Source organism: Rhododendron vialii, chromosome 4a, assembly GCF_030253575.1.
Source record: "Rhododendron vialii isolate Sample 1 chromosome 4a, ASM3025357v1".
Taxonomy (NCBI): domain Eukaryota; kingdom Viridiplantae; phylum Streptophyta; class Magnoliopsida; order Ericales; family Ericaceae; genus Rhododendron; species Rhododendron vialii.
This window is the reverse complement of record NC_080560.1, coordinates 34,916,556-34,971,810: the sequence shown is the minus strand read 5'-3', so window position 1 is coordinate 34,971,810 and position 55,255 is coordinate 34,916,556. Positions and strand designations below refer to the sequence as shown.

The following is a 55,255-nucleotide window of genomic DNA, read 5'->3' as shown; positions in this document are numbered from 1 at the left end:
ATTCTATGCATTTGCCATAAGACCAACTATGTTTTACGGGACAGAATGTTGTCTATTAAAAAATAACAGGTGAGCAAGATGAGTGTAACGAAAATAATAATGTTGAGGTAAATGTGGTAAGACTAGACGAGATATGATTAGAAATGAAACGATTCGTGAGATGGTAGGTGTAGCACCCATAGATGAGAAGTTGATGGAAAATAGGCTAAGGTGGTTTGAGCATGTCTACCGTAAATCAGAAGATGCAGTAGTTAAGAGAGTATATATGATAGCTTTGGGTAGCAATGCTACGGGAAATGATAGACCTAAATTGACATTAGATGTTGTTGTGTGCAAAGATATGTATATAATGGTTTTATATGAACAAGTGACCCTTGATAGAGCTCAATGAAGGAAAAAAATTCATGTAGTCTACCCCAAGTGATTAAAACCTAAGGCTCGGTTTGGTTTGGTCTCGGGGCACCGTTAGGTGGTGCCCCAACATCTTTATCCACCACATTTTTCCATGGTGTCCAATATTAAGTGTATGAAGCTCACGAAAATGTGCGATGGATAAGAGCATTGGGGCACCACATGGTGGTGCCGAAGACAGACACCAAAAGGAGTACTCATCAACTTAAGCTGAGATTTTCCCAGTAGTTCATTCCAGCTTGTGTTTTACAAACATTGGAAACCAGGTTCTTTGATTTTATAAAGAGGCACAAGCTAAAGCAAATTCCATTCAGGTAACTAAAAGCTTCATTAGTCCAACGAAACAACATAAAGAATTCAAAAGCCAGTTATCATCCCACACCTTTATCCAAATGCAGCTTTACTACATAAAATCTGGTAGCTAGCAAATGGCACTAACAATCAATACCAACACGAAACCAATCTCTGTCTTTTGATAATTCAAGTATCCGGACCAATTTACGTGCACTTCGACCAATCTTGAGAGTCCAATTCCACCATCCACTTGCGGGAGCCCCATTAAAGCTCCGCATGGACTTTTATTTTGAACAAGAAGTTTTTTTTTTACTAATCTTTGAAGGTTTACAAAGACTAAAGGGAGCAAAGAGAAAGGCAACAAGTGCCCGTCCGATACCCAAACTCTTGATTGGCAAGATGCCAACCAAGAAGAAAACTCCAAGGGCCCAGTCCATAAAGAACAATGGGACGCAGCCCCAAAGGAAATATAAATATAATCACTTGAAAAAAGTAGCACAGACCCTTAAAAAAGACAAAAATTGGAACAAGAGGAAATATAAATTGTATTCCACCCGTTAAAAAGGCAGCCCTCTACGAGAAGTCAAAATTTTCGATGTAACAGGAATTTTGTACATAGTTTTTCAAAAACTAATTCAAAAAAAATTAAAGAATCTAAATTAGTTTTTTAAGTTCACGGAAATTTTAAAAATTAGGCGTAAGAAGAGAAATGAAAGAATTATGATTTCTTGGGAAATCACTAATTTGGATTTGAGCATTTTGATGAGAATGGAGAGAAAAGAACAAAAAATAAATTTTTTGATTGCCCTTCCCTTTACTCAAACATAACTATAGTCGAAAAATAATTCCTTTGCACATATTTCTCTATAAGTTATCACATAAAAATATATGACATCTGTTCAGTTTTAGGGTAATCATAATAGGGAGAAAAGCCATTAGTGTTAATTTCATTCAACGTAAAATATATATATACAAGCTGTATAATAATTGCACTACGGTCCTAGATACTTAAACTAATTACATGATAAGACATATAATTACACTAGATACAAATAGATCCATCATCTAACACTCCCCCTCAAGTTGGTGCGAAGATATCAATCAAGCCCAACTTGAACACAATAAGATGAAAACTCTTGCTACCCAGCCCTTTTGTGAATATATCAGCTAACTGATCTTCAGATCTCACAAACGGCATACATATCAAACCCTCGTTCAATTTTTCCTTGATGAAGTGTCGATCAATCTCTATGTGCTTCGTTCTGTCATGCTGAACGGGATTATGAGCAATGTTAATGGCAGCTTTATTGTCGCAGTAAAGTTTCATCGGAACACTATCAGCAAACCCCAAATCAAGTAACAAAGTTTGGAGCCACAAGAGCTCACAAACACCATTAGCCATAGCTCTATATTCAGCTTCTGCGCTAGACCTAGCGACTACCGATTGCTTCTTACTTCGCCAGGTAATCAGATTACCCCCAAGGAAAGTGCAATAGCCAGAAGTAGAGCGCCTATCATCCACAGAACCAGCCCAGTCAGCATCAGTGAATGCCTCCAATCGCAAATGGCCATGATTAGAGAACAAAATTCCTTTTCCTGGAGCTGATTTTAGATACCTCAAAATACGATAAACTGCATCTAGATGTGAAGTACGAGGATCATGCATAAACTGACTAACAACACCTACTGCATAAGTAATATCTGGTCGAGTGTGGGCCAAGTATATTAGTCGACCCACAAGTCACTGATACCTCTCTTTATCAGTACGCTCCCCCACATCTCCACTAAGATGATGATTCGCCTCAATAGGAGAATCTGCAGGTCTACAGCCCAACATGCCTGTTTCTTTCAAAAAATCAAGTATATACTTGCGTTGGGAAATAAAGATACCTCTATCAGACCTCGCTACTTCCATTCCAAGGAAGTATCTCAATGATCCCAAGTCCTTAATCTCGAACTCTTGAGCTAGACGAGACTTAAGGTTATGAATCTCACTCACATCGTTGCCTGTCATTATTATGTCATCAACATAAACAATAAGGACAGCAATCTTACCATTACTTCGCCGGATAAACATCGTATGATCTGCATGGCTCTGCTTGTAACCAAAACTCAACATAGCCTTAGAAAACCTGCCAAACCAGGCTCTAGGTGACTGCTTCAGCCCATAAAGTGCCTTCTTTAATCTACACACCTTTCCTTCACTTGCAAGAGAAGAGAAACCTGGTGGAATATCCATATAAACTTCCTCCTCTAAATCACCATGGAGAAATGCATTTTTCACATCAAACTGTTGAAGAGGCCAATTCAAGTGGGCAGCACACGAGAGAAGAGCTCGCACAGAATTCATCTTCGCTACCGGAGCAAACGTCTCCTCATAGTCAATACCATAAGTTTGAGTAAAACCTCTGGCAACAAGCCTTGCCTTGTATCTCTCAACTGTACCATCAGCCTTTTGCTTAATAGTGAACACCCACTTGCAGCCCACTGGTTTCTTCCCTCCTGGAAGTGACACTAGATCCCAGGTGCCATTCTTTTTCAAAGCCGTCATCTCTTCTACCATAGCTCCTTTCCACTTAGGTATCTTGAATGCATCCTGCCAATTCTGTGGAATAGATATAGAAGAAAGAGAAGAGACAAATGCATGGTACGAAGGAGACAAACGGTCATAAGAAACAAACTGTGAAATAGGATGTTGAGTACAAGATCTAACACCTTTTCGAATAGCAATAGGAAGATTGTCAGGATCCATAGGAGGAGGTTCAATAAGAGAAGAATCATTACCAGAAGAGTCAGCTGAGGAATTTGGAACTGGATTGGGTGATTGTGATTGACAAAGTGGTAACGTACATGAAGACTTTCCATTTTTCCGTCTAGCATACCTCTGTAAGCCAGCTCCCTGCAGTCGTTGTCATGCAGGTAGTTGTTCCTCAGTGTTTTCCTTCTCCCCTTCACTATGATCATAGAAAAATTTCTCCCCCTCACTATGATTATAAAAGGTAAACATCTCTTCCTCCTGTTGATGCTCCCCCTGAAGAGATGGTTTAGAGGGAGAATAAAAAACCTCTGTTTCCCAAAAGGTAACATCCGTAGAGACAAACATCTTCCTTGAATAAGGATCGTAACACTTATAGCCTTTTTGGGTAGGAGAGTACCCAACAAAAATACACTTATGGGCTTTATGTCCTAGCTTGCCCCCAGAAGGTTTTGGGGCATGAACAAAACACACACAACCAAACACCCTAGGTGGAAGAGTCGTAACTCGACAACTGCTTGGCGGGCACTCAATAGGTGTTTTAAAATTAAGGACACTTGATGGCATACGGTTGATAAGATATGTAGCAGTTAAAATAGCTTTTCCCCATAAATATTTGGGAACATTCATAGTGAACAAAAGAGATCGAGCGACCTCAGCAAGATGACGATTTTTACGCTCAGCGACTCCATTTTGTTGTGGAGTGTCAACGCAAGTCGTCTGAAAAATAATACCATTATCATCTAGATATGTCCGAAAAATCTTATCAATATACTCAGTCCCATTATCACTCCGAAGAATTTTAATATGTGTATCAAATTGAGTGCACACCATCTTATGAAAAGATTTGAAGCAGGAAAATACTTCATTTTTTGACTGGAGTAAGTACACCCATGTGGCACGAGAATAACAATCAATAAAAGTAACAAACCATCGATAGCCCTTTAAAGAAGTAACAGGAGAAGGACCCCAAACATCAGAATGGATAACCATAAATGGAGAATCACTTCGTTTATTAATAGGTGCATAAAAAGAGCGTTTATGTTTTCCAAACTCACGGGCTTCACAAAAAAACTGATTCCTAGGACAATGTTTAACTAAAGTAGGAAAAAGTTTCTCTAATATCCCAAAAGAGGGATGACCCAATCTACGGTGCCACCGATATAACAAAGAAAGAGTGGAACTCATATCTGCCCGTAGAGCTTGTCCACATGATAAAGATGGCTGAGATGGATGAGGTGCATGCTCCAGATAATAGATACCACCATGTGCTTTACCACTGCCAATCACCTTCCCCGTTTTCAGTTCCTGAAAGATACAGTGAGTAGGAAAAAATGTCACAGAATAGTTTGCAGAATGGGTAAAACTACTAACTGAAAGAAGGTTAGTGGCAAAGTTTGGAATATGGAGGACTGAAGAGAGAGAGATAGAGGGAGAATAGCGAACGGAACATTTCCCTGAAATAGCAGAGAACGATCCATCGGCAATTCGAACCTTATCCTTACCAGAACAAGTGGAATAAGAATCAAAAACAGAGGAACAACCTGTCATATGATCTGAAGCACCAGAATCGATAATCCAAGGAATACCAGAGGAGGCAGTAAATGCACTAGCTGGAATACCTGAATGAGCAAAATAGGATGCAGTAGGAGTTGCTGTGGAAGTAGAAGCTATAGTAGAGGAAGAATCAGCCTGAGCCATAAGACGCCTAAGAGCTTGCATCTCCCTCTGAGAGAAACCGCCAACAGAATCAGAAGGTGACTGAACTCCTGTACTGAACCCAGAATCAGACAAGGTAGCAAACTCTGAAACATGTGCCTGAGCCTGAGAACGCCCGGGACCACGACCTCGACCTCCACGTCCACTGTCTCGCCCACGAGAAGGACGACCATGTAACTTCCAACAGAAATCCTTGGTATGTCCAGTGTTGTGGCAATAATCACACTGGAGTGACATACGGTCTATGGTCCCACTGGTAGTACCAGACTGAGACTTTCCACTGCCAGACCCAAACTGTCCCTGCGGAATAGCAACCAATGCAGAACGATCAGAAGTAGGAGCTTGTAACATAGCACCCCTTCTGCTTTCCTCCTGTTGAACAATGGCATAGGCCTCGCCCAAAGATGGAAACGGAACACGACCCAACACCTGCACTCTAATTGGATCATACTCCACATCAAGACCAGCAAGAAAGTCATACACACGCTCTTTCTCTATTCTTTTTAACCAAGCACCAGCATCAACGGAACATACTGCTTGAAAACCCTGATAATAATCAAATTCTTGCCAGGCCCCACTAAGATCAGCAAAGTAAACAGCAACAGATCGATTGTGTTGATCCATAGTACGAAGTCGCTTTCGCAACTCAAAACACTGAGCATCATTGCCCTGCTGAGAATAAGTCTGTGTGGCAATAGTCCAAATCTGATATGGAGTGTTAAGAAGCAAGAAAGGACTACGAATATCAGCCTTCATAGAATTAAACAACCAAGTCATGGCTAAAGATCGACGAGACTTAAACGTCTTGAGTTCAACATCAGTAGTAGGCTCAGTAACAGGGCCTTCAATGAACTCAGACATCCCTTTAGCTTCAATGGCTAATGTAAAAGTACGAGACCAAAGTAAATAATTTGTGCCATCCAGTTTGATGGGACAAATATCTAGTGGAGAGTTATCCAGAGTCCCTACACGACTCAACTCATCCTTGCCACTAGCGGAAGCCTGTTTTTTCTCTTCTGACATCTTGAAAGCAGAACAATAATGCCAAATAAACAATAAACAATGTTCCCAGCAACTTTAGAACTCCAAAAATAATAAATAAAGGTTCCAAAAACCCTAGAACCTCAAAACAATCAACTGAATACCTTCGGATCTGACTGAAACAGTGTTGAAAAAGAAACAAAAAGATTTGATCGGCGAGAACAGATCTGATCGACGGTGACGGCAAACCCCGACTGATCGAAGAACTGTTCACAAAGCACTGTTCACGCGATCACTGTTCACGCGACCACTGTTCACGATCACTGTTCATGCGATACTGTTCACGATCACTATTCACGGCACTGTTCACGATCACTGTTCACGATCACTGTTCACCCGAAAGTACTGTTCACGCAGCGACGAGAAGAACGTCGTAGGTCGTCAGGTTCTATCGCTTTGATACCATGTTCAGTTTTAGGGTAATCATAATAGGGAGAAAACCCATTAGTGTTAATTTCATTCAACGTAAAATATATATATACAAGCTGTATAATAATTGCACTACGGTCCTAGATACTTAAACTAATTACATGATAAGACATATAATTACACTAGATACAAATAGATCCATCATCTAACAACATCCTTCTTTTCTTCGTGTCCAGCAGCAATTTCTAAAGCTCCGAAAAAAATCAATAAAAAAGAAGAAGATTTGCCCACAACAAAAACTGCACTGAAAGACCATTAGAGGTTTAGGTATGATGCAAACAGTATCATATGGGCCACGAGCATCAGGCATAGGGATCATACGAGTCATTCCTATCGTCTCCAACTCCCCCACCAACATTTTGTACGCTTCAGCTACAGATTCAGTGTTCATTGTTGTCCAAACGATGACCATTGTGGTTCTGCTGGTCATCCTCTTCCTCAACAACTCCATCTCGGCCTCCGTAATCAACCCATGGTAGCATAGACTCAAACAAGACAACCAATGGGTTTCGGTTTGCAACATCACGGGGAGCACGTGGGTTGGCAACATGGCCACCGTTCTGTACCTCTTCTCTCATTCTTGGATCAACCATAAAATTTTGCAGCATCTCAGGTGGCATTGTTGGCACAGAATCAGAAAAATCAGATACCAATAAGTGGCTATACCTGGCAGAAACAAGAAACGTCTCACTGTTAAAAGTTTACGTAATACAAAAAGCAACCAACAAGCAAAAAACAAACTAAGAGACTGCCACATATACATATATCTCCTTCCCATAATGTTGCCAGATAGTTTTTTGGAACCAAAATGGCATTTGCGAGTTCACCACTACAAATTCTCAGTATTAACCTCACCTGACAAGAGTACCACAAACTCTATAATGGAACCAAATAGAGCAGAAAACACACATCAATAATGCAGCTATAATTCTAGCAGAAAATAAAAGGCTAACCATGAAAATGTGAAGAATACTTACTCATTTTTCTCTGATGGGAATGCTTCTTTCCTCACACAAGCCCAGTCCCGAGCCTCACTACTATTATGCTTTAGTGTTTCAATCACAAGTAGTGCAGAGTTCTTAAGTAGCTTCTGTAGATCAGGGAGTCTCCAGATAAGATAGCTCCTTGCAACATAGATGTTAATCAGATGGTCCAAGGATGGTATTCCAATTTGATCTGATCCAAAGTAGCTGTGCTGGAGTATGTTTTTCCATGCCTGATCCTTCAGAGGTAATTTCTCAACCAATTTTTTCAATACTGTCGGATGAAGCATTAAAGCCTGCTTCATAAGATCAGTAGAAGTAGCTTTTCCTGACTTCATTCCAGTATCTTTAGAGCTTCCCTCAAGCTCAAGATAAAATCGGCAAACGGCAAGGGAAAATGAAAAATTAGGAAATAACCATAAGGAGTTGTCATGCCTATATTCCCCAGAAAAGTGTTCTAGCCATGTGTATTCCTTCGATCTCAAAGAGAAATAATCTATACAACACAAGGCCCCCTTTCGGTCATCTGAATCCAATGAAAGCAATAATTTGCAAATTTCAAGTGCAGAGCGATGGCACCCACGCCTGTCCATGTTTTTCATGTGATCGAAAAGTGCATGGAACAATGGCCTGTTAGTTTCATGGCTGTATTTCAATTGGCATTTTCCCTGCAAGGGGTTGAACATTGGATGCCAGGCACATTCCAAGGCATAAAGACACTTTGCAATAAACTCTGCAGGCATTGGTTGTTCGCCCGAGAAGCTAAAATACTCCGCCATTGCTATCAGTGAATCTAGATGATAAGGATGATGCACAAGAATATTTGCTATACCATTCGGATCATGTATTGCTTTAGCTGCTTCAAATGCTCTCTGAGCTTGGCTATATAAAGATGAGTGGGCATACCTACATGAAGACAAAAGGTACTTTAGGGACAAAATTTTAAATTGGAAACTGTCATAAAGTGAAAGATCAATGCATGTCAGGAGTATGGTTACATGTTTTAACCTGCATTTAGGAAATAAAATTCCTCCAACTCCAAGTGTAGTGATAGTGATAGCGAGAAACATAACATTGACATCAAAGTCTAAAAGAGTTTGGTACTTCAAACAAATTTCAAAATGGAGATAGCAACTCAACTTGACACCATATGCGAATCTGCGATTACGTAATTGCAATGCGCAAATGTAAGTATTTAATGTGTGGGCTTTCCAAGGAAGTTAAACTTATCAAGGAGGTACGTACCCCGGCTTGGGTTCACACAAAAGCTAACTTATGCTACATTTATGACCAACTGTACAAGTTAAGATCCTGTCTGCAAGGAATAAAAATGATGCCACAGCCATTTTCTATAATCTGTTCCTTCAATCAACAGATCGAAATATGTACAAGCCAATTCATAAGATGATAAGATCATTTCACCAATTCAGCGTTGCTACACCTTAGTTCCACCACAAAGCTTTCAGACACAATGGTTTAGCACTTGAGACAAGGTCCGGACTAATTCAAAGTTAAGGCAATACAAGTCAACATCATCAGTAAAGAGAGTTCAAGAATTTGCTGCATATATAGTAGACCTCTCATATGGTAAAAGCATAAAATCTGTAGAAAAAAACAGGGAGAGAAGTATTTTCATCAGTGAAGAGAGTTCAAGAATTTGTTGCATATATGGTAGACTTATCATGTGGTAAAAGCATAAAATCTGTAATAAAAAATAAAAAACAGGGTGAAAGTATTTCGATCGGAGTATAAACAACCACAAAGAGATGCACATAGTAACTCTCATAAAAAAGTACAGAAGACATTAAGAATGACAATTACTTGAAATAGTGGTAACCATCTCTTGTTTCCAAAAATTCCATCAACAAAGATCCATCCCAGCGAGGCCAATGTTCTGATGGAGACACAAGAATAACCCTTCGATGGTTGTGACTTCCGCGTCTTCCCCCACGTATCTGTCCCGAACTGCGTGTTTGTTGATTTTTTTGAAATGAATTTACTACCTTGGAACCAAATATTCTTCGCAGCTCATTTTCTGCTCTTAGATATTTGGGATCCACTTGTAAAATGTCGGTCATGCATTGTTTGAGCAGGCTGTCACCTACTTCTACATTTGCTGGCTTGGCTTTTAAAGGGCCCGATAGGTGACTAGAAACATTAACTTCAACAGAGAACTTTTCTACCATCTCATCCAAAGGCTTTCCACTGTCTTGTGCTTCCACAGAGGGATCCTCCTTGGTCTTTTTCTTTTTCTTTCTCTTAGCTTTGTGATTGGATGATGGAAGTGTGTTTATGGTAGCTTTTACCAAGGACGGTTCTTTTTCATCACTTTTTCCCACCAATGGTTCATCAGCAATTTCTGCCTCGCCCACCTGCAGCTGAAGTTGACTGTTAGCCGTTAGGCATTGAAATCAAACAGAATGCACAAGAAAAATGATGGACCTCTTACTGCCACCAGCAAAAAGAGTGGAAAGTGGTGAAGGTTAAATTCGAAATACAGTAGCATAGCACACTAGTATGGCTGGATAAGATCGCCAAAAAATCATCATAGATAATCTATTCATATAAATCTGGTATCAACTTGAACATAATTATATAACTAACAACTAACAGAACTAAAACCTTTACTCCTTATTCTAATAACGTGTAGGTCAAAACCAAATAAAGTGATTACCAGTGGTAAACAAAAATTAATCAAAACAGTTACAAGCTAATTGCATTACACATATGAATGTCATCAAATTTTCCCAAAGAAGAGTGTTTGATTCACGTGGTTGAGTTGAATTATCAATTTTAATGTAAATGCCTATCATGGAAAAATTAATAATTCTGATCAAAAGTCTTCAAATACAGTTTTTATAAACCAACAACTCCACCATCAGTTCGATTCACAATCATCCCAACCCCATCAATGACCAACCAATCTGGGCTCCTATTTTTCTTCGAATCTCTTTTGGGGATCATCAAAAATATATAACTTTACCCCATATGACCACTACTACATCCAACCCATATTACCATTGTTCAACACCAAATGCATACTTTGGAACAACATGAAATCCCTAAAAGGGAAAATGAGACAACTCTCTCAGCATATCGATCTTGATGACGTCTACAGTCATTTCTTTACAGCAACTTCTCAGCATATCAAACTCAAAAATATTTTTGAAGCTTGTTAAGCTTTCGAACTAAGCTTGAACCTACTACTCAACGTGTTTGACTAACGCTCTTTAAATAGCTACTCAAGATCGGTTTGAGATCGACTCGATTAAAGCTTGTCTGAGATCAATTCATCTCATAAACAACTAAACAAGTCAAGCTCAAACATTTTTTTAAAGCTCGTTAAGTTTTCAAACCAAGTTTGAACCAATCAACTGTATGGCTCGTTGGGTTCGCTTATGAGCCCTAGTTTTAATCATCGTTGGGGGTTCAAGTGGGCCCACAAGGCCCCAAAACTAGATCAATCCGGACTGATTGAGACTTGAGAGTGGATAGAGCCGAGACCGACCACAAAGCCCTCTACTACCCTCATAAGCAGCCTCAGTACACCCAAAATTTCTAGGTCTCAACCATTAATGCAACTAGAACAGCAACAAACAAACATTTCAAGCAATATCCCAAGTTTAAACATGTAATGGCGCAATGCAATCTAGTTGGTGGAAAATGATACAAATACCTCCCCGCTGGCGATTTGTTCAGATATGATGCCAAGAGGAGGGAGTGGGGAGGGCTGCTATTCCCCCCCCCCCCCCCCTCCTGCTCTCTCTCTCCCTTTTCTTTCTTTCTTTTTTTTTTCCGGTTTGATTTTTTTTTTTTCATTTTATTTCTTTTTCTTTCTTTCTAGTTTGAATTTTTTTTTCTTTAATGATATGTTCAAGTCAAATTCTAGACTTTGTAAAGTAATTGAGAGAAAAAAAAGTATTTCAATTAATCATATTTATATGACTGTTTTATTTTTATTTTTTTTGTCCTTTATAGATTAAAAAATATAGTTACGAAAATAAGTGTTTCAATTTTCAATCCGTTTGAACCAGTGCAAAGATGTTATTTTTCTGATCATTTCATCCTAAATGATCGTAATAAATTTTTGGCTCCAAGACCTTTCAATGAACATCCTAACCCTAAAAGAGTCTTGAAACTAAATAATGAGTCTTATGGTGCTCGTTGAAAGGCCGTGAAACAAAAAATTCATTAAGATTACAATTAGTGTTCAGGAACTAATTACGAAATGTATTTTGCAAACGACTTACTAATTCAGAATACAAATGTTATATTTAGGATTACTTTTTTTTAACTATAGTACAATTTAATAAATTTGTTAACCATTATTTAGCATAAATCCTCTTAACTGATTCAGTAGTATGTTGCTTCAAATCACGTTTCTACTCTATAGAATTGCAAATGGCTGGTTTCTATTTTTTTTTAAACTAAAACGGAAACGTTTTAGGGGCTTCGTAGGGGCTACTGTGCCAATGGAGACTGCAGAGCCCTCAGGTCCCCTACTTTTTAATTTATTTTTTTATTTAATTACTTATATCTTATTTATTTAATTTCTATAAATACACCATTTGTATATTTAAAAATATAATTCAAGAATTAAGTGCTTTAATTTTCAATTCAGTTAAATCAGAGCAAAGATCGTTTTTTTATTATTTTATTTTAAATGGTCATAATGAATTTTTTGGTTTAAGGTCTTTCAACAAACACCCTAAGACTCATTATTTAGTTTCAAGACTCTCTTAGGGTGTCCATTAAAAGGCCTTGAAGCCAAAAATTTATTACAACCATTTAGGATGAAATGATTAGAAAAATAACATCTTTGCACTGGTTCAAACGAATTGAAAATTGAAACACTTATTTTCGTAACTATATTTTTTAATCTATAAAAGACAAAAAAAGAAAAATAAAACAGTCGTATAAACATGATCAATTGAAACATTTTTTTTTCTTTTAATTATTTTACAAAGCCTAGAATTAGACTTGAACCAATTATTAAAGAGAAAAAAAAATCAAACCGGAAAAAAAGAAAAGGAAATAAAATGAAAAAAAAAACCAAACTGAAAGGAAAAGGGAAAAAAAAAAAAGGAAACTGAAAGGAAAGAAAGAAAGAAAAGAGAGAGAGAGAGAGGCGGGGTAATTTGGGAAAAAGGAGTGCTAGGGACAAAGAAAATTGACAAAGAAAATACCTTTAAAGAGCACATAAACGGCTTAGATTCACTGTACAGTGCATCTGAACCGTTCATATATATTTTGAAAGTACTTTCTTTGCTCCTAGCATTTCTCTTTGGGAAAAAAGAGGTGGGGCCGGGGGCGTGTGGGGTGGGGGGGGATTAGCAATTTTCGGGAGTAGGGTTCTTCTTTTTCCAACTCTTAAATGAACTCTTAAATGAATGATTGTGAAGTCCTCAATTATCGTGCTAATCTCCACTGTTCTCAAAAGCAGTTGCTTTCGAGAAATTATTCTACGGTCCGTCTAATGGGTGCTATATTGCACCCCTTAACCTCGGAATCAGAGTAGTATTTTAGTTCTTATGTGGGTCCATTGGCTTTGCTGGCACGTTCTTTCTTTGTGTGTACCAATGCAAGTGTCAGTCCGAAATAAGTGTATAGCAAACACATATGAAAAGACAATACTACCCCTAGACTCTTTTTAAACTAAATTTTGCTCGGCAAATAGTTTTTATGCAGAAATTCTAGCCGTACCGACCCATTTCATACTGAAACCGTATCGACGGCTATGTTGGGCCATCTATGGCCATCGGACGGCCAATCCGAGCAGTCAAAAAATTCAAAAAAAAAAAAAAAGCCGAGGGGGCCTCAAACGGGAATTAACGACATCCGATGTGTGTAGGGTGGTTAGATTGAGTACTCTATTTTTCGTGTATATATACACGAAAAATAGGGTACTCGATCCAAGCACTCTACACACATCGGATGCTATTAATTCTTGCCTGACCCCCTTGGTTTTTTTTTTTTAGAATTTTTTTACGGCTCTGATCGGCCGACTAGTGGTCGGAGACTTTCCGGCAAGACCGTCGGTACAGTTTCGGTATGGAATGGGTCGGTACGACTAGCAGAACTCGTTTTTACGGTTCTTCCTATGTAACTGACAACTGTGAGTGTTACCTACTTCTTTATTTTCTTTTTCTTTTCTTTTTGCTTTTTTTTCCTTAAGGGGTTAGAAGTTAAGGTAAAAAAAATTATATTTGATTTTTTTTCTAAAAGGGCTGTTTTGGGTTGTTTCAGAAGGATATACTATGGGAAATGATTTTGTCACAATAATATAAAATTCACATTGAAAAATTAAAATTTTAGTTTTAAATAATTTTATATTTAATATAGATCTCATTTAGTACATTTATACGAGTAGAGTTGAGTATATAATTTGTGTAAAAAATGAATATGTATAACAGTGGAGTAATAATTATAAACATTTTTAGAACAAAAATAAAAAATGAGATACAGAAAAGTGATGAAGAGAGAGAAACGAAGAGGAGAGGAGAGGAGAGAGAGAGAGAGAGAGAGAGAGAGTAAAGTAGTACTTGTAAAAGTAATGAGGTGGGAGCGAGTACATGAGGTGAGAATTGGGAACAACAAGAAGGGTACAAATGTCATTTCAGTGCACACGTTAAAAGTGATGTTGCACACTCTGACGTTGAGTTTGACTTTCACAGCAAAAAAGTTGCAAAGCTAGCGCGTGAGCTACACAAACCGGTGCCATATTGCGGTCGTTAGCATTTGCCATTATCCTATGCACTTAGGGCAACATGTCAGTTTTTACAGGTGGTGCCTCGCACCAATCATTGAATGCCTTGTGAAAAGACTGTCAATAACTCTTCCCCGTAAAACATCGTTCTCATAATCCAACATATATTTAGCGGACCGTTTGAAGCAATAATGGTTACTGACAGCGCACAGTTTTTTCAATCTTCCTCTTTTGACTTCTCATTCTCTAAAATGGGCGCATATATTTGAATTTCCTTTCTTCTTTTTTTTAATTTTGGGTTTAGATCTGAATATTTACACTCAACAAGTTTTCTGTATCAAAAAGTTAAAGTGATATTTTTTTGTTCTTATTCAAATTTTTTTTGCATTGGTTTGTTTTGTGTCTAACTTTTGTGACTTATTGATTCGTCTCAATGAGAGGAATCGAAAAAGTAAAAAAATTTAATCAAAACTCATAATTTTTTGAATAAAGACAAAAATAAGTCAATAACACGCTTTTCTTTTACTTATTTTTATTTTTTTGGAAAAAATTATGAGTTTCGATCAAAATTCTTTACTTTTTTTATTCTCTCATCAAGATGAATCAATAAGTTACAAAAATTTGACGCAAAATTAACAAATGTGAAAAAAATTGAATAAGAACAAAAAAAAAAAAACTCAAAATGACTTTTAAAGCCAAACCGACCTGTTAAAGGACTAAAGAATGATAAGTGGCAACACGTCATTTTTGACAAGTAGTGTCTCACACCAATCAAAACCTACCTTATTCACTTCTTGTCATTTTTTTGCCACGTCAACAACTCTCGATGGCCAGCCAACCAAAACAAACGGCCAGGCATGGCGTTAACACGTACGGTACCTAACCCTGTCTTATCAATTTTGAACCTTGCTATTCTCTCTCCTCCTTTAATTTTGGCTCACATTTTTTCCCTCCAGTTTTGGGCGCTATTTCTGCAATGAGTATTTTTTTTTATTTTTATCAATCAATAGAAGAGATCATTTTATATCATATACGAAATACAGAGTACAAATTCGGAACAATCCCCATTACAGGGTAGAGACAAAGAAAGAAATGAAAAGCCCTCTAAGAGAAGAACACCCACATGCAGGTAGAGAGACTCGAACTCCTGATCTTCTGATGAGATGTAAGAGTCTTGGCCAACTAACTTTTACACAAGTATTTTGAAAAATATCCTAGTAAAAGCTCAAAATTTTTCCTTGGATATTTTCCAAAATATTTATGTAAAAAATATACATTTCTTACTTTTTCAATTCATCTCGTCGAAACGAACTAATACTACATAAATGTTTGACGTAAAACTAACAATAACAATTATTTAGTATTTTTTGTCTTTAGTGAATTTTTTTTTTTGTTTTGGGTCATAAATTTTTTTTTTTGTAAATTATCTCATTGAGACAGTTGATTAATTAAAAAAATACGATGAATAATAAAATAAAAAATAAAAATACTCCCTCCGTCCCTTTTTAAGTGTCCTGCTTCGTAACTCCAACTTATTAAAAAGACATCATCATTATACCTTTCACATCAACTTTTTTCTCCACTTTCCCAACTTACCCATCATCATTACACTTTTACTCACTTACTTTTCAAAAAGGAATCTACTTTTAGGGGCAAAATAGACAATACATCAACTTTTACTCACTAACTTTACAAAATGGACACTTATTAAGGGACAGCCCAAAATGAAATACTGGACTCTAAAAAAGGGACGGAGGGAGTAATAAATACCAAAATTTAGGTAGATTGGGTAGTATTTTTTTTTATCCATGAATGGGTAGTATTTATTCTTGTCATTCTTTGGTCCTTTAACAGGCCGGTTTGGCTTCAAAAGTCATTTTGAGTTATTTTTTTTGTTCTTATTCAATTTTTTTCACATTTGTTAGTTTTGCGTCAAACTTTTGTAACTTATTGATTCATCTTGACTAGAGAATCAAAAAAGTAAAGAATTTTGATCGAAACTCATAATTTTTTTCAAAAAAACAAAAATAAGTAAAAAAAAAGTGTGTTATTGACTTATTTTTGTCTTTATTCAAAAAATTATGAGTTTTGATTAAAATTTTTTACTTTTTCGATTCCTCTCATTGAGACGAATCAATAAGTCACAAAAGTTAGACACAAACCAAACCAATGCAAAAAAAATTTGAAAAAGAACAAAAAAATATCACTTTAACTTTTTGATACAGAAAACTTGTTGAGTGTTTAAATATTCAGATCTAAACCCAAAATTAAAAAAAAAAAAGGAAATTCAAATATATGCGCCCATTTTAGAGAGTGAGAAGTCAAGAGAGGAAGACTGAAAAAACTCTGCGCTGTCAGTAACCATTATTGTTTCAAACGGTCCGTTAAATATATGTTGGATTATGAGAATGATGTTTGACGTGGAAGAGTTACTGACAGTCTTTCCACAAGGCATTCAATGATTGGTGCGAGGCACCACCTGTAAAAACTGACGTGTTGCCCCAAGGGCATAGAATAATTTCTCGTTGTTTTCCGAACTTGGATTCCAAAGTTACTTTCGGCTTAAATAAGTTTTTTTTTCTTATTCAATTTTTTTTTTTGTATTTATTAGTTCTTTGTCAATTTTTTGGAATTATTGTATCACCGCGACGAGAGGAATCTAAAAAGTAAAAAATTATAATTAAAATCCATTTTTTTTGGATAAAGACGAAAAAATGATTTATTGATTTATTTTTGTCTTTAATCAAAAAAATTAGGTTTGGTTCGTAATTTTTTTACTTTTTAAATTTATCTTGTCATGATGATGCAATAATCTCCAAAAAACTAACAAATACGAAAAAAATTGAATAAATACAAAAAAAATAAGTCAGTTGGCTTATTTAGCCGAACGGAAAATAAGGCTCACGATGGCATAATCAAATTTTGAATTTTATATAAGCAGAACAAAGCAATATTTTCTTTTTTGATAACCACACTATCGGTTATGTAATCTTGGTTGTTATTAGTGAAGTACAGTATATGCTTTTACGTTATTTCATAGGAAATTGATTTTAGCACTTCAATTTTTACCACCGACATTCCATTTTATGCGTTAATCATACGAGAGAACAAAACTAAAAATAAAATCCCAAAATCACCTCCATATTATCTATATGGTGGTACAATTAACTCAGAGGGTACAGAACTTTTTGCCCAGCTTTGTTTAACCTTTTTCCCTACCCAGATGCAATGTCGAATGGCAACTTTTCAAAAGTTATTTTTTTTTTCCCCCTCGTGTGTCATTGGTAAGGATTGATGCTAATAGACCAACAAGGGGCTTGAACATGTGAACACGGTATGTGGTGATTTTGTCATTTTTGAGACAAGTAAATGCTGAAACCATATTATTTTTTTGTAAAGTTTCAAAATTCTGTCATATATACATTTATTGGGCTAAAAATCCTTTTAACAGTTATGGAGAAAAATAATAAAGAATTGATTACCGAATAAACATTCTTTTGCTACAGAATATAATGCATCAGTTACACATATTTTACACATGGCTTTTTCAACCCAACCGCTATTTAACTCAGGTTCGTCACTTGGTTCAAATCTTCTGGCAGAGATGAACGTTAAAAGAGGAAAAACTTTGAGCATATTGGATTGAATCTTGGAGTCACTGCAATCCGTTAACACCTTTACGTAGAAGAGGACTAGTGGCTTTGAGACCGTGCAACATCACGCCTCCCAGCTCTCTCACAGGCCAGCCTTTCGTTAACACCTTTCATAATACTATCTAGTCAATCCTTTGTGTCCTCTGTTTTTAGATTACTCTGCCATTTGTCTTGCATGCATGTTCTAATCTCTACTTATATTTGTGCTCTCTGATTTCAGTGCAATTATAATTCATAATTAGAATAATTTAGTGCTATAGTTCTAACAGTCAACTGTATATTACTCCCAACCCTGAAACATAAGTCCAAACGGGTAGGTATCAAAAACTAGCACATAACCAAACACAACGGGCCTATTTAACAGGGCGATACGCTACCACCTAGGTTGTGACGCAGAATAACAAATTCAATCTGACAAGTCTTTGAGCCTCTTGGTAACATTAAAAGTTTCATGGTAACCTCCAACTGATGTTCTGCAAACGCCGCTGCTGTCATGTCAAAGCATTTGCCAACAGTACCGTTAGTTTGTATTATCAACTTCTCCAGAACTTCAGCGTTCCTCAGAAAATACTCCACCATATTCAGATCTCCGTCGTCCCCTTGAAAGTTCACAAACATAATTACCTTGAGGTTCAATAGCAAACAAGAAGGAACATTCTGAGGTGGATTCCAGTGCAAGCGCTTGTCGTCTCCCTTGTTGTCGTCTTCTTCATCGTATTCATCTCGATCGAATTCGATATGATACCCCTGGTAGTAAATGAATCAGGAAGGTCACAAGTTAATGATTGTTCCATACGATTGAAAGTTTTCCAAAGGAAATTTCTCTAGCCGACACACCTCTTCAAAAACAAGACTTTCTAGACACGGCGATTTCGCCAGCAATTGTGACAACCATTCCCATCCAACATAGCCCGCACTAAGTACCAAGGACGTCAAATTATGAAAAATTGGCAGCTCAGAATCAATCTTTTGAACAGCCTTCACATAACAAAATTCCACTTGGTCAAATATCCGAGAGTAACATGAAAAGTTTAACAGGATGAACTGTAAAAGAGAGTACGGAGAATTAAGCATACCTCAGTGCAATCATTGTACAAGTGTAGACATTGGACTTCGGATATTCCCATGAGAAGATCAGTTATAGCTTTAGAATTGGTTTCATCGTATTGCTCTGCAATTCTAATATAAGCTTTAACGATATTCCTTAGGTTCATTACTAGATAAACATCTGCTACATAATCAATCAGCTCCAGGTATAGAAGAGCTGGGGTATCAATCACAATCTTGTACTCAGAAACTTCAGCAGTACCCCATAAATAGTTTTTCTTCTCTCTGCGATATCTCAACTTTGTGAGCACAGGTGCACAAATGTGAATAACACATACATCTTTTCCAACACATTCATTCATGCCCAGTTCATCAAGCATGGGGCAGCCAACGAGGAGCCTCTTGACTGAGTCATCATCTGAAAATTTGACACTATCAAGATGGAGAATTTTCAGACTGGGTAGGCAAACCGAAGCTGGTACATTGAGCATAAATTTGGTACCCAATTTCAATACCACCAGTGTTCTACAAGAAAAAAGGTGCCGAGGCAGCACATGATCAGTAGAGTGCTTCACTGGAATGGAGAGATTAAGTTCTTTGATACGATATTTTATGAGAGCAGCAACCCATGCATTTGCATGTGAAACATCATAACTTTGGCAGCATTTGAGACGGAACTTATCCACACATGAGACTCTCTCGAGCACTCTGTCTACGAAACTTGCAAAACTCATTTGGAGTGCAGCTCTGATACTCTTTCGACAATGAAGCATCAACTTATCATCGAAATCTAGACTGGTGACTAGTGTCCAGAATTGCTTCCATCTTTTTGATAAGACGCTTGTCGCAATAGCCGTTTTTGTGGGAAGAGAAGAGAGGATTTGGCCAATAAGGTTGCTTGGTAAGTTGCTGATTCTATCTTCACATTGCACCAAGGGTTCTCTGGTTAGCAAAAAGAATATACAAATCAAGTTTATCAACAAAAAATCGGGGAAAATAAAGCAGCACAACACTAAAGAGAGGTAATATACAAGACACCAAGCGAAGGTTTCACAACACAAAACACTAACCACTCTCTCTCTCTCTCTCAACAAAAAATCGGGGAAAATTTGCAAAATAAACAAATCAATCAGGTGGTGCTCGCCTCATGGGAAAATAAAGCAGCACAGCACTAAAGAGAGGTAATATACAAGACACCAAGCGAAGGTTTCACAACTCAAAACACTAACCTCTCTCTCTCTCCCTCCCCCCAAGACCTCCCAAAAGGAAAACATAACAGAGATTTTTAGTACACACTACCCCTTGTGTCAATGTTAGTCTGCTTTGAGAAATCTAACTTGTAAGGAGACACCATGATTATGTTTAAAAAAAACCCTAATAAATTCGATCATCATTGCACTTTTAAGTTGATTGATGTTGAGTTGTTAGTTACTAATAAAATAAAAGGGAAGAAGAGTAATTTTATCCACTTTCACCATGAATTTTTCAAAATGGGCATTCCTTTTTGGGCAGCAAAATGTAAATGTAAAGAACTAGACTAAGATTGACGGACGGAGGGAGTATCTATATGCTCTAGCTCATCTACAAGGATCTGAGAACAATTTGATAGGTAAGCATTCAACAGCAGCCAGAGCTTGGAAGTTGGGCAATAAACAGTTAAATACAAATGTGCATATTAACGACAGCATGGTAGAGTCATGGTATGAATAGAACATTGGAGGCGGCTGCTTACAAATACATGATTTTATGCTAGCATTCCAACAGAGGTACTCAAACGCGTCAATAATATATTCCTGGGTCTAAAGCTTTTTACCAGCCAAAAAATAAATTTTCTAGGTCAATCTCTAACCTTAAGTTGTTCAGGAGTGACAGATCGCTATGAAAGAGTTCATTTCATTGATCACATCAATGGATTATAATTCAGGTCAGGAAAAAAAAGACATCGACTAAGAACTTCATGGTGAGCTAGAACCCAAGACAACTCAGCTCCTGTCCAGTCTCCATCTGTCCAATTTCGTCCAGTTTTGAGCCTTTTTGGGCTCATCCGGGAGCCATAACAATGACCATACCGTTCATATCATAGCCCCTAATTGAGAAATTTATCCTTACCAATTTTTTTTTACCTCGATTGGATATCGGTAGCGATGTGAAAAAGTAACATTTGTAGAAGAAAAATGCAGAGTTTAAACCCTAAAATTACATGTACCATAGATGGGTGGCGGTCCATCGGTGTCTGATCAAGCTGGAGCTAACTTTCTCAACAAGTGCTATCGTAAACAAGGTTCTAGTTAGGGCGGATAAACGAATCCAACCACTCAAGTTCGAGCTTGTGTTCGTCCTAAAAATCTCGTTTGAGATCGGTTTGTTTATGTTTCAAACCAATTTTGAACAACTTTTTGGTGCGCTGGACTTATGACCATTAAAAAGCTAATCAGATCGGTTCATGATCAACTTTATTAAAGCTCCTTTAAAATCAGTTCGTCTATTTACCCAAAAAAAAAAAAAATCAGTTCGTCTCATAACCAAGTCAAGCTCAAACATATTTAAAAAGTTCGTTAAGTTTTCAAACAAAGTTTGAAACAATCAAGTGAATCAACTGTTGCGAGCCCTAGTTTAAATCGTTGTTGTGGGTTTCAAGTGGGCCACAAGGACCCAAAACTAGATTAATCTGGACGGATTGAGAGTGGATGGGAGCTCCGTCCACCTAGGTCTGAACCGTCGATGAAACTAGATCAGCATTACACATACATTTGGAGCAGTATCCGAAGTAAAGGGCGCAGTATAGTTCCTGAAAAACATGATACTCATACCTTCCCACGAAAAGGCCGCGGTACGGCGGTGGGTGGCGGTCCATCGGGCGGCGGCGGTTTGTTCAGAGACGATTCCAACACTTGAAAGAAAGAAATCTGATTAATAAGTTCAAAAGTCCTTGTTTGGAAATCTGATTATCGCGCTAATCACCACGGCTATCAAAAAGCAGTTCCTGTTTTTTGAACTAAGCCCTTGTTTGGGAACTGGGGGGAAAAGCAAAAGGACGGAGAAATAAAGTAAAAAGTTTCACTTCCATTGTTGGGTTAAGAGGTAAAACCGGGGGGCAAAAAAATCAATTCAAGTATTGTGCACAATGTTGGAAACAAAATAAAAGTATTCTGCCTACTTAAATTTTTATTGCATTTTCCTCCAATTTTTCTTCTTAATTCATTTTTGTCACTTTCCCTGAGGTACAGAAATTCGAAAATTTTTACTTACTGTATTTCATAACACCAAGGCAAAAACTCATAATGCAAAAATGTTATGAATTCAAGATCGATGTTATGTGAAATACTTAAGTATGGTTGTTTCTTCCTTTCTCCAACATGGTGTCTTTTTGCCCAGCTTTATATCCGTCTATCCCACTTTGTTCAACTTTTTCTTAATAATCTTCTTAATGCATGGTATCTGAGAAGATACTAAGAAGATACAAGTGCGCAAACACGCTCGCAATATATGCCATGCATACATAACCTTTTTCACAATCTGGCTGACTACAGGATGTACATGAAACAATAGTGCTAGAACCGCACACAGTTTCCCGGCACACCTGATGAGTGTGTTTGTGCACTTGTTTGCTCAAGTGTGGTTCAAGAAATTTTGTACACCAACCATCCAACATGTTCATGACTAATACACTAGATTTTATAGTCCATGAGCCCCTTCGTCACACGATGAGTCCTTACCAAGTAGCTTCCACACACCTTCTGAGTGTGTCTGTGCACTTGTGTGTGCAAATGTGGGTGATTCCAGCATTTTTTACACCAAATAACAGACATATCCGAGCGATGTATATGACTACCAACAATGTAACACAAGTTCAAACTGCTAGGAATTAAAAACTACGTAGTACTTCCGATGACAATGGGCCTAATTAATCGGACTCATCATGACGCAAAATAGGAGTAACAAATTCAATCTGACAAGTCCTTGAAGCCCTTGGTAGCATTAAAAGTTTTGCGGTAATCTTCAACTGGTCTTCTGGAACATCAAATTCTTCGCCATAACTTTCGCAGTCTATTATCAATTTCTCCAAAACTTCAGCATTCTTCAGAAAATACGCCACCATTTGCAGATCCCCATCACCCCCTCGAAATTTCAAAAACTTAACCAGCTTGAGGTTCGAGGGTAAACAAGAAGGAACATTCTGAGGTGGATGCCAATCATGCCAGAGCAAGGGCTTATCATCTCCCCCACTGTCGTCTTCCTCATCATATTCATCTTCACCATGTTCAATATGATACCCCTGTCAGTAAATAAATCAGGAAGGTCGTGAGTTAATGATTGTTCCACACGATTGAATTCCAAAGGAAATTTCTCCAGCCGACATACCTCTTCGAAAACAAGACTTTCCAGACACGGCGATTTCACCAGCAATTGTGACAACAATTCCCATCCAACATAGCCCGCACCAAGTACCAAGGAAGTCAAATTACGAAAAATTGGCAGCTCAGAATCAATCCGGTGAACAGCCTTCGTATAATAAAATTCCACTTGGTCAAATAGCCAAAAATAACATGAGAAGTCCAACAGGACCAACTGTAAAAGAGGATGTATGGGGAATTAAGAAAAGCATACCTCTCGGCAATCATTATACAAGTGTAGAGATTGGACTTCAGATATTCCCATGAGAAGATCAGTTATACATTTAGAATGAGTTTCATCGTATAACACTGCAATACTAATATCAACTTTAATGATATGACTTAGGTTCTTTCCTAAATAAACCACTGCTTCATCATCAATCAGCTCCAGGTGTAGAAGAGCTGGGGTATCAATCACAATCTTGTGCTCAGAAACATCAGCAGTTTCCAGAAAGTCATTATGCAAAGAATATTTTTCCTTTTCGTTATGATATCTCAACTTTGTGAGCACTGGTGCAGAAATGAGAATAACACGTACATCTTTTCCAACGCATTCATTCATACTCAGTTCATCAAGCACAGGACAACCAAGGAGGAGCCTCTTGATTGAGACATCATTTGAAAATTGGACACTATCAAGATGGAGAATTTTGAGACTCGGTAGGCAAACTAAAGCTGGTACATCACTACAAGAAAAATTCAATTGGGTGACGAATGAAAATCGTCACAAATTGCATGTTTTTCGTCACAAATAATATAGGTGACGAAAAAAAAAATTGTCAACTAAAGGTTGTCGAGGATTCCTACCTGGTGACGAAATCTATTTTTCGTCACCTATAGTGCCTTTTGATGACGAAATATTTCGTCACCAAAAAGTGAATAATTAGTGACGAAATTTTTTTCCTCACTTATTGTGCTTTTTGACGACGAAAAAATTCGTCATCGATGGGTCACATTGGTGACGAAATTTTTTGTCACTAATATAAGAAATCGGTGACGAAATTTTTCGTTGCGAAAGCTGTTTTCATATGGGAAAAGAAATCCATCTTTCTTGCTCCTGCTGGGTTTCGAACCCGAGTCCCTTGAGTTTTTCGCGCAAGCTCCAACCAACTGCACTACACACACTTTTCAGTAAATATTTGAAATATCTAATATATAACACATATGTTTAACATGAAAATATATTTCGAATGTAATTTTGGACCTTTAAACATTAAAATTAGCAACTTTGATAAACATGAAAGTTGTAGGCAATTGAGTTATTGTTCAAACCCAATTTGAATTATCTCAATCGGAAATTTTAGTAAAGAGTTATATCCGAAATAAATTTTAGTGACAAAGCGCAATTCATAAATTTCGTCACGAAAGGTACCCATTTGACAACGAAATATATTTTTTGTCGCTGAAAGCATTAAAATGGTGACGAAAATTTTTTTCATCACCAAAGTTAAGCATTTGGTGACGAAAAAAATATTTCGTTACTAAATTGCTCACATTTGGCGACGAAATATATTTTTTGTCACCAAATGATTATCTTTGGCGACAAAAAATAATTTTGTCACCTGTTTTAAGCTTTCGGCGACGAAAAATGTATTTTATCGCCAAATGGGTACCTTTAGTGACGAAAATATTTTTTTCGTCGCTAAACAGGCATAATTGGTGACGAAATTATTTCGTCACGAAAGTTATCAAAATAGTGACGAATTTATTTTTTCGTCGCCAAATATACTCATTTATTGACAAAATTAAATTTCATCGCCACGTTTTCGTCACTAATTTTCATTTTTCTTGTAGTGCATTAAGCATAAACTTAGTACCCAATTTCAATACCACCAGTGTTCTACAAGAAAAAAGGCCCCGAGGCAGCACATGATTAGCAGAGTGCTTCACTGGAATCGAGAGATCAAGTTCTTCGATACGGTATTTTATGAGAGCAGCAACCCATGCATTCACATGTGAAACATCATAACTTTGGCAGCATTTGAGACGGAACTTATCCAAACACGAGACTCTATCTAGCACTCCGTATATGAAACTTGCAAAACTCATTTGAAGTGCAGCTCTGTTACTTGTTCGATGCTGAAGCATTAACTTATCATCGAAATCCAGACTGGTGACTAGTGTCCAGAATTGCTTCCATCTGGTTGATAAGACGCTAGTCGCAACTGCCATTTTTGTTGGAAGATGAGAGAGGATTCGGCCAATAAGGTTGCTTGGTAAGTTGCTGATTCTATCTTCACATTGCATGGCATTCCGCTCCTTAGAAAGCTTATGTCTTTTCGCTTTTGAACCCATGGGTTCCCTGGTTAACCAAAAGAATATACCAATCAAGTTTATCAACAAAAAATCGGGGAAATTTTGCAAAATAAATAAATCAATCAGGTGGCACCTGCCTCGTGGGAAAATAAAGCAGCGCAGCACTAAAGAGAGGTAATATACAAGACACCAAGCGAAGGTTTCACAACACAAAATACTAACCCCTCTCACATACGGGGCAAACAACACAGGCTTAACTGTAGAGAAAGGAAAACGTAACAGAGATTTTGAGTATACACTACCCCTTGAAGTTGAGTTGTTAGTTACTAATAAAAAAAAAGGGTAGAAGAGAAATATTATCCACTGTAGAGAAAGGAAAACGTAACAGAGATTTTGAGTATACACTAGCCCTTGACGTTGAGTTGTTAGTTACTAATAAAAAAAAAAGGGTAGAAGAGAAATATTATCAACTGTAGAGAAAGGAAAACGTAACAGAGATTTTGAGTATACACTAGCCCTTGACGTTGAGTTGTTAGTTACTAATAAAAAAAAAAGGGTAGAAGAGTAATATTATCCACTTTCACCATGACATTTTCAAAATTGGCGTTCCTTTTTGGGCAGCAAAATATAAAGAATTAGACTAAGATTGACGGATGGAGGGAGTATCTATATGCTCTATCTCATCTACAAGGATCTGAGAACAATTTGATAGGTAAGCATTCAACAGCAGCCAGAGCTTGGAAGTTGGGCAATAAACAGTTAAATACAAACGTACATATTAACGACAACATGGTAGAGGCATGGAATGAATAGAACATTGCAGGCGGCTGCTTACAAATACATGATTTTATGCTAGCATTCCAACAGAGGTACTCAAACGCGTCAATAATATATTCCTGGGTCTAAAGCTTTTTACCAGCCAAAAAATAAATTTTCTAGGTCAATCTCTAACCTTAAGTTGTTCAGGAGTGACAGATCGCTATGAAAGAGTTCATTTCATTGATCAAATCAATGGATTATAATTCATTGAGCTAGAACCCAAGACAACTCAGCTCCCATCAAGTCTCCATCTGTCCAATTTCGTCCAGTTTTGAGCCTTTTTGGGCTCATCCGGGAACCATAGCAATGACCAAACCATTCATATCATAGTCCCTAATTGAGAAATTTACTTTGATTGGATACCCCTAGCGATGTGAAAAAGTAACATTGTAGAAGAAAAATGCAGAGTTTAAACCCTAAAATTACTTGTGCCATAGATGGGTGGCGGTCCATCGGTGTCTGATCAAGCTAGAGCTAACTTTCTCAGCAAGGGCTATCGTAAACAAGGTTCTATTTAGGGCGGATAAACGAATCCAACCACTCGAATTCGAGCTTGTGTTCGTCTTAAAAATCTCGTTTGAGATCGGTTTGTTTATGTTTCAAACAAATTTTGAACAACTTTTTGGCGCTCTGGACTTATGACCACTAAAAAGCTAATCAAGATTGGTTGGTGATCAACTCATTAAAGCTCCGTTCGTCTCAAACATATTCATAAAGCTCGTCAAGTTTTCAAATCAAGTTTGAAACAATCAACCGTTCGGCTCGCTGACGAGCCCTAGTTTTAATCCTCGTTGTGGGTTCAAGTGGGCCCACAAGGCCCCAAAACTACCATCCCGTGATGAAACTAGTGCTGAGAGTGGTAGTAGCTCACTCCATCCAGGGCTTAACAGTTGATGAAACTAAATCAACATTATACATACATTTGGAGCAGTATCCGAAGTAAAGGGCGCAGTATAGTTCCTGAAAACATGATACTCGTACCTTCCCGCGAGAAGGCCGCGGTACGGCGGTGGGTGGCGGTCCATCAGCCGGCGGCGGTTCGGTCAGAGATAATGCGAGGAGACGAGGAGGGAGTAGGGTTTTCCCTTTTCCAACACTTGAAAGCAAGAAAGAAATGCAAGGGTTTCTCGAGTTTTACTTTATGGTTCTCCTTAATCTGATTAAGTTCAAATATCCTTAATTATCGCGCTAATCACCACTGTTATCAAAAAGCAGTTCCTTTTTTTTAGAACTAAGGCTTTGTTTGGACCTGGGGGGAAAAGGAAAAGGAGGGAAAAATAAATTTAGAGGAAATACGGAGTACTAGAACAAAACCATTTTTAGCTCTGTTTGGAACATATGGAAAAGAAAAGAAAGGAAAGGAAAGGAAAAGAAAAAGGGAGGAAAATGAAAGGGAGAAGTTACTATTCACTGAACTTAAAATTTTTATTTTCTTCTCTTCTTCTCTCCCAACCAAACAATGGAAGGGAAATTTTTTTAATTTTCCTTTTCTTTTTTTTCTTTTCCATAAGTTCCAAACAGAGTAATTTTAAACTGCCTTGAATTCATTACTTTTTGTTTATAGAAATTTATACTAGTATATTTATAACTTCATTATAGCAATCCGGAACATTTGAATAAAAAAATTTCTTAAAAATTCATGCTCCTACCACTAACATTTTACTTGCTGTAAACTCATAATGCGAAAATGTTATGAATTCAAGATCGATGTTATGCAATAGTACTAGTAAGTAAAATTTAGGTATTGCTGTTTTTTTTTCCCTCCATTATAATCTCTTTTCTATATATTTTGATATGTTGCATCTAATATTAGTTCTAATCTAAATGCAATCACAAATAGTTTTGTATGCAAGTGGCTTTTTTCTGTTCTCTGATGTTGGGATATACAAAAGGAAAAAGCTAGTTCTCGCTTATAAGGTACGTCTGGGACCAGTATTTGTTGTGTATGTATTCAACGACTTTGCATTTTGCAATCGTGTGCTACTCATAAATGTACTACTCCAGTAAGGATGGATTGATGTTAATGGACCTGCAAGTGGCTTGATCATGCAAACACGTTATTTTGTCATTTTTTTTTCATTTTTGACATGAACATGCTCGTTGAGACAAGTCAACTGTACAAAATACGACTGCTATGATGCTCATACTTGGTGTTCACACGTGTTTCAACATCGAACACACCAACTTGAAAAACTTTGAACTTCATGATGCTTGGACTTTCAAATTCAAATGACTGACGAATTTATTCATCGCATAAAACCGCTCGCTAGCCTTGTTAGCTATATGTGCAAAGTAGGCAACATTTGTTTAAAAGGTATGTTGTGCCAAAGCTCTTCTTGCCCAAGAGACTATGCTTTGTTTGGAACATGTGAAAAAGAAGGGGAAAAAAAGGGAAGTTCAAAATTTTCCCCTTCCCTTGTTCGGTTTGAGAGAAAAGAGAAGAGAAAATGGCAAAATAGAGTTCTAGGAATAGTAAATTTCCCCCTTCTTTTCCTCCCATTTTCCTTCATAATATTTTCTCTTCCCCTTCGCTCACTTTCCACAGTTCCAAACAGAGCATAAGTGAAATGCAAAAGTATAGATTGCATTAAACTTGGTTGAAAAAACAAGTATCACACCAGGATTCCTATTTCTTCATGTCCATACCTCATAAAAGAAACACGTCAAAAAGCCAAACATATACAGTACCAGCAATGTAGTACTATTTGACTACCAACACCAAAAAACAAGTTCAAACGGGTAGGTACATAACCAAACACAACGGGCCTACTCAATAGAACGATCTGGTATCAAAGTCATAACGCAGAATAACAAACTCAATCTGACAAGTCTTCGAGCCTCTTGGCAACATTAAAAGTTTCGTCGTGATCACCAACTGCTGTTCTGCAACTGCCAACCCCGCTCCTCCCATATCAAAACATTCGTCAACAGTACCATCAGTTTGTATTATCAACTTCTCCAAAACTTCAGCGTTCTTCAGAAAATACTCCACCATTTTCAGTAGCCCACCATCCCCTTGAAATTTTTCAAACTTAATTACCTTGAGGTTCAAGCGTAAACAAGGAGGAACATTCTGAGGTGGATGGCAAAGCAAGGGCTTGTCCTCTCCCTCGTTGGCGTCTTCTCCCTCGCTTCCCTTGCTGTCATCTTCTCCCTCGCTGTCATCTTCTCCCTCGTTGTCGCCTTCTTCATCATATTCATCTCCATCGTGTTGAATTTGATACCCCTGTTAGATTATAAATTAGGTAGGGCACGAGTTAATGCAAGTTTCATAAGATTAGAAGTTTTACAAATGGAAATCCTTCAAGTCCACACACCTCTTTGAAAACAAGACTTTCTAGGCAAGGTGATTTCTCCAAGAATTGTGACAACCATTCCCATCCAACATAGCCCGCACCAAGTACCAAGGAAGTCAAATTAGGAAAGATTGGCAGCTCAGAATCAATCTCTTGAACATCCTTCATACGAATCATACCGGAACATTCCACTTGGTCAAATATCGAGAATAACACTAGTATTTTGATCGGACAAACTGTTAAAGTGGAAGTAGGGAATACCAAGGAAGCATACCTCCGGGCAATCAAATTCCAGACTGGTGACTAGTGTCCAGTATAGCTTCCACCTGGTTGATAAGACGCTTGTCGCAACTGCATTTTTTGTGGGAACAAAAGAGAGGATTCGGCCGATAACGTTGCTTGGTAAGTTGCTGATTCTATCTTCACCTTGCATGACATTCTGCTTCTTAGAAAGCTTATGCCTTCTGGACTTTGAGCCCAAGTTTGTTCTAGTTAACCAAAAGAATATACAAATCAACTTTACAGACACAAAAGTCCGGAGAATTTTCGTAATAAACACATCAATGAGGTGAGGCCCGCCGCGCGTGGAAATGCAGCAAGTGGAAATGCAGCAGTACAGCATTAAAGAGAGGAATACGCAAGGCACAAGGCTAAGGACATCGAAGACCTCCCATCTTATATGTGGAAAACAACATGGGCTTAAGAAAAGAGAAAGGAAAACGTATCAGAGATTTTGAGAACACACTACTCCCACCTTTAATCTTAGTGTAAGGAAACACCATGATTACACTTTGTGAAAAAAATCTCCCATAATACCTTTCACCATGATTGCACTATTGAGTTGATTCATGTTGAGTTGATAATTACTGATTAAAAAAAAGGGTTAGAAGATTCCATTTTCACCTTGACTTTTTTGAAATGTCTTTTTTTGGAGTTTGGACATCAAAAAGTAAAAGCTAGACTAAAGATTGATGGAATATTAGAGTATCTAAAATGCTCTAGTTCATCTACAAGGAAGATAATGAAACCAAAGATTTAATAATTAAACATTCATTCTGCAGCCAGAGCTTGTAAGATGCGCAATAAACAGGTACTTATCAAAATTTACATATTAGTGACAACACTAGGAAAGAGTTCATTTCACTGATCAAATCAATAGCACATAATTCAGGAGAAAAAGATATTCACTAAGTACTAAGAACATCTTGTTAAGCTAGAACCCAATCCGTCTATTTTTGGGCCGTTGTGGGCTCATCCTGGAACCATAATTATGATCGGAGCCGTTCCAATCGTAGCCCTCACAAGGAAATTTATGCTTTCCAAAACTAATTAGTGGGAATGTTTAGCTAGGTGAAAAAGTAACATTTTCCAAGAACAATGAATGGTGTAAGCTCTAGAATTCTTTATGCCACGCGCGGTGTTTAACTATCGGTGCCTGATCAAGCTAGAGCTAACTTTCTAAGCAAGTGCTAAGTCAGTAAGCTTCTAATCAGGGCTTATAAATGAATCAAGCCGCTCCGGTTTGAATTTTTTAAACAAACCAAACTTTAATATTTTTTAAAACTTGTTAAGCTTTCCAACCAGTTGCAGATAAAAAATATAAAATTCCAACCAAGCTCGAATATCCTGATTTGTGCATCTTTAAAAAATTCAAGGTACTCGAGATTGGTTGATTAAATCTCATTTGGGATCTGTTCATCTTATAAATAAGCCAAACTCCAAAATAATTTTTAAAAAATTCATAATCTTTTCGAGTCTTATCAAACCAAGTTCGAACAATCAACCGTTGGGCACGTTTAACCAAGTGGGCCCACAACAGCCCAAAACTGAACTAAACTGGACTGATCGAGAGTGGATGGGAGCTCCAATTTTCACCCATATTTTGCAAGGGCTCAACCATTAGTCCAACTACATCAGCAGTATATATACGATACCTTTGAAGCAATATCCATTTAGTTCCTTGAAAATGATACTCATACCTTCCCATGATAAGGCTGCGGTGTGGCGGCGGCTACCGGCGTGCGAGGAGGACTTTTAGGGTTTTGCTTTTTCAACACCACTGACGAAATGAATGTTATTCGAACTTTACTGTGTGTATTTATTTATACTCACGTCGTATCAGCTTCTCCTATATGTAATCCGATCGATTAAGTTTAAAATTCAAATTTTGAAACAAGGGTCGGTTTGGATAAAAATCCTTTGTTTGGATTAGAGGGGAGAAAATATACCTTTTCCTCAACACTTTCCTTCCTAAAATTCTCTCTTTTTTAAAAGTTCCAAAACAGAGCCTAATAAAGGCTTGGTTTGGAAATTATGGAAAATAAAAGGAAGGGAAAATAAAGAAAATCACTCTTCTATGTATTGTTTGGTTTGAGAAGAAAAAGGGAAGAAAATCGGGAACTCAAGTATTGTGCAGAGTGAAATTTTTGTGAAATTTTCTTCTAGTTTTCTTTTTTAAACTGCCTTGAATTCATTACTTTTTGTTTGTAGAAATTTATAACTTCATTATAGCAATCCGTAACATTTGCATATAAAATTGAAAAACTTTGCTTAGAAATTCATAACATTTTTCTCTTTTCTCTATATTTTGATATTTTGCAAGTAAGAGCATCCGCAATGGTAATAATCAAAACCAATAACCAAAATGTATCACGTCAGCATTTGATTATCCATTTAGTCCATAATCAAATTTAATAACATCTACCTCCACACTGGTTATTTTTACATTCCTAACAAAAAAAAACCCCCACAATGCACATTTATCCAATCGTAAATGAGTTCTAATCACGCACCCGACCACATCAAATTATTTTTCTCGATGAGACGAGTCCAATATGGGGTGTTTTTGAGTTATTGAATTTGGTTATTGAGTTTGATTTTTGAGTTTTGGTTATTGGTAAAAATTGTTAAGTTTGGTTATGAAATGAGTGAAATTTGGTTATTTCCTAAAAAACTTATAACTTTACTTATTACAATGTTGGGTATTTTTTGAACATTATTGTTAAATTTGCTTATCCACATTCATTTGCTTATTACAATGGGGGATGCTCTAATGTCAGTAGTATCTATATCTATAATCTAAATACAATCACAATCGTTTTGGATGTTAGCTTTTTTCTGCTCGATCATGTTATAGGATATACAGAAGGAAAAAATTGGTCCTCGCTTATAAGGTATGCTAGGGGACTAGTTTTTGTTGTGTATGTATTCAATGACTTTGCAATCGTGTAGGGCTCATAAATGTACTACTCCTGTAGAAACTCTATATCCATCTCAAAACCAATTGGCAATGAGTGGAGAGGTCCCAGATGTTATTAAGTGATCACCCATTCCACTCCCAAGCAATGTGGGATTCTATTTCCTTAACCCCCCCTCACGTGCAGCCGCATTTGAGGTCTGTCACGTGTGGCCACTTTTTGGGTCCTATCATCGTGCAACCTTTGTGTTGGTCTGTCATCGTGGGGTGTGGATTGTTAATTTTTAAAATATGGGGTGGAACGGGCCCCGCTCTGATACCATGTAGAAACTTTATATCCGTCCCTTTTTTAGAGTCCAGTATTTCATTTTGGGCTGTCCCTTAATAAGTGTCCATTTTGTAAAGTTAGTGGATAAAAGTTGGTGTATTGTCTATTTTATTCCTAAAAGTAGATTCCATTTTAAAAAGTTAGTGAGTAAAAGTGTACTGATGATGGGTAAGTAGGAAAAATAGAGGAAAAAGTTGATGTGAAATGTATAATAATGATGTCTTTTTAACAAGTTGGAGTTACGAAGCAGGACATTTAAAAAGGGACGGAAGAAGTAGTACGGATCGATGCTAATGGACCTACACGCGGCTTGAACATGTGAACGTGGTATTTTGTAATTTTTCCATTTTTTGCCTGAACATGTTTATTGAGACAAGTCAAATACAAAGACGACTGACTGCTATGATGCTCACAATTGGTGTTCCCGGGTGTTTGAACATCGACCGCCCAACTTGAAAACTTCGAACTTCATGATTCCAATGCAAATGATTGAATTTATTCATCGCATAATTGCTACACCGCTCCCTTGCAAGCGTCGGCAGCTATATCCGCAAAATAGTAACACACTTTTGTAAAATGTATGTTGTGCGGAAGCTGTTATTAGCCAAGTATATAATATGAATAAGTGAAAAGCCAAGTATAGATAAAGCAAAAGTTGGTTGAAAAAACAAGTATCAAACCAGGATTCCTATTTCTTCCTGTCCATCCCTCATAAAAGATACCAGCAATGTATATGGCTACCAACACCAAAAAACAAGTTTGAAAGGGTAGGTATCAAAAACTAGTACATAACCAAACACAACGGGGCCTACTCAGTAGAACGATCGGGTACAAAAGTCATAACGCCGAATAACAAACTCAATCTGACAAGTCTTTGAGTTTCTTGGTAACATTAAAAGTTTTGTCGTAACCTCCAACTGTTGTTCTGCAACCGCCAACCCCGCTGCTCCCATGTCAAAACATTCGTCAACAGTTCCGTCAGTTTGTATCAACAACTTCTCCAAAACTTTAGCATTCCTCAGAAAATACTCCATCATTTTCAGTTCCCCATCATCCCCTTGAAAGTTCACAAACTTGATTACCATGAGGTTCGAGCGTAAACAAGAAGGAACATCCTCAGGTGGATGGCAAAGCAAGGGCTTGTCGTCTCCCTCGCTGTCTCCTTCTTCATAATATTCATCTCTATAGTGTTCACTTTGATACCCCTGTTGGATTATAAATCAGGTGGGGCACGAGTTAATGCAAGTTCCATAGACTGAAAGTTTTACAAAAGAAATTTCTCTAGTCCGCACACCTCTTTGAAGACAAGACTCTCTAGACACGGTGATTTCTCCAAGAATTGTGATAACCATTCCCATCCAACATAGCCCGCACCAAGTACCAAGGAAGTCAAATTAGGAAACACTGGCAGCTCAGAATCCATCTCTTGAACATGCTTCATACCGTAACATTCCACTTGGTCAAATATTGAGAATAACACAAGTATTTTGACTGGACAAACTGAAAGTGGAAGTATGGAGAATTAAGGAAGCATACCTTCCGGCAATCAAATTCCAGACTGGCGACTAATGTCCAGATTTGCTTCCACCTCTTTGATAAGACGCTTGTCGCAACTGCACTTTTTGTTGGAAGAGAAGATAGGATTCGGCTAATAAGGTTGCCTGGTAAGTTGCTGATTCTATCTTCACCTTGCATGACATTCTGCTTCTTAGAAAGCTTATGTCTTTTGGACTTTGAGCCCAAGTTTGTTCTAGTTAACCAAAAGAATATACAAATCAACTTTACATACACAGAAGCCCGAAGAATTTTCATAATAAAACACATCAATGAGATGAGGCCCACCTCATGTGGAAATGCAGCAGTGCAGCATTAAAGAGAGGAATACACAAGACACTAGGTGAAGGACATCGAAGACCTCCCATCTTACGTGGGGAAACAACATGGGCTTAACAATACACAACAACAGAACCCATGTAGTCCCCAATCATTGGGGCTTAACAATAAAGAAAGGAAAACGTATCAAAGACTTTGAGAACACACTACTCCCACCGTTAATCTTAGTGTGCTTTGGGAAATCTAACGTATTAAGGAAACACAATAATTACATTAAGAAAAAAAATCTCTCATAATACCTTTCACCATGATTGCACTTTTGAGTTGATAATTACTAATTAAAAAAGAAAGGTTAGAAGAGTAATACTATCCATTTTCACCTTGACTTTTTTGAAATGGACAGTCTTTTTTTGGAGTTTGGACATCAAAAAGTAAAAGCTAGACTAAGATAGATGGAATAATAGAGTATCTCTAGCTCATCTACAAGGATCAGGAAGAAATTGAAACAAAAAATTTAATCATTAAACATTCATTCTGCAACCAGAGCTTGTAATTTGCACAATAAACACGTACATCCAAATTTACATATTAGTGACAACACTACGAAAGAGTTAGTTTCATTGATCAAATCAAGAGCATGTAATTAACGAGAAAAAGACATTCACCAAGTGCTAAGAACATCTTGTTGAGCTAGAACCCAAAATAACTCAACTTCCGTCTAGCCTCCATTCCGTCCAATTTTGGGCCGTTGTGGGCACATTCAGGAACACTACGATGATCGGAGCCGTTCCTATCGTAGCACTCACAAGGAAATTTATGCTTTCCAAAAGAAAATTAGCGTGAATGTTAAGCTAGGTGAAAAGGTAACATTTTCCAAGAACAATGAATGGTGTAAGCTCTAGAATTATTTGTGCCACGGTGTCGACCCATCGGTGTCTGATCAAGCTAGAGCTAACTTTCTCAGCAAGTGCTAACTGTGCTATAGTAAGCAAGCTTCTAATTAGGGCTTATAAACGAATCAAACTGCTCGAGTTTGAACTCTTGTTGGCTGCTCGTGAAAAGCTCATTTGAGATTGATTGGTTACATAAACAAACCAAACTTTTAACATTCTTTGAAACTTGTTATGCTTTCCGACCGGCTACTGATAAAAAAAAAAATTTAAAAAAAGCTTTCCAACCAAGCTCCAACAAACTACTGCTCTGTGCGTTTGACCTATGATCATAAGGCTCTGTTTGAAACTTATCGAAAAGAAAGGAAAATTAAAAAAAAATTCCTTTCCATTGTTTGATTGGGAGAGAAAGAGAGAAGAAAATAAAAATTTTAAGTTCAGTGAATAGTAATTTTTCCCTTCTATTTTCCTCCATTTTTCTTTTCCTTTCCTTTCTTTTCTTTTCCATATGTTCCAAACAGAGCTTAAAAAATTCAAACTACTAGAGATTGGTTTATTAAATCCTGTTTGGGATCCGTTCATCTCATAAACAAGCCAAGCTCCAAAATACTTTTTAAAAACCTCGTTATCTTTTCAAATCTTATCAAACCAAGTTTGAACAAACAACTGTTTGACTCGTTTAACCAAGTGCCCACAACGGCCCAAAATTGAACTCAACTGGATTGCTTGAGAGTGGATGGGAGCTATGTCTGAACCCCAAGATCTAATCTAACAATTCTAACAATATTAACATTTGCCAATAAAAGAACAAATACAAAAGCTCAACTTTTCACCCATATTTGGCAAGGGTTCAACCATTAGTCCAACTACATCAGCAATATCTATACGATACATTTCAAGAAAAATCCATCTAGTTCTCATACCCATACCTTCCCATGATAAGGCTGCGGTGGGCTGGCTGCCGCCGTGCGACGGTGCGAGGAGGAATTTTAGGGTTTTGCTTTTTCAACACCACCGACGAAATGAATATTATTCCGACTTAAATGTATATTTAATATACTCACGTCGTATCAGCTTCTCCTATACGTAATCCGATCGATTAAGTTTAAACGTCCCCAATTATGGTGCTGATCTCGACTGTAATTAAGGCGGATTACTATTTAGAATTTGAAGTTCAAATTTCAATTTTTGAACAAGGGTCCGTTTGGGCGAAGGAAGAGAGAGGAGGAGAAAATAAAAAGAAATTAAATTCTGTCCGTCAGCACCCCGTGGGTTCCTTTTGCGCATTTTTTTGAGTAATTCAAATCGTATATATTATAGAGCATGTAAAATAATGTTTCTACGCAAAAAATCAGATTGTTCAGACATCGATAAATATGTTAAAAGTTGAGTTCTAGAAGAAAAAATAAACGGCTTGGATCTTCTTTTTTTTACGTTAAACTATCTACAGCCATTCATTTTTTTTGTCTAAAAATTCATAGATTCATAAGTAAATATTCATAACATTTGATTAATTTTTTTTTAAAATATTTGCTTAGAAAATCATAACATTTTCCTAATATCTAGGCAAAATCTCATAATATATATAAATGGTATAAATTCAAGATTGATGTTATGAATTTATCTGCAAAATATTATGATTTTTATACAGCAATTATGATTTCAAGATTGATGTAATGAATTGTTATTTGCAAAATATACTGAATAAAGGAATTAAAGGAGGTGGATCCTGTGCACACTCAAATACTACTACAGTATCAGCTTGGGAGGAATTTCAAAGTGCCACGTTTCCAGAATGAAGATAGCATGTGTTGTACTGCTAAAAGCTTGAATTTCCTCCTATTTCTACACTCGCCTCGTCTCTAACCCATGACTTCAAATCTTACGAGGGTGAAAACGGTAACTTTTGACATCTTTTTTTGATCCAACCCTGATGTCAAATGGAGTTTCAAATCCAATGTAGATTTGGCTCCACACTATTTGCTTCAAATTTAATTTCCATACCAAAACTACTTTTGAGCGAGTTTGTTCGTTTTGAGTTTTGGGATTTTGGATTCTCTCTCAGCGCACGGTCTTTAATAAATTTTCTCTCAATCATTATTCTCATTTATCTTTCCACTAAAAATCCAAGCTTTGAGAAAAATGCATACCTCAAAGTTGTAATTTTCCTAGTCTAAAGACCTCCTAAAATCTAGTACTACGTAACCACACTAAAATCCTTTGTAGTAGGGGTGTGCAAAAAACCTGAGCCCCGAAGGGTTTCGGGTGGGGCCGAACATGTGGTTCGGTCGGGTACAGGTTCATTTTTTGAAAAAATTCAGTTTTCGGTTCGGGGCTCGGGGTGTTGTTTTTTCCAACCCGACCCGACCCGACCCGACCAAAAGACAACAAATTAACATAGATTACTTCGGTTTTGGTCGGACCCGACCCGATAAAAACCTGACCCGACCAAAAAAATCGGGCAGGCGGACGGTTATTCCCCTCCTTCGGTTCCGGTTTGGGGCCGAACCCGACCCGTCCAACCCGTGCACACCCCTACTTTGTAGTACCGGTCCAAAATCTTAGGTGTTGGTTTGATAACATTTTTGCTAACACTTCTTTTCTTTTGTGTTTCAAATTTCCAGAAACACCCTTTGGTTTTTTTTTATTTGCTATAGACATTTGAGATATTCTCAGTTATGGTGCAAATAAAAAGGAAGTAATATGGGAAGTTAAACTTGCCACCACTCATTAATTAGCAAAAGAAACTGTAGGTTACTAATAAAGACACATTTATATCATCAGATTCGAGTTAGGAATTCCCAAATATACAGATCAACAATAAATATCCATCCAAGAATGCTTCAATCGCGACAATGCGAACTTCACGGCTCACTTTTTCGACAGTATCTTCGATCAATGGTTAAGAACTTCTCAAGTGGTTTCTAATGCAAAATGCAGATTGCTCCCTTTGATGTTGAGCAACGTCGAGAATTCTGCATTGATCATCATTTCAGCTCGTTAGAGGGATATGCTTACGCGTAAGTATTGAACGACTTTCATCAGTCTGAATCTGTGTCGCGGAATGGTAAAGGAACCGCCTTCACGGCCCTAAACTTGCCAACGTTGTTCAGATGCTCATTCTCCAACCTATTTTTTTGCAATTCCATGACAAAAGTAGAGGGAGCTTTAGAATTAGTAAGCAACGTGTTTTCGAATTCCTGGCAAGTGTTCTAGCATGAAAAAGGAAATGTCAGAGTGTTTTCAAAATTTTCGTTGCTGAAAAAAGGTTTTTTCAACCAAAAGGATTGTCGATACGATAACTGAATCAATGGAAATTAAAATCATTCCCAATAAGGCCCAGAGAAATTGTACCTGTAGAAGTTCCAGTGCCCACGTCGAATGACCTCCAGTGAAGCCAGGAAAAACTCTAGCAATCGTGGTTCAGACTGCCCGATAGAGAATCGCACCACGGTCTCCACCCAAGCAACTCTCAGGACAAAATTGAATGCCTACAACAAAACTATGCTGTGTTAGACATTTTGAGCGTAGAACCGAGACGATGGTTTTGTTTTCCATTTTCCAAACAACAATGTTACATCTCACATTGAACATCTTTTACTGAAATGTGTTCACAATATAGTGTGACAGTATTACATTCAATTTGGTGTACTTCACACCCTATCCCGGAACCAAAATTCTAGACCCGTCTGTGTCTGTATTGGTTTTCGATTTTGAAAATGGAGACGATCACGAAAGGGCAAGAGAGAGACGGGGAAAACTCACGATTGACAGATAGTAGATGCTCTTGTTCTTGACAATGAGGTCGTCTCTGAGCCATGGGTTTTTGGATTTCGGGTTGAGGAGTCCCCAATCCTTGACAAAATCCCAGTACAACTGATACGTTGTGGCCACCAAGGAAGTGACCAACACAATAGCCATCCAGAGTTTGCTCTCGGGGTGCTGGGCGTGGGTTAACCTCTCGTAGGTTAACCTCGCCCCGGCTGCAACCATGGCCGAAACGTACTTTCCCATGTTTGCCAGGTGGTCCGTGTCACTTTCGTCGTACCATCTTCTTGCGCACTGCGGATTACACAAAAAATACCAACAATTATATAAGTTTAACAGAAAATCAGTTAATAACCAAAAATACGGCGCAAAAAAAATGAACAAATTAGGCCGAATTAGTAACTGGATCTCCGATTTACCTGCATAGCGCGCCAAAAATACGGCGCAAAAGAAATGAAATAAGCCGCTTCTCTGTAAAACTTTCCGGTTTTACAAGTCTCGTACCGGTGTGTTTTGAAACTTCCGGCAATGAAGTAACATGCTGTGGACTCCATATGCCTTAGCAGTGGAATCTGTACACACCAACAAAGTACACAGCAAGATTCAATGAACATCATTCTTCATTCTTCAGTTTCAAGTAGTACAGCAAGTAGCATTGTTTTGTAGGCTTAAATGTTACCTGACTAGTAAGTTGGTCAGCCATGAAAAAATCAACCATCAAAACCTGTACGTTTGATCGAAAAATTCGCATAAGTTGCTATACTAAAATTTGTTAAAGAAAACTGAAGACTTCTGAGGATCGAGAACCAGACGTACCTTGTAAAATGGAGAGAAGACTATGTTTCGTATTACCCGGAGGAAACAAAACCGAGTCGGGCGATAGAAGACATTCAGTGGACAGATGAGCAGGGTGATAAACATCTAGAAATGACATGAAAAATCACGCATAAAGTTAGAAAATTTAGAGGTAAAGCTCTTGGATTGTGCATAGTAAGCTCTACCAAAGGAAGACCACTTGTGTGTAAAAGCCCGACCCGACCCAGTTTTCATTGAGCTCGGGCTACCTGGCCCGACTCACCGGATACTTACATTGTTTGTTATTCAGACAATCGAATCGGGTTTTGGGCCTTTTATCAAGGAAAATTTGGTGGGTCTTTGGGCACGGCCACCGGTTCCCTATAAGGCCGATTTGGACATGAAAAACGTACAATGTGTGGGATGGGCGGGCATATGTTGGGGTTACTTTAGGCTTGGGTAGGCATCAGACGGGGCCACTAGCTAGCTAGTCACGTTAACTGAAAACGAAAAAACGTTATCGAGCATGCCTTGAGTTACTAACCAGAAGGAGGATTCCCGGAATGGCATCGACTTGTTGAGGCGAGAAGCCATTGGAGAGCAGCACGAGGTGTATCACCATGGCCGCGACCACCGCGGTCATGAGGGAGGTGCAAATGAGGAAAGCGTCTCTGTATTTGAGGGCAGTGGAGGGCTGGAACTCGAATATGAAGTTGTAGTTGATCCTGGAGCTCTTCCACAGGAACAGATTGCACCCGTACATGAACAAGTGCAAGCTTAGCAGAGCAAACATGCTGCACAAATACACACCATTTTATTAGTTTTCGAATAATGCATATATTGTTCCAGTGTCAAAATTATGAAATGTAAAGCGTACAAATTGGGGGATAGCGTTAGACATCCAAAGTTTGCTCGACCCTTCTCGCGGGTCCAATTAAATTACTCGACGGGTAGGCAATGACCGGTAATAATCGGGGTTGCGACAGATAGCTCATTAGAAAAGCCTAAGTGAAGGTCAAGTCTGTTCGAAATGGAGATACTGAATTTGGCAACGTTTGAGAATTAAAATCTTGCTTTTTGTTCAATGAAAAGAAAATTTCTTACGAATGCTGATTTTGTATTTTACAATCAGAGCATTCAAACCATATTTCTATCATGCTAAACAAAGAAAACCAATTTTTAGCCTCTTTCAATTCGATTTCTTTTCCTATCTTTTTCGTTTCCATTTCATCTACTCTTCCCTTAATAGATTCAAAATCCAATATCAGACGTGCATACAACATGAATATGACTCCTTTCTAGAAGTACAATCACTTCTTAGCGGTGTATACGACATATGTGCCGTTACTTATATTAGACAGTTCATGAAAGTGTACTAAACGTACAAAGTCAGGGACCGTAAAAAACACTTTTGGACGGCTCGGATTGCCCACTACGGCCCTATATTGCAGGAGTCCCCGGGTCCCTAAATGTAGGCTGTGATCACATTATAATGGATTGGTCATTTCAGGTATTGGATTAGGGCTGTAAACAAATCGAGCAGCTCGCGAGCTCGGCTCGGCTCATTTAGTAAATAAGCTGAGCTCGAGCTTTCGGGAGTAGACGAGCCTCCCTTAACGAGTTTTCGGCTTGTTAAGGGAGGCTCGGTTCGATTAAAGAAGCTCATTTAGTAAATGACTAAGCTCGGCTCGTTAAGGCTCGAGCTGAACTCGAGCTCGAATTTTTAGCTTGTTCAGTAAACGAGCTGAGCTCGAGCTCGACAAGGCCTAGGCTCGGCTCGGCTTGTTTACAGCCCTAGACTATGGATGTAATTTAGGGGTATTTATGGCCTAACAAAATTTGTGACATTGAAGCAGAGTACAATATGACAGGAAACAACAATAGCAATGGAGAAGAAGATAAAGCAGTAGAGATATATACATGCGAAAAAAAAAAGGCAGGAAAAAGGGACCTGAAAACAGGGTAGACAGTTTCCATGTAAGATGTTGTAGGAGAGAACATCCCACACAGATGTGCTAATATTCCGTAAACACTAAATAGTGTTACAAAACAACCTGTAGATAATCCTGCAACCACAACCACGACCACGACAACAACATTCAGTAAGAAACAGGGTATTTTTGGGATTAATTTCGTTTGTAGTGAATTTTATTTTGAAGATTTTGGTTTTTTACTCTTTATAATTCTTCTCGGCAAGATGAATGGATAATTAAATAATTGACGCAAAACTAACAAAATTCAGAAAAATAAACAAGATAGTCCAAACTTAGCCTAAGTGTGCTTCCGGAAGAAATTTATACAGTATGTCGATATTCCTTTCATTTTTATTTTTTTTTGTGAATTTTCCTTTTGTGTGTATCTTTTTTTTCTCAATTTTTAATCAAGTTTTGCTTTTAACTTATCAGCTAAATATATTCGAGAAGAGTAAAAAATGCTAATTTCTGAAGAACTTCATTTTATGCTTTCATCGCTATCGATATTGAATGAGCATCTTTTACAATAAGTTCAGCTATAACAAACATGTTTGTTTGGGCAAACCGGAGATAATATAAAAACTAAGCAAAAGAAATTCTAGGGTATTTAACCTACATCAACATCCTGAAATTGAACCAACATAAACAAATTAAGGAGCAAAAACTAAAGTACTCCAATTAAAACTAACTTAAATTGAAAGCATGCAAGTTAATTAGCTAATAAGTCTGCCACCCTATTTGCTTCCCGCCACACTTGGCAAACCTCTTGCACATTTTATCGGGTCATCAATGTCGGTCTTGGACACATGTATCATATCGAACTAGGCCCAACAACCCTAGTAATTCTCAACAAAAGTGTAGGTACGCACACTCCATAAATTTGTTTAGCTACTATTTTAGATTGCTGGTGGGACTATATGTTCTAGGGTATTTAACCTACATCACATGTATGAGATTTTGTGAGGTTCCATCAACAAAACAAAACCGTGTTGAACATAACCCCGTTACCTCTGGGAACACCTATGTATTATTTGCAGAACCGTACTGAACTACATAGGCCCAACGATTCTAAATTTGACGAAAAATGTGGGTACGCGCACTACGTAAATGATTTGTTTAGCTACTATTTTAGATTGCTGGTGGGACTATATGTTCATAATGAGGTGCGCCACAATGTCTATAGACTATAATCATGAATTCAAAAGCAATTTGAAGACCTTTTAGTGTGACCTCAGACGGACCCAATACTGAGAGAGAGAGAGAGAGAGAGAGAGAGAGAGAGAGAGAGATTATTACCAACAAAGAAGGTAAGCATGTGAGAATCTTTGTGCTGATGGGGTGTTAGGAACTTCATAGCCTTTTTCCTGTCATTGTTGGCGAAGTGCTTTGTGAATAAGGACTCCACTTCGTCCATGAGTCTAACCACCTTAATTACCTCAACAACAATTTTTTACTGTAATTAATTAATTCCCTTTTCACAAAATTCGCACTGAATATATGCCATTAATGCATTTTCAAATTTATTGTTTACATCCCAATAAAGTGCAAAGGAAATATAAAACGTAAACAAGATGACACTCTATATCTCTAACCACCTCTATATGTCTATCACCAAGGCGAGACTATATATTTGATAATAATAAATTTTTTTCAATGTAGTAGTAGTAGTATTTTCTAGAGTCGGGAACCATCCTTGTCTATCACATGAATTTTCTCCTCAAATTTACATAAATAGTAATATTTATTTGGCTGAAATTTTTTGGATTTTTTAAATTTTATTCTGAATTTTTATATGCTTTGCATTATTATTTTTTTGTTTTTTATGTACCTTAAAGGCAGGAATTTATAATAAAATAAACAATTATGATTGAAGCTAAAGAAAATTGTAAATTCAAGACTAAACTATTCAAACAATCAGTTTTCTAAGATTATGTTTGTGTGTTCGTACTTTTTGGTTATGGTTCATAATACATTTTAAACTTTTCGTGGTTCTCTTGTCGAGACGAATTCAAAAGGCTAAATGTGGGTCGTTAGGATAATTTACTAGTATCTGCAGTGTCAAATGTGTAAAAAAAAAAAATTATCATAAATGTTTGGTAAAAAAAAGTTTCAATGGAGTTAAGTGATTCCACTAATAAATGTTTGGTAACTTAAGAAATCTCTTGATTTGTAAGCACTCCCTAATTCTTAATTAGCAACATGTGATTTAGTTGTCATAATTGTTTGCTTTACGTGCATAATTATCATAAGATAGGATACAAAATGAGTTTGATAAAACAGTTCTCCCTCCGTTCCGTATTTAAAGTCCAGTATTTCATTTTAGATTGTTCCTTAATAAATGTTCATTTTGTAAAGTTAGTGGGGTAAAAGTTGGTGCATTGTTTATTTTGTCCCTAAAAGTATATTTCATTTTGAAAAGTTAGTGAGTAAAAGTGTAATGATAATGGGTAAGTAGGGAAAGTGGAGAAAAAAATTGATGTGAAAGGTGTAATAATAATATCATTTTAATAAATTGAAGTTACGAAACAGGACACTTAAAAATGGACGGAGGGAATGTAACTTAATTGTATAAATCAACACGTGAAAGAAAAGAACATCTTAAATCAAGTAAACCAATAAATGTTTGATATCTCCAAAAAAGTTCTTAACTTGTAGGGCTCCCTTATTCTTTAGCACAAAACATGTGATTTATACACCTAATATATTAATTTGCTCTTTCTTTTTTGGGAAAATTTGATCGAAACATGAAAAGAGATCGAGTAGGGAAAATTTTGCAAAAAATAATGGCATCTATACGAAAGAAGTTATACTTTAAATATTAAGAAATGATTTTAATCACGGGATTATATGAAATAAGAATTTACCTTATCAGAACTAAGAAAATAAGATCTTTTCACTACTTGGAGGTAGATTGCTGATGCCTGCTCGTTCGATACCTGTCTCACGAAACACAAAAATAAGGATATGATTAATTTTACGCTATTAGCTTGCTTATGCATATGCCATGTTAACCGGGACGTGTAGCTGTAATTAGGTAGGTTCTAGGTTCGATTCACTTTCTATGCGGAAGAAGTTGATGCGTACCCTTGTTTTTGGATTGGAAAGGGCTTTACTAATCCAGTTATAATAATAAATCATGGTCATTAATTAGAATCTACATAGTGATTGTTTTGCTTTAAGATTAATTGCTCTTTCTTATTTTATCCTTTTGAAGAAAATAATAATATGATTAGTTGTTAGAGACTCACACCCCCCATGTGAAGTTAGATAAGAGTATGGTCATTTTGTATAAGTTTGTCCGTGTACGGAACTGAGTGTCATGAGATTGTGGCACATTTTTAATTTACATGCAAAGTTTTAATTTAGTTATCGCTTCGCTTTCTTGCGATATTATTAATAAGTTTTTTCAGTTACAACAAGATTTACGCCGATTATTTCATTTTTTATGAGCTGAATTGCTGATCGATGTCCCTAGCTAGTGTCCGTTGATTATGAAGAGAAAGGTTGCAAAAAGAAAAAAAAAAAAAGGGCCAAAAGTGATGAAAAGGAGAAAGGGAAATGAAAAGACGATTAACTTTCTTTGAAAATGTAATTAGGATGAATTCGCGAAAATGTTATTTTCAAAAATACCCTTTCAACTATTACGTTTTGTCAACATAACCCCCTTAAGTTTAAAACTCATCAACCTCGTCGCTTCAACTATCAAAACTCATTAACTACACCCCTTCCGTTAAAAATTTGGATGGAAACACACAAAAAGACTAAATTACCCTTTTCTATTCAAACCCAATTAACAAGGAAAAAAAAGGAAAATATATAATTTTTTAAATAAAGTATAATTCTAGAAAATATAATTTTTTTACTTCTTGAATTTTAGCAATATATATATATAGGGAAAGTCTATATAAATATATTTATATATTGACACAGTAGAAACCAATCCTCCATCTCCGACGGCACTCCGGCGGTACCGTCACCGGCCACCTCTCTCCCTCTCTCTCTCTCTCTCTCTCTCTCTCTCTCTCTCTCTCTCTCTTCGTATACCCACCGTCACCAGCGTCGTTGAGTTCGTTTCCGCCGTCGTCGATTTGGATTTCGATTCCAGAATCTGTCGTCGTCGATCTAGATCAGTGAAAGGCAGAGAGAGAGAGAGAGAGAGAGAGAGAGAGAGAGCGAGCTGTTTCGTCGTTGTAATCGATTGAAGAACTGAAATGTGCGGGCGGCAAGTAGGGAGGTGTTGTTGAGGGCGGCGATGTTGACGGCTGCGGTGGCGGCGGAAGGGATGGGGATGGTTGAGGTTGTGGGAGTTGGGGCGGAGAAGATGGAGGTGGGGCGGAGAAGATGGCTGCATTTTGTTAAGGGCGCCGATGTTGACAGTGGTGGCGGCGGAAGGGATGGGGATGGTTGAGATAGTGGGAGTTGGGGAGGAGAAGATGGTTGCATTTTGTTGAGGGCGACAATGTTGACGGCGGCGGCGACGGAGGGGATGGGGATGGTTGAGGCGGCGGCGGCGAGGATGACAGAGAAGTTGGTTGGGAGGAGGTGGGATGTGAGGGGGAGGGGAGGGCAGTTCTGAGGGAGGGAGGAGGGGAAAGGGCATTTTAGGCTTAGAATTTCATGTTCTGTCAAACTTAACCATTTTCCGTCTAAAAAGTTAACATTTTCTAACAGAATTGGACGGAAGGGGTATAGTTGATGAGTTTTGATAGTTGAAGGGGTGATATTGATGAGTTTTAAACATAAAGAGGTCATGTTGACAAAACGTGATAGTTGAAGGGGTGTTTTTGAAAATAACCCTAATTTTCTCATAGTAAGTTGTTGGGAAAGAGGGTTTGATATTCAACCACATCAAATTTTAGTAGTATTTCTCTCTTTCAGTAACTTTCTAGTAGAGATCTTGCTAATCAAACAGACTCAGAGTATTCTCGTTATATTTGTGGAGAAACTTTTTGGTATCACCGGTATACCAACGACATGGTATCCCCTTTTTACAAAAAAATGTGACATGTGGCAAATTGTATGTTTTAAAAACTTCCTATAATTATTCCACTCCAATTCACTATTGGTGCTAAAACAATTTGTTTTTTTCCCGCCTCTGTCCACAAAAAACTAACCCCCACCCAAATTACTCCCTTGCCTATCCCAGCAGGGTGGAGATTTCGGATACAATCTGTTAATACGATACAAACACGACACGAATATGACACGACTTGGCAACACAAAAATTAAATGGGACAAACACGAATTTGACTTATGTAACTCGATAAAGACACAGTAACTATTTAATTTTCCGGATTGACACGTTAACCCAAATCAACACGATTCTAATATGACACAACACGATTAACTGTGATTCTTTTCAATTCCCTAACTAGTACTATATGATTTGATTTTTCCAAAATCATACTTGGTTAATTTGTGTTGAAAAAAATCAAAGAATTACGGAAATACAAGTCATGCATGTTACTATAGAACTCATTGTAGAATATTTTTTTCCCAAAATCAAAACCAACTGAATATCTAATTTTCTAATTATTTGAGTTTCCATGCTAAAAAATTCTAAAATTAAATAAACATCATTTAGGCTGGTGTTCTAATTACTTTGCAAACAAGATTTCATACAATTATATAAGACCTATGACATGAAAAACTCATAGTACCCCATAATTATTACGCATCTCTCTTACAAGGGATAGATCATTTAGTTGAAAAAACTCATAGTATATATACCATAATTATTACTCATAGTATCATCTAATCTCTATGCTTTCAACGGAAATTTTACTACTGTTAAGTTTAACCACGGACCTTTTCTTTTTTAAGAATGGTTTATGTCCTCAAGATTTATGTTTTACCTTTAAATTAAAGTTCAAAAAAAAATTGAATGAGAAGAAAGCAAAGATGTTAGCAGGGATTGGCGCAGGAGTAATTTGGGCGGAGGTAGTTTTTTGTGTACAGAGGCGGAAAAAACTAATAGTGAATTGGGGAGGAATAAGTACGGTTGAAATCCTAAAAAATTACAGTTTGCCACATGTCACATTTTTTGTGAAGGTATTTGGTATACCGGTGATACCAAAAAGTTTCTCCTAAAACTGATGAGAATTAATATATATGACGTTGAATATTTCCAAAGATGAACTTCATAATTGTAGTGGGTATGAAACGGATAGGTGAGTAACTTACCTTGTCAAATTTCTTGAGTATCTTGGTAAACGCCATCATATTTAAAGAGCTGCCAAGAAAAGAGCCAAATTAATAAGGTTAACACATGAACACATGCATGGGAAAGTAACTAATTTACAAAAAATGATCTAATTATTAATGGGAAAATTATTCAATATTTCCGCGGGTGTATACTCCTTTCTTTCACATAACATGTAGGGCTCATGCGAGACCCACATGTTATGTGAGGGAGTATACATCCGCGTGAGTACTGAATAATTACCCCTTGTTAATGCCACAATTCCATGTTGCGTTCGTCTAAAATAGAAAGTGACTTGTCTTTCTGATTATTTTCCCTCATACTATTGGATTCCAGTTTTGAATACTGGCCGTGTGTCTAATCGGATATCAGCATCGGATTAGCCCATATATCCAAGGTGACCAAATATTATCCGGTATTTGATTGAAATATTTACGACACAGATTAAAATCGTGAACGTTCGCACTACAGATTGAGAAATCAATTAATCAATTGAAAAATGAACCTGTATGTTTTTAACAGCCCAAGGCCTCTGTAGAGCTCCACAAAAGCTCCCCTGATCATCTTTTCTGCACATTGGTTCTTTTTCCTGTTTATGAAATCAGTTCCTGGGCCCAATTCTTTCTTGGGATTCTTCAGTACATCTTCCCAGAGCATCGATATCGCCCGTGTTGGGTTCCCCTTCTTCGTTTTCGATTCTTTAGGTGAAACGACGAAATTTACACCGTTTTTTTCTACCGTGGCACTTGCATCCTCTTTCCGTGGGGTTTCGATGGGGCTTTCGCAATATTCCGTCGGGCTTTCTGCGTAAATAAAAAGCTCAAAAATTTATTGACGCCGATGAAACGAACTTTAAGTACTGATGGGGAAATATGCGGAGGAGAAATGATAAATTGTTTTGCGAAACTTATCATGGAATCAACTTCAACCGATATCGAAAGCGTGACAAGAGAGTTAACATTAGTGCAAACTAATTAAAACCACTCAGTAGAGGTTCTAGCATATGCGCAACTCGATTGATTCTGAGAAACAGATCTAACCATCCACCAACGAAGGCTTATTTAAAGCTAAAACAAAGGTCTTATGGACTGGCCCGAAGGAATAGATCCAGCAGTTTGACGGTGATTGTTTCTAAAGTGACCAAAACATGAAGCTTCTCAATAAGAAGAGAGCAATTGGGATTTAGGACAAAGCACTGATGCCCTTTTCGTCGTTACGCTAATTTTGGTCCTTTCCTTAAGTAGGAGGTACATGTGTTGATTGAGGAAATAGAAATATTCCCTCTCTCGGTCTCTCCTATGCATTAGAGTAAATGGTCAAAAAATAAGAAATTTAACAATATGAAATCATTATTATTATTATTATTTTGTCGTTCGTTAATCATAATCTACTCTATCCTAAGGGTTTTGAGGAGGAGAATGAGTGCTTACGGGAATGGAACCCCGCCCATGTGCATGAGAGTATAAGGGAGGCACCAATTGCATTCCACTCCACGTGAAATTACGGTTCAAGAAGATTCAAAACGCCACCAAATAAAATGTCAATGATTTACCAAATTACCCTCAATTTCAAGAATTTTGTCTCAATGACAGGTGTCGAAATGTAATTAGGAGGGCTTTGACTTAAATTTTCAACTTTGGTCCGTATTTACATACTTTGTCTTATTTTTCTTATCGAGACGAATGATTGGATGTAAAAATTTGATCCGAATCTGACATACATAAAGAGAAATCAACGATTAAAATAGACAATTACCGTTCGGCTAAATAAGCCACTTGGCTTATTTTTTTGTCATTATTTAAATTTTTTTCGCATTTGTTAGTTTTTTGTCAATTTTTGGAGAATTATTACTTCTTCATGATAAAAGGAATCTAAAAAGTAAAAAATTACGATCAAAATCCAATTTTTTTTTGAATAAAGACAAAAAAAATTGGCTTATTGGCTTATTTTTTGTCTTTATTCAAAAAAATTAAGTTTCGATCGTAATTTTTTACTTTTTAGATTCCTTTCGTCATGACGAAACAATAATCCCCAAAAATTGACGAAAAACTAACGAATACGAAAAAAATTTAAATAAAGACAAAAAAATAAGCACTTGGCTTATTTAGCCGAACGGCCTAAGAACACAGATTAACGCACCGGAATAATCCGAGTTCCAAGGGGAAGACGTGTAAGAAGGGGTGGTAAATCCGGCAGACGACTTCGACGACAGACTTTTCCGGCGCCGGTCGCTGAGGATTTGCTTGCGTTCATTCAGAGTCTGCAGCTGCTTGTTGATCAGTTGATCTCCTCTCTCCAGAAACTCTGCCTCTCTCGTCTTGTAAAACTGGTTCACCTTATTTAGCTCCTCGTCCAAGCTCTCAAAAAATTGCTTAACCTGAAAAGTAAATTACGAAAATGGGGCCAATCTTAGCTAGTTCATGAGGTAAAGGTAATTTGTACTTTTCGAGACTCTCTCAATATTTTTCTTCTTCTTATTGTATAGAAATTTTTTTTTTACCCTAAATGAATAAATTGTAAGTGAGTCAATGACATATTAACTCGTATGTAGCCACTTTATACCGGGCTTTGCAAGTACTTGAATTCGGCTCCCTGCTATCATGGACTACAAGATTGGTTCTCGGCGGTTGGTCGAGGCCCACGTAGACCGGTCCGGAGGCCCTTTATTTTTTTACAAAAAGACATGGTTGTAACGTACACAACTAACATACTAAAATTACTGTAGTAAAGCTAGTTAGCCGCGGATCAAAAAAAAAAAGCTAGTTAGCCTAGTACCTCATCCTCCTCAGAAAACAGTTGCACAAGCTCAGTTTCATACACTTGTTCACCCCCATCATCTTTTCCTTCCGTAATCTTGCTCTTCACCTGAAAAAAGTTCAAAAGAAAACCGTTCAAATAAGTACTCATTTTTTTAATTAAATGTGATATATTAGAAAAGAATGTTTTGTCTCGTAAAACGAAAAATAAATACTTAAAAAATAAAAATTTTAACAGAACGGGGCCTTAGTCGATAGAAAACTTTGCGGTACCCGTTGGGTGTCGTTTTCAGTGATATCTTTTGTGGGTTGTTGAATTAAATCCTTTCTGTTAGCCATTCACGATGCTTTCGTGACAATTATTGACACAAAATCTGCACCTTTAACTTTACTGGCGATAACCGAAAACTTGAATGAAACAGCAAAATATATTGCGTAAAGAGCAAATCTGTCACAATAAATTGCCGGAATTCCTAAAATAGAAGAACCATACGGAATTCCAATATTTTGGCACGTAAAGTAACCCCGAAAAGCGAATAACGATCGAGAGTATTGTTACATCGATCCATCAGATTACTGTATATTCAAGACACTTGTTTTAGCCTGAATATGATGCCGCTTATCTTTACTTGACGTACCATTATCAAGTTTCTTAATAAATTTATTGCCGTTTCAAAAAAAAACCAAAAAAGGGAAAACGTTTAAATTTCGCTTTCACCACCTTCCGAATTGTACCGAAACCAAACAAGCCTTGCTAATAAGTGATGACTGAGCTTTTGGTTTTTAATATTAGTATTTCACAGTGTTCAGGTCAGCTTACCGTCCAGATTTTCGTACAGGGTCTTCAAATAATAATATGAGGCTTCAGTGCCACCTTTAAGCCATATTTATTTATTTATTTATTTTATTGGCTTGGTTTAGAGATGTGTTATTTTCTTTTTTATTTGCCGTTAGAGATGTACATGTATATATATATATACCTTGATAACCTCTGAATTCTGTCCGGCATTACGGAAGTGATCGGAGATTCTACTGATGACAGCACGAACGGGGTCGAAAATGGATAGGCCGAAATCGACGTTGGCGTTTTGGACTTGCTTGGGCTTTTGGGCGAGCTTGATCTTCTTCACGTGTTTCTTCAGCTGCCAGTAGTTAACGAAAGCCTCTTTCCATTCAGGAATGAGCTGAGCTTCAAGCTCTTTCGAGAACTTCACCATTGGAGAGAGAGAGAGAGTTTAGGAGGTATGAGAGTAAGCAAGGTGGTTTATATATAGAGATATAGAGACAAAGGAGAGAGAGAGAGAGAGAGAGAGAGAGAGAGAGAGAGAGACATGTGTATAAGTACCAAACTTGTAGTTATTGAAAATATGAGAAATGTTTTTAGTCATTTTTTAGTGCATTTTTCAAGAAACAAATAAGAAATGATTATCTCGCCGAGGTTTTTATGAGTTAAAATCCTGTACACCTGCGGTGGAACTGTGGGATTTTTGCCATCGTCATTGGGCGCCCCATCATGTATTTATTTTTATAATTTGAACTGTTCATTTTGCAAGGCTTGTAGAGTAGTATATTCATGTGAAAAATTCAGCTTGATTATAGCATATTAAAAATTAAATTTTTGTTTAAAGAATGGACAGTCTAATTCTATAAATAAGTTCAAAGTTCAATTTTCCACGATCGTCCATTTTATAAACCAAAATTTAATTTGTTGATATACTTATTAATGACCAATCAAACTAGTTTTTTGCGTGGTTATATACTATTTTGCGGACCCAACAAGATGATCGGTTCAAATTATTACAAGAAATGCACGATGATCGATTCAATGGCGATAGCAGAAACCTCACGGTTTGCATCTCCGGCGGAAATAAGTTAAAACTCTTTTTAATTGCCTTTTCCGTCGCTTAGTTTGATGCTTGTGATCGATTTCATATTATAGAACATTAATTATATAAAGAGGAAAATGCGTAGGAATGGCAATGGGGCATAGCAACTCGGGAATCCTGTTGTCCTTTTGTTGTCCTCATTCGGATTGTCTATTTCATCAATATTGGACGGCTTAGATTTCATCTCACTCGTCCATCTGTTCATTGTCGAGATGAAATCTGAGCCATCCATTGTCGAAAAATGGATTGCCCAGATGGGAACAGCACCCCCGTCATGGTCCCGGGGTTTGTTTTTCCATACTTGAACCTCGACTGCAAAATTTAGTTGCTAACTTAGTTGGTCAGAGCTCTTGCATCTCATTAAGAGGTTAGAAATTTGAATATCTCTATTTGTGTGATGGTGTTCTTCGTTTTGTACTTGTAACTATTATCCCTATTTGGGCTAGCAGTTGGTTGGCTTATATTGATTGTAGATTTGTTCTCCCACTGTTGAGGCTAATAGTTGGAGTGAGTTTATAATAATTTTGGAATTGTTTTTAGCTTCATGTAATTCTTGTACTCTTTTTTTTTGGAATATAATGTAATTCTTATACTTATATTCTCCTACCGCTTGACCCAAAAAGAAACTCATCTTATTCTGATAAATTCTTCACCAACTATTGTAAAAACATCTTTTACAAACTTTACCCATGAAAATCTTTTATTTTTTCTGATTATTTTTAGACATTGTAGAGAAAATTATGCATCATATATAAAATTTTGTGTCTTGTACTAAATGTATAAGTCGAGTATTATCTAGTTCCGGTGTATATATTATGAAGCAAATTTTCACTAGCTACATGTTCAATAGAGTGCGCCAGCTATACTGAATTCTGGGTACGCCACAAAAAGCGCGTGTCGTATTTTTTAAGAAAAAAAAAGGAGGCGTTTGTACCGGAAAATAATCACAATGATAAATATATATAGATGTCCTCTACGCCATATTTCGTGTAGCTAAGAAATATATTCAAAATGCAGTTTCGTGAAATCGAAAAATATCCATGTGGTGTGAATTAAACTTAGAGGGGCACGTAATTTTTCAACGAATTTGATACACGTGTCTTAAAATTTAAACACTTTTTTTCATTTTTTCTTCCTGGTAATTAACGTTAATCTTTTACGTGCAAGATATTGAGTTATTAATTAATTGTTTGCGATCTAATTGTGGAACTTGGTTTTCCTCTAGAGGCGAAAAGTTAACTAAATTTAATTCTTTCCAAATTTTCTAGTAATAGTAACAAATAACATGTGTGTATGTTGTACGTAATTTAAAGTTATTACAGCTAGGCATTCTTTCTTTTCTTTTTTGTTTCGACGGTCAGGGTATTCGGTGAACTTACGCGTACTTCGACTAATTTCCTTTTTGGTCCGGTCAAATATAGGTCATTCATGCCGGAATTAGGGGATTCGCAAGAAATTTCTTTTTTACGGCCTGACCCCAAGAAATTTCTCTCTCTCTCTCTCAAAACCCTAGCCGCCACATTTACCTTTCTTCACCATTCCCCTCCCCCTAGGTTTTCACAACCCTAATATGGCGTTGGGAGGGGAAGGCCATAATGCTAGTTTTCTGTCTCCCTATCTTTTTCTCGTGTCTCTTCAGATCAACGACTTGTAGTTTAATCTGTGAGAGTTTTGTCTCTCTTTTTTGTGAGAGTTTTTAGTTTTATCTTTGGGTGAATATTACATCAATAGATCGGGTTCTTTCATATTGATGTTGCTTCACAACAGTATCTGTGTCAACAGTGCTCTACTATCCCCATATGATGTCTTTGCTGGAGCAACTCAC

The 55,255-nt window shown here is 37.2% G+C and overlaps 7 protein-coding genes across 10 annotated transcripts; all 7 read right to left on the bottom strand.

Annotated features, from left to right (window-relative positions):
- Positions 1–6,753: 6,753 nt before the first annotated feature.
- Positions 6,754–10,031, bottom strand: LOC131323939 (uncharacterized; the record flags this gene model as incomplete). The annotated part of the gene is made up of 3 exons (XM_058355774.1): positions 6,754–7,315; positions 7,627–8,538; positions 9,454–10,031. Coding segments are annotated over 3 exons (1,776 nt in total), but the record flags the coding sequence as incomplete, so codon positions are not given.
- Positions 10,032–18,283: 8,252 nt separating this feature from the next.
- Positions 18,284–20,664, bottom strand: LOC131323505 (F-box/FBD/LRR-repeat protein At4g26340-like). 2 transcript variants are annotated; one of them, XM_058355335.1, is made up of 4 exons: positions 20,229–20,664; positions 19,068–20,120; positions 18,829–18,969; positions 18,284–18,738 (listed from the first exon to the last, which is right to left on the bottom strand). In XM_058355335.1, exons 1-4 carry the CDS (start codon positions 20,310–20,312, stop codon positions 18,349–18,351), a joined length of 1,668 nt encoding a protein of 555 aa, XP_058211318.1. In that variant the 5' UTR covers positions 20,313–20,664; the 3' UTR covers positions 18,284–18,348. The 2 variants fall into 2 exon arrangements, with proteins under 2 accessions (XP_058211318.1, XP_058211319.1); XM_058355336.1 differs by lacking the exon at positions 20,229–20,664 and having other exon boundaries at positions 18,829–18,907; positions 19,068–19,175.
- A 2,088-nt stretch (positions 20,665–22,752) lies between these two features.
- Positions 22,753–24,110, bottom strand: LOC131323510 (putative F-box/LRR-repeat protein At4g00320). Its single transcript, XM_058355347.1, has 3 exons — positions 23,647–24,110; positions 23,401–23,541; positions 22,753–23,314 (listed from the first exon to the last, which is right to left on the bottom strand). Exons 1-3 carry the CDS (start codon positions 23,992–23,994, stop codon positions 22,943–22,945), a joined length of 861 nt encoding a protein of 286 aa, XP_058211330.1. The 5' UTR covers positions 23,995–24,110; the 3' UTR covers positions 22,753–22,942.
- Positions 24,111–25,211: 1,101 nt separating this feature from the next.
- On the bottom strand, positions 25,212–27,630 carry LOC131323938 (F-box/LRR-repeat protein At2g42730-like). The gene is made up of 2 exons (XM_058355773.1): positions 27,489–27,630; positions 25,212–25,734 (listed from the first exon to the last, which is right to left on the bottom strand). The coding sequence occupies exons 1-2, from the start codon at positions 27,530–27,532 to the stop codon at positions 25,212–25,214; spliced, it is 567 nt and encodes a 188-aa protein (XP_058211756.1). The 5' UTR covers positions 27,533–27,630.
- A 1,626-nt stretch (positions 27,631–29,256) lies between these two features.
- LOC131323513 (F-box/FBD/LRR-repeat protein At1g13780-like) lies at positions 29,257–31,943 on the bottom strand. Its single transcript, XM_058355350.1, has 4 exons — positions 31,783–31,943; positions 30,078–30,291; positions 29,825–29,965; positions 29,257–29,733 (listed from the first exon to the last, which is right to left on the bottom strand). The coding sequence occupies exons 1-4, from the start codon at positions 31,788–31,790 to the stop codon at positions 29,278–29,280; spliced, it is 819 nt and encodes a 272-aa protein (XP_058211333.1). The 5' UTR covers positions 31,791–31,943; the 3' UTR covers positions 29,257–29,277.
- Positions 31,944–34,036: 2,093 nt separating this feature from the next.
- Positions 34,037–34,765, bottom strand: LOC131323515 (FBD-associated F-box protein At5g22730-like). Its single transcript, XM_058355352.1, has 2 exons — positions 34,622–34,765; positions 34,037–34,532 (listed from the first exon to the last, which is right to left on the bottom strand). Exons 1-2 carry the CDS (start codon positions 34,748–34,750, stop codon positions 34,140–34,142), a joined length of 522 nt encoding a protein of 173 aa, XP_058211335.1. The 5' UTR covers positions 34,751–34,765; the 3' UTR covers positions 34,037–34,139.
- A 4,039-nt stretch (positions 34,766–38,804) lies between these two features.
- On the bottom strand, positions 38,805–52,872 carry LOC131323503 (phosphate transporter PHO1-like). Of its 3 annotated transcripts, none has more exons than XM_058355331.1 (15): positions 52,525–52,872; positions 51,564–51,653; positions 50,928–51,165; positions 49,294–49,591; positions 48,770–48,818; positions 45,451–45,522; positions 43,883–44,012; positions 42,565–42,679; positions 41,158–41,407; positions 40,635–40,739; positions 40,498–40,542; positions 40,238–40,390; positions 39,816–40,112; positions 39,405–39,541; positions 38,805–39,179 (listed from the first exon to the last, which is right to left on the bottom strand). In XM_058355331.1, exons 1-15 carry the CDS (start codon positions 52,759–52,761, stop codon positions 39,092–39,094), a joined length of 2,304 nt encoding a protein of 767 aa, XP_058211314.1. In that variant the 5' UTR covers positions 52,762–52,872; the 3' UTR covers positions 38,805–39,091. The 3 variants fall into 3 exon arrangements, with proteins under 3 accessions (XP_058211314.1, XP_058211315.1, XP_058211316.1); XM_058355332.1 differs by having other exon boundaries at positions 38,805–39,025; positions 52,525–52,794; XM_058355333.1 differs by having other exon boundaries at positions 51,818–52,777.
- Between the last annotated feature and the right edge of the window lie 2,383 nt (positions 52,873–55,255).

Coding starts and splice junctions, on each gene's coding strand:
- LOC131323505 (XM_058355335.1), bottom strand. CDS start 20,312: ATGTTTTCCTTTTGGGAGGTCTTGGGGGGAGGGAGAGAGAGAGAGGTT. Junction 18,970..19,067: donor TGTACAATGATTGCACTGAG/GTATGCTTAATT, acceptor TGTTATGTGAAG/GCTGTTCAAAAGATTGATTC. Junction 18,739..18,828: donor AAAGTCTTGTTTTTGAAGAG/GTGTGTCGGCTA, acceptor ATTTACTACCAG/GGGTATCATATCGAATTCGA.
- LOC131323510 (XM_058355347.1), bottom strand. CDS start 23,994: ATGAATGAATGCGTTGGAAAAGATGTACGTGTTATTCTCATTTCTGCA. Junction 23,542..23,646: donor TGTATAATGATTGCCGAGAG/GTATGCTTTTCT, acceptor TATTATACGAAG/GCTGTTCACCGGATTGATTC. Junction 23,315..23,400: donor AAAGTCTTGTTTTCGAAGAG/GTATGTCGGCTG, acceptor ATTTACTGACAG/GGGTATCATATTGAACATGG.
- LOC131323938 (XM_058355773.1), bottom strand. CDS start 27,532: ATGGACCGCCACCCACCGCCGTACCGCGGCCTTCTCGCGGGAAG. Junction 25,735..27,488: donor CGCGGCCTTCTCGCGGGAAG/GTACGAGTATCA, acceptor TTGGTTAACCAG/GGAACCCATGGGTTCAAAAG.
- LOC131323513 (XM_058355350.1), bottom strand. Junction 29,966..30,077: donor TGGAATTTGATTGCCCGGAG/GTATGCTTCCTT, acceptor ATTCGTATGAAG/GATGTTCAAGAGATTGATTC. Junction 29,734..29,824: donor AAAGTCTTGTTTTCAAAGAG/GTGTGTGGACTT, acceptor ATAATCTAACAG/GGGTATCAAATTCAACACGA.
- LOC131323515 (XM_058355352.1), bottom strand. CDS start 34,750: ATGGATTCTGAGCTGCCAGTGTTTCCTAATTTGACTTCCTTGGTACTT. Junction 34,533..34,621: donor AGAGTCTTGTCTTCAAAGAG/GTGTGCGGACTA, acceptor ATAATCCAACAG/GGGTATCAAAGTGAACACTA.
- LOC131323503 (XM_058355331.1), bottom strand. CDS start 52,761: ATGGTGAAGTTCTCGAAAGAGCTTGAAGCTCAGCTCATTCCTGAATGG. Junction 49,592..50,927: donor TTGGAACTCGGATTATTCCG/GTGCGTTAATCT, acceptor TTATTTACGCAG/AAAGCCCGACGGAATATTGC. Junction 39,542..39,815: donor GCATCTACTATCTGTCAATC/GTGAGTTTTCCC, acceptor GTTTTGTTGTAG/GCATTCAATTTTGTCCTGAG.